Source organism: Erinaceus europaeus, chromosome 7 (assembly GCF_950295315.1).
Source record: "Erinaceus europaeus chromosome 7, mEriEur2.1, whole genome shotgun sequence".
Lineage (NCBI taxonomy): Eukaryota > Metazoa > Chordata > Mammalia > Eulipotyphla > Erinaceidae > Erinaceus > Erinaceus europaeus.
This window is the reverse complement of record NC_080168.1, coordinates 28430453-28502541: the sequence shown is the minus strand read 5'-3', so window position 1 is coordinate 28502541 and position 72089 is coordinate 28430453. Positions and strand designations below refer to the sequence as shown.

Sequence of the window (72089 nt, the reverse complement as noted above, 5' to 3'; positions counted from 1 at the left end):
CATGAGATTTATCTGCTATCACTGCTGTTATATTCTATTGGTTAGGCAGTCACAGGTCCCACCCAGTCTTCAGCTAAGGGGATTAGATGAAGCTTTTATTTATTTATTTTAATTTTTTAAGCATTTTTTTTACATTTAGTTATTTATTTTCCCTTTTGTTGCCCTTGTTGGTTTTTTAAAAATATTTATTTATTTATTCCCTTTTGTTGCTCTTGTTTCTTATTGTTGTAGTCGTTGTTGGATAGGACAGAGAGAAGTGGAGAGAGGAGGGGAAGACAGAGAGGGGGAGAGAAAGACACCTGCAGACCAGCTTCACCACCTGTGAAGCGACTCCCCTGCAGATGGGTAGCCAGGGGCTCGAATCGGGATCCTTACGGCAGTCCTTGAACTGTGCGCCACCTGCGCTTAACCTGCTGCACTACCGCCCAACTCCCGGGATTAGATGAAGGTACAAATCCCAGGAGCTGGACAGTCATTGGGAGCCATCTTATTGTTCGCCTGTCACAGTTTCTATCAGGATTACAACAGGGAATGGAATTGTCTGGTCATAAGTCCAGCTTCAGTTATGAAAATCTGCTTGTTGGGCCTGGGTGGTGGCATACCTGGTTGAATACACGCACAAGGACCCTGGTTCAAGCCCCCAGTTCCCACCTGCAGAGGGAAAGCTTCACAGAGCTACAGGTGTTTCTCTCTCTCTCTCTCTCTCTCTCCCTACTCCCCCTTTCTCTCAGTTTCTGGCTGTCTCTATCCAATAAATAAATAAAGATAATAAATGTTTTATTTTTTTATTTTTAGTTGGGATCAGCAAATGCGATATCATTTGGTATGAATTGAGAGAAGCATGCAGGAAAGTGAGCCCCACACTAGAGGTTCCAGGACTGGGGAAATATAGGCTCTATAGAGGAAGCGGGAGGTTCCTGCTGTCTTAGGGTTTAAGAAGGCAATAGATAGTTATTGCTATAATCACATTATTTGACAGTTGGGTTAACTTTGAAAAACCCCTTTGTTAGGATTTGCTGTATCATACACAATATCACCATAATTTATGCCCTTTGACATTATTTGTATATAGCTGTGCCACCTGTTGCTTCTGTTCTCCCTTGTATATATTTTTTTAATTTAAAAATGAAAAAAAGAAAAGCTGCTTGTTCTTTAATGTGACTTCACCAGTTGACATACACACTAGCATTTTCTCCACATCTAGGATTAGTTTTTAGTCAGGTTTTCTTCTGGTGTGAATTGTCAAATTGTTGCTAACACAGGTGAAAAAAAAAAAAATCTATGGTAGGGTTAGGAATGTGCCTTACTCCTTGACTGAACTAGAAGGCAGAAGTTTCAAGTCTCTACTTCAGGCCTTCCCTCCACTGTCCTCACCAGTGAGTGACAAATCTCTGTAAATGCAAAGTACAAGAGATTCCTTTGTCACCAGGATCACTGGCACAAGTGACCACCACACTATGGGATCAGAGATGCTGGAGAAAGAGTACTACCAACTCACTTAGCAAAGATCCCTGGTAACTAGTCAGCCTTCACCAAGTTGTGATCAGTGATTCTGATCAGATGCGGCACCAGTCCTAAAGGAGCATTTATTCCCAATAGCACTAAAGGTTTAGGGTTCCCTTGTCAGTCCCCCCCTTTTTTTCTTACCAGAGCACTAACCAGCTTTAGCTTATGGTGGTGCAGGGGATTAAACCTGGAAAAAAATTATTTGAGAGGGGTGGAGAAGATAGAAAGGGAGATAGATAGAGATAGAGAGAAAGAGAGAGAGAGAGAGAGAGAGAGAGACCTGCAACACTGCTTCACCATTTGCAAAACATTCCCCCTACAGGTGGAGACCAGGGGACTTGAACCTGGGTCCTTGTGCATTGTAACATGAACACCACCACCCAGCCCCATTATTCCTTTGGACCTCAATAACTTTGGAGCAGAATACAGTAGGAGTAAGAACACTTTTGGGCATATTTCTCCCAAGAAATACTCTTTAGATTTTTTTTTTTTTCTCTATTTCAACTGAAACACAAGCTCAGTTGTACCAAGAAGTTAGAGATGGGGAATGCAATGGGCCAAGAGCATTTTTAGGATTTCCATGAGTGTCATTAATATTTCTGCCCGTGTGTGTCTCACCAGGGCTTGGAGTCATTAAATAACAGTGATAATTGTACTAGGGTGTTGATAAGAGTAAGCTGCCTAAATTTGAAAAACTTCAAAATGTTTCCCATGAAGTTCTTAAGGGACAATTGATCTGAGTGGTTTCTGCATATAAAATACCCTCCTGCGGACACCTGGGAAATGTTGAGGCTAATTGGGGCTTCTGATGCTGATTGTGAAGGAGTTTGGGGGTTGCTGTTTGCTCTCTGCTGAATTCCATATCCTTCTCTACTGTATGTACCCTTTCACTGGGGCTGTTAGTGTGTCGGATGGAAGCAGTATTAAATGGCAGTGTGCTTTTGTGTGGAAGTCATTACAGTGAACACCTGTTCACTGTTGAGCTTAATTGGACTACAGCTGGTGCTGATTGTGTGTGAAGGGGGGCTGTGCCTCTCTCCCGCCGAGGAGCTCACTGTCAGTGGTAACAGTGGGGAAGTCAACTCGATGAAGTTCAGCTTGAACACTGCACAGTCAAGTACTCCAACTTCTGTATGGCTAGTTGCCTCTAAGGTTCACAGTGGTAATTTTAGCAAAAAAAAAAAAAAAAAAAAAAAAGAGGGTGCCCACGTCTTTGCTCTGTTTTATTAAACAGAAATCTGGAGGAATACGATGAAGATGATTGATGTGTGCTTAGCATAATTACTTACAATGGAAACAAAGAAATGGCAAGTCCGCTCAGAGTAATATCCTTAGTGATATTAACAGCTCACTTATGTCCCGAGATGCTAGGCATTGAACACACATATAAAAAACAAAACAAAACAAACAATAATGTAGCTCAGGGGTAGGCAGAGTAGAAAATTAAGATTAAGATTACATTCCTGATAAAAGCAAAGAAAAAAAACAAAAAAGAAGACCATGTCTGTAGCATTTAATAATAACAATGAGCTCAAGTTGTTGATTTAAAAAGAACAGATGCTGACTTGCATATTTCAGTAGTTGAGATGTAATTCACATTACTTATTCATCCAATATCAGAATACACTGAAACAATGAAACATTGAGTCTACTTCAGAAAGGCCCTTGCTTCATATGAATATTAATATTATTAACTTTCCTAGTTCTGAAAATGACCCCTGTGTCCCTGGGTTGATAATAATCTCCTCAAAATCATGAAATGTCCAAGCTGAAACAAATCTGCTGACACAGCTTTAGTCCTTTAGTGTGGGGCTGTGTGTGGGGTCTCTGTTACTGAGTGTGACCCACCTGTAGGGAAATGAAAGGGAATTGCTTCTGAGGGTTAACATATCGGGTGAGTGCTTGTAGCTAAACAACAACAAAAATCATTTTGCATTCCATTGTTTTGTTGTTTCAATATTTGCACAGTCTCCTTGTCCAATCTGACTTTTTTTTTTTTTTTTTTACTGAGACTGAGGTCCATATTTTCACCGTCAGTCCCAGAGAGAATGTGATGCAGGGCAAGGTGTGAGATGCCCTGGATAGACTGGGTCTGCTGTGCCCTGAACTAAAAGAGAACTCCTCCCAACCAGAAGTTGCCTGCAAGGAGCTTTCATCTAGCTGTGCGGTCCTGGGCTAGTCACTCCACCCCCAAGGATAGGATCAAATGAAGAACTTTGCAAAAAAGAAGTTTTGTCAACAGCAAAAAGTCTTACAAATATAGAGACGTTTATGACTCAGGGGGCAGTTTTTCTGTCAAACTGAAAACAGATTCAAATGTCTGTGTGAGCAACTGTGTTCCTGTGAAAGGCAACCATGAGAGATTTTTAGGGCGGGACATGTTTGCTCTCTCCTCTATCCTCCTTTGGATCGCTTATGATTAATGGTGCCTTTCAAGCAGACACCAAATCCAGCATGGCCTCAGATCAATAGCTGTTCTTTCCCAATTGTTTCTCTTTAGTTCTCTATGTTTCAACCAAACGCTGTGCTCTTTGAGGAAATATGCACACACACACATGCACACGCACACACACATGCATAGCCAATATTTCCCAGCACAGATGGCTAACAGTTTGAGTTCATATAAATGAGGTCACAGATATTTCCTTGTGTATTGGCATGGTCTTTCTATAGCTATGTGACGCCCCACCAGCACCCCTAGACATTGGAAAACATGAGATAACCTTGATCAGATGATGTTAACAGATCACAGAGTTCAGCAGAAAGGCCAGGGAGAGGAGCATGGGACCAAGGAGACAGCATCAGGGGCAGCAAAACAGGTCTTCATGCCCGAGGCCCCTGAGATGCTCTGGATTTAATCTCTCTTCCTCTCATAAAAATAAATAAATCTGGAAGGAAGAGAGGGAGGGAGAGAGGAAAGATAAAAGGTAGGAAGGAAGGAGAAAAGGAGGGTGGAAATAAAGGAGGAAAGAAGGAAAGGGGAAGGAGGGAGGAAGAAAGGAAAGAGGAAGAAAAGAGGGCGGGAAGGGAAAAGGAAGGAAGGGAAAGAGGGAGGGATGGATGGGAAGGAGAGAGTGGAGGAAGGAATGGGAAAGAAAAAGAAAGAGAGAAAGAAAGAAAGAAAGAAAGAAAGAAAGAAAGAAAGAAAGAAGAAAAGAAAGAAAGAAGTAAAAAAAGGAAGGAAGGAAGAAAGACTGTAAGGAGTTATATTCCTGTGACAACTACAAGCACCTGCACCTCTCCACTCAACCCCCCGACCCCCAAATCATTTTTTTTGGCTTGGCTTTTTTTTTATATTTATTTATTTGTTTTCCCTTTTGTTGCCTTTGTTGTTTTTCATTGTTGTTGTAGTTATTGCTGTTATTGATGTCGTCATTGTTAGGACAGTGAGAAATGGAGAGAGGAGGAGAAGACAGAGAGGGGGAGAGAAAGACACCTACAGACCTGCTTCACCACTTGTGAAGCGACTCCTCTGCAGGTGGGGAGCCGGGAGCTCCAACTGGGATCCTTAGGCATGGCTTTTTTTTTCTTTCTTTCTTTCTTTCTCAGAGTACTACTCAGCTCTGGCTGAAGGTGGTTCAGCTGTGCTGGGATTGAATTTAGAACCTCAGGCATAAAAGTCTTTCTGTATAAACATTATGCTGTCTCCTGAGCCCCACGTGCTCAACACCTACAGGTTTCTATCTCCTGGGTCCCAGGCCCTTCACGTGGAATTAGCACTGCTGTCCTGCTCAGTAGCGTACCCAAGTCACCCCCTCACAGCTGGTCCACTCCTAGGCCATGACATCTCCCCTCCCCCATGTCATGCCTGGCCAGCCTGACAGCCCTCCTGGGCTGCCAACTCACCCGCTCTGCTTGCCTAGGCAGATTGCACACAGAGGATGGGTGGGCATGCACACCGCACACACGGCACCCTCCCTGAGCACAGCCACATGTTCTCCCTTCCTGGCATGGCGTGGCTTCACTCAACTAATTTGAAACAGTGATCTCCACACCAGAAAATGCTCTAATCCAGCTCTCTGGCCCAGGCTGCTCTGCCCGGGGGAGGGACCAGCTCAGCTACAGCAAAAAATTATCTGCTCTGTTTACTCATTAGTCACAGCCTGCCCTGGGTTTGGTGGCTTTGTCTGGGTCCCATAGGAGGCGACATTGTTGCGAGAAGACCTGTGTGATTATGTCACCTTCCTGCTCCAGCAAAACATCAAGCCAATCTCCCACCCTCGTACAGTACGGTGGTCGGCACATAGATACAGTCTCTCATCTCCCCCAGCTTGGATCGTTTCCTACCATCATACACTAGGATCCCAGTGTCCCTTCATCTTTCACCTTTCCCTCCTTCCCCAGAGTCCTTTGCTTTGGTTCAATACACCACATGGGTCCAAGTCCCACCTTATATTTTCCCCAATTGTCCTACAATTGTCAGTCACTCCTTCAGTTCCACAGCACTACATTGTAAAGTGTATCTGGTAAGTTTATTGGAAAAGCAGCTTCCTGGGTGTTGGACCTAGTCTCTGATTCCGTTATCTGGGGTGCATACCAGGAATCTGTGTATTTAATAGTCCCCTGTCCCAGATGAATCTGATATGGGGGTCCAGGACCACATGCAGAGAAACTCCAGCAGGGTGTGGGCATGTCTGAAGTCAAGGAGCAGGTGCTATGTCTAGCTTGCCCATGTTACTCAGCTTCAGGCACAGGGCTGGCACATGCACCTAGACAGGATAAATGGCTGGTGATGGCAGCGAGAGAGATAGCCCCATTCCTCCGGTGACAGAGAGTACCTGGCCCATCTTTCTGAAACTATCTGGCTACAGGTTAATAGATCAATCAAGTTCATGCCCTTTAAGTTGTAATTCCTTTTTAGAGAAATATTGAACATGTATGCAGAATAGAAATGTGAGAAAATTTGTTATTTACATGAGAAGAAATTGAGAGGGAGGATGTGTTGCCTGTGAGATTTGCTCGGGAAAGGACCTTGCCTGAGCAGCCAAATACAAGTGTGTGAGCCAAGTGCACGCAGAGCTGCAAAACGTGTGGAGCAGAGCCTCACACAACCCATTCCCAGAGTGCTCAGACGAAACTCCATTGTGCACATGGAGGGTTACAGTGGTTAGTGGTTCATGTTCATTTGGTTCTTTTTTATGTGCAAAACAGCTCAAATTCATATGAACTAAATAAAAACAAATGAGGCTGCTGCCACGTGGCTCGTCCAGAGCTCCTGGGAAACTTCTGAAGAAAATGATGGCAAGAGGCAGAAAGCTGGGCTCAGAGTAAAAACATCTGAGAGGTGCATTGGTTTTGACAGACAGAGGAAATCACTCCCAGATGCCTGGATTTCACCTCTCCCAGATCCTCCCTCATGTTCTCCTGCCTGGCCCGGGACTGCCTTGGGGTGCTCTCTCCCCACATTCCCCTCTGTCCCTGATCTGCTCCACAACCCAGGATGCCTGTGGCCTGATCCCAAGGAATAACACAAGGTCTCTGCCCTCAAAAGGCAGCTCCTAAACTCCATGCTTCCCAGCCTGGTTCTTCTCTGCTGGACCCTTCCCAGAGAGCCTCAGCCTCACAGCTAGAGACGTAAGGCAGGCCTTAAAGGATGCTAAGAGGAGTAGTCTCATCAAGGTGTGCCCTAACCTGACTAGCTACAGCCACCACCTTGCTGCCACTGCCTCCATTTTGGCAATGTTTCCCCCAAGTTTCAACAGCATGTCATTTCCAGAGGCAAGATGTCTGCCTCACAGCTAAATGCAGAGAAAGACTGACCCAAAAGATGTGTTTGGGAGGAGTGCAGCAAGAAAAGCAATAAGAAGGTGGTTTTTAAAACAGACAGCTAGATTGGACCAAGTAGCATTAGAAGTAGTACCCCTCCCAAGAGCCAAGACACAGCATATTTAAGCACTGTGGTTTTGGCTGCTACTGGTCTTAGAAAACAAAAACAAAATGTAATAACATCTCAAAGCCAAAGGTCTGCTAATAGCATGAGGATTGCCGGTCTATAAAGAAAGCGCCAGCATTCTCTTTCAAAATGAAAAGAGAGCTTAATGGGTTTAACTTTAGGATGTAGGTACAACAGGTCTTGTGGGGCATTCTGGGTATCCGGGACACAGACCATTGCTAGAAAGGACAAAAACAAAGATAACATTGTACCTTTTTCTCTTTTATTTTTGCTAAGAGGAAATTCACATACCATAAATTAATAAACTTAAACTGTACAGTTCAGCACTCTAAGAAAATACATAGTGAATTAACCAGGTTCACATCCCTGTGCAACCTCCATTACTATTCAACTGCAAAACATTTTGACCACTCATCTCAAAACAAAAAGTCCATACCCATTAAGTATTCACTCCCTACAACCCCTCGCCCTCCTCCAGGTCCTGGCAACCACTCATCTGCTTCCTATTCTATGAATTTCTATCCCTATGTTCTGAATTTTTGTTCTGTATACATGACACAAAATAATTGGTTGACCTCTTGTGTCTGACTTCTTTCACTTAGCATGTTTTCAAGCTTCAGCTATGTTAAAGTGTCAAGTGTGAAATCCTCAGTACTTGACTCCTCTTCATGCATGAAAAACACTCCACATTTATCTGGTCACTTGCTGATAGACCTATGGGTTGAACAGATAAGTAGTCAAACGCAACACTGGCTGTTGCAAGTAGTGTTGCTATGGACATTTACATACAGACATTGGTTTAACAACCTATTTTCAATTATTTTGACTTTATAAGTGGGTATGAGGTCTCTGTGACAAGTGACAGTTAGATGTTTAACTTGTTGAACAATCTTTGTTTTGTTTGAAACTCCACTAAAAGTTGTTTATTTCAGAAATCACTCTGCTGGTGGCTCTGTCTAGCTCAATTTGCATTTATATCTATGGCATTCATGCTGATTGGCACGAAAGTGCCAGACATCTGACTCTGTTAGATATCATGACCAAGCATTTTCATATCAAAAATGTTTTATTATATAAGTACCTTCCTTTTATTTTTTGGTTGTGTTTCCTTCAATTAGAAGGAAGAGAGAAACTGAGAGGGAAGGGGGAGACAGAGAAGGAGAGAGAGAGAACTTGCAGCTGTGGGGTCTCCATATACCTATAACCCAAATATTACAGGTATGGTGGTTTTGAAACAGTTAAATTGGTATCCAGATGACAATACTCTTGGTAAATGAATGGACATTGTAGAATTGGACATAACATTGTTTCTGCTCTAACAGGGGTATTTACAGGTGTCTCTCCCTAGAAGTGATTCTCTTCCACCAAAACCTGGATAATAATTCCCTTACTAACACGAGAGAGAGAGAGAGAGAGAGAGAGAGAGAGAGAGCTCACAAGCAATAAAGCAGAAGAGAATTTTCAGAGGGCCAGCCTCCTTAAATTTCAGCTGCAGGTCTGTGCAGCAGTAAATTAGAAACAGGGATAGATGGAGCTGTAAAATAGCTGATAAAAACACTATACTTAAAATAGCATTGTACTCACTAAATTCATGAGAGTGACTGCCTTTGGGATATAGGTAGGGGATGAAAATTAGACCAAAAGATACTTCAACTTTCCCTGTAATGTTGTATGTCTTTTTTTTTTAAATGCATAGATTAGATTAGCACATTGCCATAAATTCTAAAAAGTGAGAATATAGATGTTCGTTAGATATTCTTTGTAAAGATCCCTATTTCTCCTCAAAATAAAATATCTTAGAGCAGTCCTAGGTAGAAACTGACTGGTCTTAATTTATATAAAAACCCAAAAGGTGACTAAGCTTGCCTTGACTAATGAAAGTCACAGTGGAGAGCATGGGAGCAGGATATTGAGAGCAGAGAACTAGAGAAGAGCAAATCATAGACTTTTATTGTATTCATTTTTTTTTTTGTCAAACAGTTTTTATTTGTGATTAATTATGGTTTACAAAATTGTAAGATTCGATGGTATAGTTCTGCACTGCATCCACCACCAAAGATATGTGGTTCCACACACTCCCAACAATAACCACCATAGTTCTAAGAAAGTCTTAGAGACAAGGCTTTCTTTCTCTTTCTTTCTTTCTCTTGTTCTTTCTCTCTTTCTTCCTTTCTCTCTTTCCAAGATCATGTGTTTTCAGTTCTGTAGATTACACATATGAGAAAAAGCATCCATCACTATCTTTTATTTCTTTACCTACTTTGATAAGCATAATCACCTTGACTTCTATCCATTTTTATCTCAATTTAATCTCTTCTGATTGCAGAGTATTATTCTGTGGAGTATATAACCCATACTTGGTTACCTGTTTGTCTTTGTGTAATTTACTTATGATGTATAGAAATTTTTAGTTTGATGTAGTCCCATTTTTTAGCCTTGTTTTCATTTCATATGTCCATGGGGTTGAGTTAAATCAGAGACTTTTAAACCCACTACCCTTTCTTAAGTTTGGAGAAAAGTTTTAATTTTTATTCTTCATCCAGGATGAGGGGCTTTAATAAGAGGTAAAAATGCAGTAGTAATTTTGTTTGCTATGTTTATGGGCATTTGAAGTATTATCTTGTGTTCTTCATCCAGATGGATTGGTCATCTCAATCAATTTTTCATGTTTTCTGAATAGCATACTAAGCTAAATGAATTTTTCCAGGCATTACCTAAGATAAATCTGAAGCCAGGTGGGGTGGGGTCCATTGATAATTCAGTCTGATGCCTAAGAGAGCTAACCAGTAAAACACCTGTAGTAAATTAAAGATGATCACAAATTATTTATTTCTCCTTCCATAAAAAAGATGGGATATATTCTCATCCTATAGAACCTGAGCTGGTCTTGACCAATAGTATTCAGAAACAGTGACACTCTAGGACTCTTAGGACTGGGTCATAAAAGCCTTTCAGTTTCCACTATAACTGTCATAAGTCAATATCTGGGAGGAACCAATGACCACCCTAGGCTATTGCTTGAAGTGCTATCCTATGAAATGGTCCAAGTTGGATAAGCAAAGATGCTTTGGAGAGATAGCAGTGACCAACAATCCCAAGTTGATTTTGATTCTCTAATAACCTTGAGATAATTAGTGTTTTCTTCCAGAGTCTCATTTGTTGTTTCTGCATTTCTGATGACAATTCTTTCAAACTCTTTACTCATTCCTGTGACTATTTCCTTAACAAGTGTTTGGATGTTGACCTCATTATTTTGTGCTTCAAACTTTCAGGGGGCTTTTAGCTGGACTCTTGTCCTGGTTCATTTCTCCAATATTTCTTCTTGTTGGTTTAACCATTTTACATAGTATGTTATGAGGTCCCTCTCTCAATACTTTTCAAATTACTGATCACTCCTGCCTGGATTGACTCGTGTCTAAGTAAGGTAATTAAAGGGTTGACAGTTGTGGGAATTGACAGTTGTTTCAATATTATTTTAATCCCTGAGTTGGAGCACAGTGGCTGAAAATCCTCTTTTGTTCTTTTTCTTCCCTGTAGGCTATGGGAGCCTCGGGGCTTTTAAACTATAAGTAGGCTTCTTAGCTTAATCACTGACTCCTGACCAAGAGATAAAGCAGGGTGGGGCAGAGATAATGCAATGGTTATGCAAAGAGAGTTTCATAGCCCCATGGCTAGGCCAGCAAGGCATAGATACTCTCTTGAGTTTCCTTGCTAGTTATATGTCCCCTGATGTCAGCACAGGGCCTCCCAGCCACTGCTCCAGATTCTGAGTGCAGTAGCAATGGAGACTCACAGTTGCATTTGGTGGGTCTCAGGAGAGTCTTCTGCTCCCTTCAGTCGTCTTTTTGTTGGTGAAAGAGACTGGAGGTGGTGTCTCAACTGGTAAACTGCCGGATTGTTATCAGCCACTTATTCTCTCCCTAGGCTCCTTTATGTCCACAAGCCACATGTGTTTGCACTCACTGGTGACTTGATGGGTTCCTGAAGTTGTTCTAGTCCTGTCTTGCTGCAGTCCTACTTGTTCTCCTTTTCTGTTCAGTGCATTTTCTGTCCTGATACCTAAGCATTTCTTATCAGTACTCCTAGGATTATAAAGAGGGGAACTGGAAGAAAAAAAAAAGCCGACAATGGAGGGAAAGATGATGCAGCCCATCCTGTCATTGCTTTTGAAAATGCATATTGCCTTTGATTCTGGAAAACAGACACCTGGGAACACTCTCCAGGATTCTTACTTGACCTCAATAGAACTGTCCCTTTGATGCCACTGAGGGAACTACATGATTAGCCATGCCCATTTCAGTTGGCCAAGTGCCCAAGCAGTGCCTGAGGCTGGTCCAAGTCTTTCTTCCACCAATTTCAGCTGTCAGATCCACTCGTTTTCCTAGGTTAGCGTGGCAGCTCAGTCACCCTCAAAGAGACATTCCCTGAGGACCTGAGCTCGTGCTCCCTAGAAATACATCTGAGCCTGTACAGACACCACAGGTAGGAATTCAGAGAAGCAAATGCAGCAATTCCACCCTCAGTGCTTATTCTAAGGTACCAAGAACAAGAACTGCTGTCTTTATTTTTCTAGTTTGCCATCCCTAATTTAATCTAATTCAGATTGGAGCAAGAAAAGTTTCTACCCTTGTCAGTGGCTTTCTTTCTTTTTTTCTTTCTTTCTTTTTTTCTTTATTGCCTCCAGGGTTACCCCCTGGGGCTCAGTGCCAGCACTACTAATCTACCACTCCCAGCAGCTATTTTTTCATATATATATTCTATTTTATTTTATGGGACAGAGAGAAATTGAGAGGGGAAGAGAGACAAAAAGGAGAGAGAAAAAGATAGACACCTATAGACCTACTTCACCAGTCATGAAGTATCCTCACTGCAAGTGGGAGCTTGAACCCTGCTCCTTGCACCTAGTACTATGTACGCTTAACTGGTTGCACCACCATCTAGCCCCCTTCATTTTATTTTCTAGATACAGAGAGGGAGAAGCTGGGGGGGGGGGGCACTAAAGCTTCTTCAATACAGTGGAATTAGGTTTGAACAAAGGCCCCATGCATGACAAAGCAGTGTCATCAATGACCACATAATGCTATATTTTCATGTAATTTGGGAGTGAGTATTTTTCTCATGATTCATGCTAGCCTCATATTTTATATTCCTCCTTCTCCCTGTCAGAGGATTCAGGATATTGGATTGTGATTATATATGTCACTGTAAACAACATTATTATATGCCAGTGGACTGTCATGATGCTGAAAACCCTCCTACCTGGCAGATTTCAGTTGCTACCTCACCCAGGGTATTTCATCTCAGGAAAAAAAGAAAAAAGGAAGAATAATTCATCTTTTTTATCAGGTTAACATGCTCTTATGCACACACACACACACACACACACACACACACACACACACAGTGGAAGATGTAAAGTTTCACCCAGTGGGCATTCTTTGCAACTCATTGTGAAGACAGAATCATTTGGTCACCACCCACCATACCCAAAGAGTTTAAGACTCTGTGGAGGGTAGTGGAACATCTTTAACTAGACACACAGTTGCCCTAAATAAAACAGGGTCCCTTAGTGAGTAAGAAGAATGGAATAGATGTCAGGTCAGCAACTACAGTGTCTGCTATTGATTAAAATGAAAAGACTGAGCCTGTCTATATTCATAAAATGAAATAACTCATTAAATACTGTTTTCTAAAGATGTGTTTGGGCATTTCTAGTCACACATAGGGAGATGACATGGTTGTTTATGCAAGAGTCTACTGAGAAATTCATGCTCTCTGACCAGTGCAAATATCCAATTGTAGGAATTGGAGGGGGTGGGGATGGAGCTTTTCTTTTTATATAAATCACTCGTTTGTCAGAAATTGAGCACAGCCCCTCAGCATTTGGGCTCCTTCATGAGTCTCCAGACCACATCCCCCTCCATTTATTTGCCTATGTTGTATGGCAAATTAACTTATAAAAGGCATTTTCCCCCAAAGAAAATGTAAGGAATAGAACCCCCCCAACTCCCACAGCCACCACCCAGGATAATGGACTATAGCTGCTGTCATCCTGGAGAATTTAATGACAGTGTTGGATATGTGTGTGTGGACAGCCCACACTCCCTTCAAAGTTTTCCATGAATGGGCCTCACGATGTTTTGACTATTATCTGTTACAAAGAAACTCACTATTAATTGCATATTGTCATAGCTTTTAGTCCAACATAACTGTTAGCCCTACAAAGCAGTCTCTGTTCAGGAGAAGAAGATAGGAACACAACTTCATTTTTGCCCATTGGCTGAGTAGTTCACTAAGTCCCTCTCAGATCCTTCCCTTCTGTAACTTTTCTTGGAGGATATCAAGGGCTATGTCTCTGTGTTATATGTTTTTTCTGGACAGGAAAAAGAGTGAAGTCACCTCTTCAGCACCCCCAGAAAGTATCATCAGTTGCAAGAATAGCACTTCTTAATCAGGTTGATGGCGGACAACAGAAATTCAAAGACACTGAGCTAGGGGAATCCTAAGATGGTGGTGGTGGCTGCTTCTTAGTGTTTCCTTCATACTTGCTTAGTGTTTCCTTCATACATACTTCCCTTAGGATCTGATGCCAAAGAAGATGTGATGGGGAGTGGGGAATGAGGTCAGAAAGAAGAGGAACTGTTGAAAAGTAGAACAGAAACATAACTAGGTGCTGGGCAGTGGTGCTCGTGGTTGAGGGCATACATTACAATGCACAAGGACCTGGGTTCAAGACCCTGGTCCCCACCTACAACAAGGACATTTCACAAGCAGTGAAGCAGGTCTCTCTCTCTCTCTCTCCCTCTCTCTCTCTCTCTCTCTGTGTGTGTGTGTGTGTGTGTCCTGCTCCTCTCTTAATTTCTCTCTGTCCTATCATATAAATTTTTTTAAAAATGAAGGAATATTGACTGTCAAGAACATGGATTTGTCATGCAGTCCCTGAATCTCAGAGATAACACCAGTGGGAAAAAAAAATCCATAAGTAGAAGCCCTTTAACTGTTACTTAACTTCAAAAGAAAGCAGCAATACCATTACTATTTTAGGTTCTGAAGCCTTGTTCCACCTCACATAAATGCATAGAATTAAGCCACATACACCCCTTAGGCCTTGCCTTACACACCTGTGGGTTGAACACAGGTCCAATCATTTCTCCCCCCCCCCTTTTATACCTCTGAAAACTCCCATTGCCTGCTAGTACCTCTCAGCCTGCTCTACAAGTTCTTCCAGAGATAGACCCAGCTCATTCTAGGAGCCCTGACTCCTGCCATTATTCCTCCATTCCCATCCCTTCCACAGCTCCCTGGAGCCATAGTAGTCTACTTACCCTTCCTAAGCAAAGTGCACTTTTGTGCCTTTGTACCTTGGCTCATATTTTTCTCTCTCTTCCTAGATTGCTTTCTCTTCCTTCTTGCCTAACAAAGTCTTGTTATCTTTCAGGGATCAACTTATTCCTCTCCTGAGAACCTATACAACTAATACCTGTCTTACGTCTTCTGGTAGAACTCAACTTACCTCTGCTAGTCTCTGTGCACTTCTCTCCTACTAATAATATATCAATGTGGGTTTTTTTTATTTATAAAAAGGAAACATTGACAAAACCATATGATAAGAGGGGTACAACTGTGCACAGTTCCCACCACCAGACCTCCATATCCCACCCCCTCCCCTGATAGCTTTCCTATTCTTTTTTTATGTTTGAATTTCTTTTATTTATTTATTTTTATTTTATTTTATTTTTTTTATTTATAAAGAAGAAACATTGACAAAACCATAGGATAAGAGGGGTACAGCTTCGCAGTTCCCACCACTAGACCTCCGTATCCCATCCCTCCCCTGATAGTTTTCCTATTCTTTATCCCTCTGGGAGTATGGACCCAAGATCATTGTAGGATGTAGAAGGTTGAAAGTCTGGCTTCTGTAATTGCTTCCCCACTGAACATGGGCATTGACAGGTCGATCCATACTCCCAGCCTGTCTCTCTTTTTCCATAGTGGGGGAGGGCTCTGGGGAAGCAAAGCTCCAAGGCACATTGATGGGGTTTTCTGTCCAGGGAAGTCTGGTTGGCATCCTGCTAGCATCTGGAACCTGGCAGCCGAAAAGAGAGTTAACATACGAAGCCAAACAAATTGTTGAACAATTATGGACCTAAAGGCTGGAATAGTGCAGATGAAGTATTGGGGGGTCCTCCATTTTGTAGATAGCTAGTAGGCATATTTTAGTTATATTTCAAAGGGCCTGTAGCTATACTAGTGTTTTGTTGTTTTGTTTTTGCCTGAGCCTGAAATCTGATATGGAGGTGGATCCAAGATATTGTCTGGGAAAATGATGTCATGGCTGGGAAAAGGACCAGCAAACTGGATCAGGGAAGAGAGTAGCTCCCTAATATGGGAAAGGTGTATAAATATTGTTGATTGTAAACCCCATCGATTTGATGTGATTAGTGGTCCATAATTAGCTTAGGAGCCTGTGTGACCTCTACATCCCTCTAGATCTGAGCTCACATTCTGTGATCATGAGTAGGAACATTCTATGCTGCCCCAGTATCGACCCATCTTCCTCAGGTATATCATAGAGTATGTTGTCCATCCTCCCTTCGGAGGATGGAACATTCTCTACTGTTGTTGATCCATGTTGAGGGCAAGGTCCTATGGGGACCTATTGTGTTGTTCCTGATAGAGATGATCAATAACAATGGAGAGAGGGATTTATTTGAGGTCTAGGCCCATCATGTCTGTTTGGGAGTCTCAAGACTCCTTGAATAGGGTCCCAGCTGAGGGGGTGGCCTGATTGTGACTAAGAGTCATAGTTAAAGTATGCCAGTCTCTTGCCCTTATTCAGCTTTTGCAGTCCTTGCTTTGATGAGGTTAGCTTTGGAGTGAGTGAGAGAACTGTAATAGGAAGTAGGTGAGGAGAGTATCTAAGTCTACGTAGACACTATTTCATTATGAACTTCATACTGACTCACTACAGACTATTGTGTATTTTTGTTTTCAGGTATATATTTTGGCCTAATTTATGGATACATGTGAACATATGCTCTATCTTACGGGACCTGGTCTATATCTAATTTTGGGACTTTCTTAGAAAGTGAACCTCCTGGAATGGAATTAGATAATACCATAAAAGGAAAGGTCTCACCCGAGTGATGAGGGTGAAGGGTTGGCATTCCATGCCTGATGTCTCTATACACAGTCTGAGGTGAAGCATGCTGAGATGGTACTCATTGTGTTGATTAGGTTGGAATCAGTGGATGCAATATCATTTGGTATGACTTGAGAGAAGCATGCGGGGAAGTGAGCCCCAACCCAGAGGTTCTAGGATTGGGAGAAACATAGGCTCTATAGAGGAAGAGAGAGATTCCTGTTGTCTTAGGGTTTAAGAAGACAATAGATAGTTATTGCAATAATCACATTGTTTGGCAATTGGGTTAACTTTGAAAAATCCCTTTGTTAGGAATTGCTGTATCATACACACCATCACCATATTTTATGTCCTTTGACATTATTTGTATATAGCTATGCCACCCACCAGTTGCTTTTGTTCTCCCTGGACTAATTTTTTAAGAGAGTCAACATATCAAATACTCAGCCTATGTATTAAAAAGACTCAGTCTGTGCTTTAAAAATTTTGAGACATTCAATCAGTTTTTCCCCTCTCAAATACTTAAATAGTGATTTATATGACTACAAAATAATAGGAGTGTACATAAACACCATTCCCACCGCCAAAAGACTATGTCCCACCCCACCCCACCCCCACCCCATGAAGCTGAACATCCATCCTCACCCTCCACCCACAGTTTTCACTCTGGTGCCCTACTACAAATTTAGTCAGATCCTGCTTTGAGTTTCTCTTTCTGTTATTCTTTCTCAACTTCTGTTGATAAGTGGGATCATCCTATACTCGTCTTTATCTTTCTGACTTAGCTCATTTAATATAATTCCTTCTAGCTCCATCCAAGATGGGTCAGAGAAGGTGGGTTCCGCTCTTAATAGCTGCATATATCGATGTGTTTTTATCTCTTCTGTTAAGACTGCAAAGTTACTCACCTGCAAGGGGAAGCCTCATGAGCAGTAAATCAGGGCTGCAGGTGTCACTCTCTCTCTCTTTCTCTGTCTCTATCCAATAAATAAATAATAAAATCTCTTTAAATTTTATTTCATTTTATTTTTAATTTCTTTATTGGGGAATTAATGTTTTACATTCAGCAATAAGTACAATAGTTTGTACATGCATAACATTTCCCAGTTTTCCATATAACAATACAATTCCCACTAGGTCCTCTATCATTCTTTTTGAACCTATATTTTCCCCTCCCCTCCCCAGAGTCTTTTACTTTGGTGCAACATGCCAATTCCAGTTCAGGTTCTACTTGTGTTTGCTCTTCTGATCTTGTTTTTCAACTTCTGCCTGAGACTGATATCATCCCATATTCATCTTTCTGTTTCTGACTTATTTCACTTAACATGAATTTTTCAAGGTCCATCCAAGATTAGCTGAAAACAGTGAAGTCACCATTTTTAATAGCTGAGTAACATTCCATTGTGTATATATGCCACAACTTGCTCAGCCACTCAGCCAGGTTTTGGCTATTACAAATTGTGCTGCTATGAACATAGGTATACACAAATATTTTTGTATGGGTGTATTTAATTCCTTAGGCTATACCCCCAGGAGAGGAACATAGAGTAGGTCCACTTCTAACCTTCTGAGAGTTCTCCAGACTGGTCTCCACAGGGGTTGGACCAATTTACACTTCCAACAGCTATTTGGGAGGGTTCCTTTGACCCCTCAACCTCTCCAGCATTTGTTGCTGCTACCTTTTCTGATGTATGACATTCTCACAGGAATGAGGTAGTCTCTCATTGTTGTCTTTATTTACATTTCTTTGACAAGCAATGACTTGGAGCATTTTTTTCATGTGTGTTGGCTTTTTGGATCTTGTCTGTGGTGAATATTCTGTTCATATCTCCTCCCCAGTTTTGGATGGGGTCATTTGTTTTCTTGTTGCTGACTTTGGTGAACTCTTCATATATTTTGGTTATTAGCCTCTTGCCTGAGGTATGGCATGTGAAGATCTCTTCCTGTTCTGTAAGGGGTCTCTTTGGGTGGTGGCATCTTTTACTGTGTAGAACACATGTTATTTTTTTCTATACTTTTTTTTAATTGGGTGGTTAATCATGGCACATGGGTACAATTTCTCATCTCACCAAGAAGGTGCCTGCAAAACATTCTCACCCCCAAGTTTGGTCCATCACCCTGTACCAGGACGTAAAAGCCCCTACCCCACACCTCTCCCTGTCCTCCTTTCTCAGAATCCTTTGCTTTGTCACATATTATTGACTTGTCTAGTTCCAGATATCAGTACATAGGAAGGAAAAGTAGAGTATTTGGAGAATAGGAAGAAAATGAATAGATGAAGGAATAGGTGGATAAATGGATAGATGGATGGATGGGTAATGTGTATTAAAGTAGGTATCTTGGGCTATAAAAAGGACATCCCACAAGTCTATGAACTGAAAGAAATCTGTAAACAAAGAATCATTGAACTGAGACCTAGGTGATCCCAGTCCTAGTAATTTTATCAGTCCCAATGTCCCCATCTAATAAATAAGGAAGACATTCCCTGCTCTAATGTTCTGAGTCAGTGATAGTCTAAGCCACTACCATCAAACTGAACTTTTTACTGGAATGGAAATGTTCTAAAATTTGTTCTGCCCAATAGAGTAGCCATTATTTACACATCACTGCTATGTACCCAAAATGTGACTAGTACAACCGAATAGCTGAATTTTTCATTTTACTTAAATTTCCTTTTAATAGTTGCATGTAGCTAGTAGCTACCATATTAAACAGCATAAATGTAAAATACTTCTACACAACTCTATATTACACCTCAGCATGCAGTCACTTTATACCCTCCAAGACATTACTATGCAGGTTCAGCCATCACAAATCCTCTCTGTTCAGGTGATAAAAACACCTATGTTGGCCATTCTACCATTTCTCACTTCTCAACTAAACATAACTCTTTATTGCCCTTGCCTGGCCTGTTAACACCTGCATGAGCTGAATTCACTCAGAATGAAAGGATCAGCACAGATATATATGCCCAGATAAGAGATCAAAATCTACCAAACAGCCTCAAAATATAACCTGATACATCTTTAATTCCCTTGCCCTAGTTCTCAGAGTTGTCCCCTTACTAAGGACGGAAATGATAGCTCTTCATCACCGTATCTCCCATATATTCAGAATCATATCTAGCATATCGCAAGAGCTCACCAACATCTGTTAAATTGTTTGCCAGTGAGGAAGAGCATTCTACTTAAACACAAGAACTTTCATGATCAACGACTTCACTCCTAAAGTCCTATCTTCTTATCTAATTTGGTCAATTCAAAAACTTCACTCAACATTCAACAGTACACCTTTTAAATACCCGTGACGCATTTAACCCTAAGTCTTCGGTTATTTTTGTAGGACCTAGTATACAGAAAATATAAGACAAACGCCCCCCTCAAAGAATTCACACTTTAGTAAGAAACAGAAACACACACAATCAATTCTAATTCTGGAAGCAACTTAGTCCAGTTGAAGTGTAAGTAAGAAAACACATAGTTGATTGTCATATTTCTTAATTAGTGATTTAATAATGATCAACAAGATTGTATAATGAGGGGTACAAGTTCATACAGTTCCCACCACTGGGGTTCTGTATCCCACCCACCCACCCACCCCCATTGGAAGATTCCCTATTCTTTATCCCTCTGGGAGTATGGACCAAAATTCGTTATGGGCTGCAGAAAGTGGAAGGTCTGGCTTCTGTGATTGCTTCTCCTCTGGACATAGACATTGACAGGTGGATCCATACCCCCAGCCTATTTCTATCTTTCTTTAGTGGGTGAGGTTCCAGGAAACATTGGTGAGGTCGTCTGCCCAGGGATGTCAGGATGGCATCATGGTAGCATCTGCCACGCAGTGGCTGAAAAGCAGTAAGATATAAAGCAGGACAAATTGTTTGGTAATCGGGAACCTAAAGGTAAGAATAGAGCAGACAAAACTAAGGGTTCTATCTAACTAAGGGAAGAAGCTAGGAAGTCTATTTTAGGTATATTCCAAGGGGCCCATGACTTTCTAAAGTCTGAGAACCTCTAGACTGAACATCTTGGTGAACATGTGGTTAACTATCCAAGAACAATGAAGGGTGTGTTCCCTATTCTAACTATTACAACCTCCAAATGCCAGTCAGTCCCTTTTGCTAATCCTCACTGAATGTTAGGGCGATGCGGGAGTTTCAAGATGCAACCAGTTCTAAGGAACTCTAATGAGCCTCTTGAGCTCTGAGATCACCAAGAGTTCAGCTGAGACTTGGATCAGCCTCAACACTCAGTTTCTCACTGTGTACACTTTTATTTCCTCCCTAGCTCTTCCCAAAGACCCTCCTTAACAAACTTTCCCCAGGCTAACTTCCATTCAAGAGCTGCCCAGGAAACCCAGCAACATATAGCTGTCCAAGTGATGAGGCAATGGAGAGGAATAGATGTGGCTTTGGAGTTTCATCACCTCCTATCTGGATGTCTAAGAGCCATCACTCACTGGTGAACAGTGGAGCACTGGGAACAGCTTGCACAATATAAAAATCCAGTCCAGTTGTGAAAACAGTCACAGGTAGTAGACTGGGATGGAGACCAATGGAAGGGAAGGGATGTATACTCATGGGAAGGAATGCATGAGCTGTTGCAATGTGCTAGGTTTTAGGAAAATAGAGCAGAAATTACATAAGGACAACACTGGCAATTATTAAACTTCATTGTAATTCAATAAAATGATGAGCAAAAACTAGAAGAATTGATTCCCAACTGAAAACTAGATATGAAAACTCAATAAATGTGTTAGTAGCCTACAGAGAGTCTCTTGTCTCCAGTGGTATGAAAACAAAGACCAAGAACAAAGAATAATTGTCTGAACAGCTGAGCCCAAAGTTTTATCACCTAACTAAAGGAGATCTATCCTATCAAAGTTAGGACTGTGGTTAGGATAAAAATGGACCCTGACCGAGTGGTAGCATACCTGATTGAGCGTACATGTTACAAGGACCTAGGTTCAAGCCCCCAGTCCCCACCTGCAGGGGGAAAGCTTTGCAAGTGATGAAGCAGTGTTGTAGGTGTCTCTCACCCTCTCTATCCCTCCCTTCCCTCTCAATTTCTGACTGTCTCTATCCAATAAATAATTTTTTTTAAAAAATGGACCCTGACATAATGGGCAGGAACACCAGCCACTTTTTAAAGGTTTTTCTTCCTCTTCTTCTTCCCCACCTGCAGGAGGAAAACTTTACAGGTGGTGAAACAGTGCTGGAGGTCTCTCTCTTTCTCTCTTTCTTTCTCTAACCTCCTTCCATCACAGTTTCTATCCTATCAAATTAATAAAGTTTAAAAAATTAAGTGTGGAAAGCTACATGTAAAAAAAAAACTAGACGATCATTTGACACCGTGCACCAAATCAGACCAAAATAGATCTAAGATATGGATATTAGAGAAACAATTCTAAAGTTTATAGAAGAAAACATTGGCAAAGCACTGCAGGATCTTAACTTATGCCCAGGGTGGGGGGTGGGGTGGAACGGGACACATTTGACCTTGTAGAAGAGTAAACTCTCATTGGTGGAGCGAGGCTTTCTGAAGAGGATGCATCACTTCTTTAAGCTAAGAAAATTCATCAGATTGTGAATTCAAACTATGTTGGGTGAACAATGAACTCTGGTGTTCCTGCCCATTATGTCAGGGTCCATTTTTTAAAAAAATTATTTATTGGATAGAGACAGCTGGTGGCATACCCAGTTGAGGCATATTATGTGCAAGGACTCAGGCTGAAGCCTCCAGCCTTGACCTGCTGGGAAGAAATTTCTGAGCAGTGAAGTAGGGCTGCAGGTGTCTTTCTCTGTCTCTCCCTCTCTGCCTCCCCGTTTCTCTCAACTTCTCCCTCTCACTCTTTCTATATATATCAAATTAAAAAATAGTAATAAATAAATCAACAAAGAAATCTTAGAAGGAGAAGGAGGAGAAGTAGAAGAAGCAGCAGATATAGGATATATACTCCATGGATTATTGCTCTGTGTTTAAAAAGGGGGGGAAGGGAAAGGAAACAAATAAATTGTTTCTAATCCTTTGTGAGAACTATGGTAGTTACCATTGGGAGGTTGAAGACACAGAAATTTGGTGGTGGGTATGGTGTGAAACGACACCCTGGAACCCTACAATCTTGTAATCTATTAATCACATAAAATTAATATGAAATGAAAAAGGACAAGTATGTTTGATGAAAGTTTTATATCTTAATTGCAGTGAATTATAAACATAAAATATATCAAGCACCTCAAATACTGTACAATATGTAATACCTGATATATATTACATATTGAAATATCGTTAATACACAGAGGTAAATACATTGCTAAAATTAACTTCACCATTTTTTTCTCTTTTAACATGGATATTAAACATTTCTGACATCCATGACTCACTCTATTTCTATAATGAAAAGCATAATTCTAAAGGATGCAGAAGTGGTGTTTCCAATCATAGCTCCATTTAATTCAGCAGTCTTGCCCTGCACAGAGAAACAGATCCTAAGAAGTAATTATAGATACCATAGACTCAGCAGGGAGCGACCCCCAACTGCAGCCCTCATGCCAGGTGTGATTTCTCACCTAGGGCACATCAGGTGGCGGTTGCTTTGACAGATACCTTCTTCCACAGTCCTGTCAGAAAGGAGGTTGGGAAACAGTTCACATTTACATGGAATGGACAGCAGTATACATACAGCAATATGTTTCAAATCCCACATCTGTTTCAAGTCCTCCATCTTCCCCTACCCCTACCCAACCGTGTGCCTCTAGCAAGTTAATCTCCTCAATTCTAGCATTTTTTCCCATTTGCAAAATCATTTACATCTGTCTCCTAGGGTTGCTAGTAGGACTTGTGTGAGTTAATATGTGTGAGATACTAGGCATAGAGGGAGCAACAGGTGAATATAGTTCACCCTTCCCCTCAATAATAGAGAGAAAAGTCTTGGGTGAGGGGCTGGGTAGTGGCACACCTAGTTAAGGACACATATTATCAGGTGCAAGGACTCAGGTTCAAGCCCCCTGCTCCCCACCTGCATGGGGGGTACTTTATGAATGGTGAAGCAGGTCTTCAGGTGTCTGTTTTTTCTCTCCCCCTCTCTGTCTCCCCTCCTCTCTCAATTTTTCCTCTGTCCTATCTAAAAGGGGGGGTGGGATGGCAGCCAGAGGGAAGGGAAAGGAAGGGAAGGGAAGGGAAGGGAAGGGAAGGGAAGGGAAGGGAAGGGAAGGGAAGGGAAGGGAAGGGAGAAGGGGAAGGGGAAGGGGAAGGGGAAGGGGAAGGGGAAGGGGAAGGGGACGGGGAAGAGAAGGGGAGGGGAGGGGAGGGAAGGGAAGGGAAGGGAAGGGGAAGGGAAAGAGAAGGGGAAGGGAAAGAGAAGGGGAGGGGAGGGGAGGGGAGGGAAGGGGGAAGGGGGAAGGGGGAAGGGGGAAGGGGGGAGGGGAAGGAGGAAGGGGGAAGGGGGAGGGGAGGGGAGGGGAGGGGAGGGGAGGGGAGGGGAAGGGAAGGGAAGGGAAGGGAAGAGAAGGGAAGGGAGGGAAGGGAAGGGAGGGAGGGGAGGGGAGGGGAAGGGAAGGGAAGGAAGGGAAGGGAAGGGTAAGGGGAAGAGAGGGGAGGGGAGGGGAGGGAAGGGGAGGGAAGACTTGGGTAGTAATGCATACAGAGCACCTAAGTTAGGCTAAATAAGATATTACCTCCATTTTGTTGAGACACACACAGAGTGAGTGGCAAGTGCAAGAAAGTGGGGTACTTACCTTATCTGCAAGGCTTTAGTAGCTTCTCAGCCTTCTTTGTAATTTAGGTTGCATAACAGAGTCACCTTGGAGGGTCTGGGGAGACCAGCATAATGGTTATGCAAAAGACTGCCAAGCCTTAGGACTGAGCTCCCAGGTTCAATACCCAGCACCACTATAAGCCAGAATGTAACTGTGCTCTGACTTTTCTCTCTTTCTCTCATTTCTTTCATTAAGAAATAAAATAACAAAAATGAAAAATTCTGCTTTCACCATTCCTATTAAAAAAGGGAGGGGACCGGGTGGTGGTGCACCTGGTTGTGCGCACATTACAATGTACAAGGACCCCGGTTCAAGGCCCCAGTTCCCACCTGCAGGGGGAAAGCTCTGCAAGTGGTGAAGCAGTGCTGCAGGTGTCTCTCTCTCTTTTAATTGTTTTTATTATTTTAATTTATTGTATAGAGGCAGCCAGAAATTTAGAGAAAGGGGGAGATAGAGAGAGACACAGAGACAAAGACAGAGAGACACCTGCAGCACTGCTTCACCACTCATGAAGCTTTCCCTTGCAGGTGGGGACTAGGGGCTTGAACCCCCAGGTCCTTGTACATTGTAACACGTGTGCTTAATCAGGTGTGCCATCACCTAGCCCCTGCTGCAAGTGTCTCTCTTCTTCTCTATCTCCTCCTTCCTTTCCCTCTCAATTTCTGACTGTCTCTATCCAATAAATAAAGATAATTAAAAAAGAAAAAAAGAATCACCTTGGAGACTTTGAGAGATAAGGATGTCAGAACTCAATCCCAGAAATTCTAGCTTAAATCCTAAAAGGTAGAATTGAATCCATTTACTGGAAAGCAGTTAACTATGTACACTCATAACAACTGGTGTGGAGTTAAAACTCAAGCACTTTTTTTAAAGCTTACCTACCCCCTCCAGGAGAATCTAAAATGCAGTCAGGGGCTCAGAACCACTTTCCACCTGACTATATTTTTCTAAGTCTTGACTGCATTTCTACTTAACGGGACTGCTCTTCAGTTTGCAAAAGATGAGCGCCATCATGGTGTCTATGTATGTATGTTTGGGAACCTTGAAAATAAGGGAAGGGGACTCTGATATAATCAAGGTCATGGGCAATAATTAAGACTGCGGTGATTATTTGCCCTCTAGGAAATTAGAAAGAGGGAAACAGGGCCCCTTCTGCCCCGGCTGCTCCTTCCTCACTTGGGGATTTACTATCCTGAGTGTGTGGTGGGCTCCTCAGCCGGAGGCTGGTCTGAGGCATATTAATGTGTAGGGCAACCTAACCCAGCCCAGGTGTGAGCTGGAGTCTGACACTGTTTGCTATTAAATACAGCAACTCCCGTGTCAGCGTATTTGCAACAGACTTCAAGAGCGGGTCAGGAGGCCAGGCGCTGATGATGGATTTTTTATTTATTTATTTATTTATTTCCGCTTACTGGCAAATTTGAGATTTGTAGGGTTCTCAAGCAGCTGCCATAAAATCACTAGGTTACAGAGAACAGGCACCAATGGAGAAGGAGCAAATTCTATTCTTGCCGTGACATTCTGCATGGTCAGCTGGTGGAGTGAGGCACCCCTGGAGGACAGACACATGGGGTGTTTGTCATCTCCCTGCTGACTGGGACATTGGCAAGCAGCCAGCACATCATGCAGCAGCAAATCAGCTTCCCATCTTGTGTTAATTACCCCTTGGGAGTTGCCCTCCCCACCAGTACCTGAGGCCCCAGGTGGGTATGTCACTCACTTTCAGGATCTGCAGTGATAACAGCACTGCCCAAGTCCAAGTGCTACGTTGCTGTCAGTCATGCCCACAGAGAGGCTCAGGAAGGAAGCAAGCACTCGCCCGGTGGGCTTGTGATAAGAAGCACGGCTTACACCCTGCACTGGGAAAAAAGTTTGATCACACTGCTTTTATTTTAATTTCTCTATTGGAGGATTAATGTTTTACATTCTACAGTAAATACAATAGTTTGTACATGCACAATATTTCTCGGTTTTCCACATAACAATACAACCCCCACTAGATCCTCTGGTCATCCTTTTTGGACCTGTATTCCCCGCCCGCCCCCCCCGCCCCCCCCCCAACCCAGAGTCTTTTACTTTGATGCAATACACCAACTCCAGTTCAGGTTCTATTTGTGTTTTCTCTTCTGATCTTGTTTTTCAAATTCTGCCTGAGAGTGAAAAATCATACTACTTCTAATCTCTGCGTAGTTTCACTGGGAAGAGAAGATACTTTGAGATTGGCCTCCCCCAAATATTAGACAGAATAGTTTCTGAGCTATTCAGTATAGGACTTTTTCAATAAATGGAACTCATGTCAGCTGAAGACCTGTGGACCTTGGGAGAAACTTTTTTTTTAAATTTCTTTATTGGGGAATTAATGCTCTACATTCAACAGTAAATACAAAAGTTTGTACATGCAGTTTCTTGGAAGAAACTTTTGTCATTATCTAAAGAATGCAAGCTATCTAGATTTAGGGACCTCTCCAGAAATAATGTCTTTGTCAGAACAACCTATTATTTTTCTTAAAAAAAAGTATATATATATATATATATATATATTAAATGGAAATATTGATAAGACTATAGGATAAGAGGGGTACATTTCCACACAATGCCCACCCCCAGAGCCCCATACCCAGTCCTGTCCCTTGACAGCTTCCCTATTCTTTATCCTTCAGTGAGTTTGGACCCAGGATCATTATGGGGTGCAGAAGGTGGAAGGCCTGGCTTCTGTAATAGCTTCTCCGTTAAACATGGGCGTCACCTATTCTAAGGCAAGATGGACATCTAAAGATGTCATTCTCTCCTTCCCAGATGAGTTCCCCTTTTCGCTCTTGATGCCCCTACCCCATTCCTTGGCTCAGATTATAACCCCCTTGATCTGTCCCATTTACTTTATTTATTTATTTATTTATTTATTACTTTTGCCACCAGCATTATCACTGGGATTCAGTGTCTGCATGGCAACATGTGCATTCATCCAGGTAGACCACCTGGCCCAACATTTATTTTAGAAGCTATAGCCATATAAACCTCCATAAGCATAAGTGTAGCCTCTCGTTTATAATGACATATGCATTTATATTTTATAGAGACAGAGGGAATCAAGAGGCAAGGGAGAGAGAGGTGGGGGTGTGAAAGAAAGACACCTGCAGCACTGCTTCACCACTCTTGAAGTTTGCCCCCTGCAGGTGGAAACCGGGAGGTTTGAGCCCAGGTGCTTGAGCATGGTGACGTGTCTGCTGAAGCACAATGCACCACTGCCCAGAACCCAAGTATAGCCTCCCTTCCTGGGGGGACTGAACGGGGGAGGCACCTGCTCCATGGTCCTGTGTGATGAGGAACTCACCTATGTCCAGACAGTCCTCGATGAGCCATCCTCAGACTAGCTCTAATGAATATCTTTTTTTTTTTTTTTTTTTGCTTCCACAGTTATCACTAGGGCTCGGTGCCAGCACTATGAATCCACTGCTCCTGGAGGCTATTTTTCCCATTTTGTTGCCCTTTTTGTTATTGTTGTTATTATAGACGTTGTTGCTGTTGGATAGGACAGAGAGAAATCAAGAGAGGAGGGAAAGACAGAGAGGAGAGAAAGATAGACACCTGCAGACCTGCTTCACCACTTGTGAAGCAACCCTGGCCTCCCTGTAGGTAGGGAGCTGGGGTCTCAGACTGGGATCTTTGCACTGGTCCTTTCACACTGAGCCATGTGCACTTAACCTGCTGCACCACCTGCCTAGCCCCCACTAATGAATATCTTAACTGTGGCTTTACAATATAATGCAGCAAAAAAGAAGGAGGAGGAGGAGGAGGAGAAGAGGAGGAGGAGGAGGAGGAGGAGAAGAGGAGGAGGAGGAGGAGAAGAAGAAGAGGAGGAGGAGGAGGAAGAAGAAGAAGGAAGGGAAGGGAAGGGAAGGGAAGGGAAGGGAAGGGAAGGGAAGGGAAGGGAAGGGAAGGGAAGGGAAGGGAAGGGAAGGGAAGGGAAGGGAAAGAAAAAGAAAAGAAAAGAAAAGAGAAAAGAGAAGAGAAAAGGAAAAGAAAAGAAAAGAAAAGAAAAGAAAAGAAAAGAAAAGAAAAGAAAAGAAAAGAAAAGAAAAAAGAGAAACCTCAGGACCCCCTGAGGGAGAGGCGTTTCACTGTGAAACCCCAGCACAGCGGCTCCAGCCGTGGAGACACCGGCACCTGCAGCTGCTTAGCACGCTAACACGTCTCAGCTGGCTGCAGTCGCCCGGGAGCAGCGCAGACAGGCTTTGTTTTCTTCTGTTGCTTGGCATTTTGTTTCTTTCCTTTCTTTTCTCTCTCTGTCTCTTGAACATTTTCAAATCCTTTTATCTCCTCCCACCCATCTGGTAGTCGCTGCCAGTCCAATAGCACTGAAGACTTGGAGCCCCCACCTCACCCCACCCCCAGCCCCGCCAGCCTCCTGCAGCACTGCTCAGCCCTGAGAGGACACTGCTGCCTTCTACCAAAAGGCATGTACTTGTGCGGTGAGGACAAGGAGCCAAAAGCTGCAGGTGACTCTGCGCTCACTCTACATCTAAACCTGCAGCTAGGAGGTAGCTCAGTGGTGGAGAGCAGGGCTTGAATGTCTGAGGCCCTGGGTTTGATCCTTATTGCTGTGTATAACCAAGCAGTATTCTGGCTTCTCTCTCTCTCTCTCTCTCTCTCTCTCTCTCTCTCTCTCTCCCCCCCCCCTTCATGAAATAAAATAGATTTGAAAAAGTCTAAACCTATGATTTTGTACCCTTGGTTAGTTACTTCCCAGAATTTCAATTTTCCATCTGCAAAACAAGGTTAATACAGATCTTTCTGAATGATGGGGAAAATTAAAGAAACTGTATCTTTATCAAGCAATACAATATACCACATTAGCAAATCCAAGAGGGAAAAGCATATGGCCATCAAAATAAAGGCAGAGAAATAGTTTGATAAGCTCAAACACCCATTCCTGATGAAAGCATAGAAAATATATAAAGAGCTCAGACAACTCAGCAACAATAACAAAAAGCAAGGAATCCAATTAAACAGGGAGTAGGGTAGGTGTCTGGAAAGACACTTATCCAAAGAAGACATACAGATGGCCAGGCAGCACATGAAAAATGTTCATCATCTAGTTATTAGGGAAATGCAAATTGAAACAGTAAGAAGCTATCATCTCACACCCTTCAGAACGGTTGTTATCAAGAATGACAGGCAGTGGTACACCCGATAGACAGCAGATAGACAGCACACATAACTATGAACAAGAACCAGGGTTCAAGTCCCTGATTCCCATCTGGAGAGGAGAAAAAATATGAGTGGTAAAGCAGTGCTGCAGGTGTCTCTCTTTCTCTCACTCTCCCTGGGGGATCAAGTTTAAGCAACAATTGTTGTTTTTTATATTTTTATTTTTTTTATTGGACAGAGACTAAGAGAAATTGAGAGAGGAGGAGGGAATAGAAAGGGAGAGAGAAGAAACCTACAGCCCTGCTTCATCACTCGTGAAGCTTTCTTCCTGCAGGTGGGGACCAGGGGTTTGAATACTTGTGCACTATAATGTATGCGCTTAACCAAGTGTGCCAGCACCTGGCCCCAACTGTTATTTTTTATAATCACCTAAAAAAAAAAACTCTCTAATTTACAACTATGACTTCTTAAGTAACTCACTTATCCAAAAGTGGGTGCAGGCAAGCATGGTCAGGAGTAAGGGAGAGGCTCTCAAGAATTTAAAAGCCCTGCTCAGTGGCAGTGAGCACCACTTTGGTACTTCTTCTTCTAGCGTTTGCCCTTCTTCCGTAGCCAGTCAACAGCATCAGGTTGAGCCTGATGTAAAGTTTCGAGACCTCCTTTGAATCTGGAGAGGTGGCAGTCGTTGACTATGTGGGTCATAGTCTGTCTGTAGCCGCAGGGGCAGTTCGGGTCATCTCTAGTACTTAAAAAACAGAGCACATAGTCAGGGCAAGGATGGCAGGAAATTCTGGGAGCCTTAACCTATGAACCCAGGTTGAACTGCCCACAAGGATCACCAGGATTTATGGCAAAAAGCTGACTCAGAACTAATCCAGTGTGAGCTACACAGGCACTGGCACCCAGCTAAAGAAATAAATCCTGCTTTTTTTTTTTTTTTTTTTTTTTAGTGTGGAGAAGCAGGACTGCAAGTGTCTCTCAATCTCTCTCCATTTCCCCCTATCCTCTCTATGTATGGCTGTCTCTAGCCAATAAATAAAAAAATAATTAAAAAGTAAAGTTCTGCTTTTTCTTTGAACACTAAGGAAAAAAATAATTCTCTAAGGCTGTTACCCCCAGAGGCTGGAGGGGAAGGAGAAAGAACTTTAATAAGCCAATCACTAGTATAGACATTGAATCAGTAATCAAAAATATTTCCAAGAAAAAAAGTCCTGGTTTAGTCAGAGCTGAGCATTAATTAGTCTGGCAAGAGGGAGAAGTGGGGGGAGGAGGAGAGGGGAGGGAGAGGGGTTAGGGAGAGGGAGGAGGAAAGGGAGGGAGAGGAAGGGAGAAGGAGGGGGTGGCTGTAGCACAGCGGGTTAAGCACACATAGGACCATGGGTTCAAATCCCCAGCTTCCCCACCTTTGGGGGGGGGTGACTTCACAAGCCATGAAGCAAGTCTGCAGCTGTCTATCCTTCTCTTCCCCGCTCTGTCTTCCCCTCCCTGTCTTTCCCTCCTCTCTTGATTTCTCTCTGTCTTATCCAACAACAACAACAGCAATGGCAACAATAACAAGAAAAGAAGAAAAAGCAACAAAAATGGGGAAAATGGCCTCCAGGAGCAGTGTAGTGCAGGAACCAAGCCCCAGCAATAACCCTGGAGGCAAAGAGAAAGAGAGAGAGAGAGAGAGAGAGAGAGAGAAAGACCTATAGCCCTGCTTCACCACCTGCAAAGCTTTCCCCCTGCAGGTGGGAACTGGGGACTCAAACCCAGGTCCTTGTGCATTTTTTTAACTTTTTTTTATTAATTTTTCCCTTTTGTTGCCCTTGTTTATGGTCATCGTTATTATTGTTGTTGTTATTGCTGTTGTTGTTGGATTGGACTGAGAGAAATGGAGAGAGATGGGGAAGATAGAGGGGGGAGAGAAAGACAGACACCTGCAGACCTGCTGCACTGCCTGTGAAGTTAGCACCCTGCAGGTGGGGAGTCAGGGGCTTGAACCAGGATCCTGATGCCTGTCCTTGCACTTTGCGTCACGTGCGCTTAACCCGCTGAGCCACCACCCGGCTCCCATCCTTGTGCATTGTAACATGTGTGCTCAATCAGGTGTGCCACCACCTAGCCCCTCCTAAAATTATTAAAGCAAAAAAAAAAAAATTCGGCAAAGGTGCTGAAAACACAAATCAAAATGTAAAAAAAAAAAAAAAAAAAATCAGCATGCCAGGAGGTAGCACAGTAGATGAAGCACTGGACTCACAAGCATGAAGTTCCAACTTTGGTCCCGGGTACCACATTTGCCAGAGTGATGCACAGATGCTCTCTCTTTTACTCTCATTAATTAATAAATCTTTAAAAATACAAAAAATGGTTGCATTTCTAACAAAATAATTAATTTTAAATGTGCTTAAAATATAAATAGAGGGGGCCAGGCAGTGGCAGACCTGATAAGCACACATATCACCATGTGCAAGGACTCAAGTTCAAGACCTCTCTCCCCATCTGTAGGGGAGATGATTCACAAGCAGTGAAGCAAGCATTGCAGGTGTCTCTCTGTCTCTCTCTAGCCACCCCCCCCCCCAATTTCCTTCTGTCCTATCAAATAAAGGGGAAAATGGCTGCCAGCGGCAGTGGATTCATTCTGCGAGCATCGAGCCCCAGCAATAACTCTGGAGGCAATTTAATTAATCAGCTAAATAGAATAAAATAGAAATAGATCTAAAGTATTTATAAAGATACATAGGTGTACTGAATCCTCATCTTGGGCTCTCTCATGACTCTGCCCATTTTATTCTGCGGCAACAAATCATGAACAACTCAGCTGACCTTCATTCATTCACACAGTTTACTAAATGTAGGAATGCACTAATCATGGACTTGACTCGCTCTAAGAAGGGACCCAGAGGAAAGACATTTACCACTCTTTGTTCCACCTAAAGGCTCCATTTTCTATTCTACCATTTGGCTCTCTCTGCACGGAGGTTGATGTTACTTAAATCTAACATAACACCCAGGACTCAGATACAAGTCTGGCAAGTTCTAGAAGGAAAGGAAGCCTCCAAAGTATGTAAGTATAAGACTCAAACTCCCACTGAAATTAGGTACAAGTTGAAAAAGAGAGTAAGATTTAGGATTTCAGTATCAGGCAAGTGAGGTTGAGTCCCCTGTTTTTGTTTGTTGGTTTGGTTTTGTTCTGTAGTGTGTGTGTGTGTGTGTGTGTGTGTGTTTGTGTGTGTGTGTGTGTGTGTATGTCTGTGTGTGTCTGTGTGTGTTAACTATATTTATAACTTACAGATATTTATGTAAAGGACTAGTATAAGAAAGATTTGAAATCATGCAAGTTAAGGCTTGGCACAAAATAAATGTTCACTAAACATTAACAATGTGAATGGTGCCACCCAGGGGCTGAAGATGATACAGAGCTTTCCTAGAATTAGACTCAACCTCATAATTTATAAATCAAGACTGAATTAAAGAGATACTATTTTTTTTCCGTCACTAACAAGTATGAATAAATTCCCAATTCTTAATATTGGTGAAAATGTGAGGGAAGACCCTTTCATGCAATGATGGTAAGATTGCAAGGTGATGCAAGGATATTAGGAAATTATGAAAGTAAATGATGAAAATGCCCATCAACAACCTCAAAATTGTACATACCCTTTTACCCACAAGAACTTGCCTAATTAAATGTTAGATATGTGCCAAGACATCCACTCAAGGACATAAACTGCAGCAATGTAAATGTTCAGCACAATCTGGGCAATCCCCAAAACCAATGTGCTAGCACTGATGCTTTAAGTGATCTCTTCCTCTTTCTCTCTCCCTCATAGAAAAATATTTCTTTTTAACTTGGGGAGAGGAGTACATCTAAATATCCAACAAAGTGGCTAAAGAAATTGTGACAGAATGCTCTGCTGTCATTGTCATGTGAGGACACAGTCACACAGCCCATGCCATGAGAAAAATGCTTGTAGAATTATTTTAGCATATTTTTATAAGCTAATTTCAAGTCTAAGTGATGAATTCAAGATGACAGACTAGCAGAATCTGTTTTCCTTTACCACTGCAGCAACAGCAAAGCTACAGAACACAGGGGGGAAAAGAAACCCACATAGAAACTTACCTAGATCTCGGATAACTTTTACCATAACAAAGTGCAAAAGGTTCAGCACTCAAGCAGCAAGGACACAGTGAGACACACTCACTAAAGCTAAGAAGATGCTCCACACTACTCCTCACCACCCACACAATCTGAAAGGAATCCATAAAACCAGAAGTTTAATCTGGTGATCACGGGGCATGCTGAACCACACTCCTAGCATCTCAATCTTATAATAATTTTGTGCATGCGATATTACAGATAAGTAAAGTGGAAATAAAAGCTAGACCATATGAGATTTGTAGTTGCAGACTCCTCAAAACTGCAGCAGCTTACTGAGTACAGCCTGACAAATGCAGCCATATTGGAATTCAGCTTCCATAGTAACAGATCCTGGGGTACAATTGGGGGAAAGTACTCTACTTATGCCACACAAACTATCAGATCTATTTTCCCATCAATGTGTAATGCACATGCAATCTCAAACTTTTGCTCTGACACAAGCTCAGCGCTATTGTCTTAATCAGATATTTGTGATTACTAATCCCTGACTAATGCCCAGAACTACTCAAGCACAAACTTCTGATCCTGGCTGTCATGGTACACCAAACATAATGGAAAGACAAAGAAAATCACCCACATCAACGGAACAAGAAAACCCCAAACTCAACAGAACTACGTACATGGCCTAGAAAAGACTTCAAAGTGGGAGTTGGGTGGTAGCGCAATGGGTTAAGCACATGTGGTGCTAAACGTAAGGACCAGCATAAGGATCTAAGTTCAAGCCCCCGGCTCCCCACCTGCAGAGGAGTTGTTTCACAGGCGGTGAAGCAGGTCTGTAGGTATCTGTCTTTATCTACCCCTCTGTCTTCCCCTCCTCTCTCCATTTCTCTCTGTCCTATCCAACCACGACATCAGTAACAACAACAATAATAACTACAACAACAACCAAAAAAAAAAGATTTCAAAGTTATAGTTCTTATTCATCAACATGAAAAGTTCAGTGGAAGAAAATGTCAACTTTCAGAGAAATCATAAGCAAAAGTCAAATTATATCATAACAGAAATTGGAAGGATCAAGAAGATTGTAACTAAATTAAAAAATATATACAGTAGGGGATCAGCTACAGAAAGACATAAGTCAAAGGTTGAATTCATTAATGGGAGAATAAGGTAGAGAAAGTCATACCCAAAAGTTAGCACCAAGAAAAAAGAACAAAACAAATAAAAATAAGAGAGTTAATGAACAGTATTAGGAAGAATAATGTTAACATCATAGAGTTGCTAAAAGAAGAATAAGAAGAGGAGGAAAAAAGGACAAAATTTGTAACTTAAGAAATATTAGTGGTGGGGGGGCCAGGCAGTGGTACACCAGGCTAAGCACACATAGTATTAAGCACAAGGACCCAGCACAAATATCCCAGTTCACTTGCAGGAGGGTCACTTTACAAGCAGTAAAGCAGGTCTGCAGGTCTCTATCATTCCCTGTCCTCTCAATTTCTCTATGTCCTATGCTGGGAAATTGTGCAGATGCATTCACATCTGCCATGTTTTCCCCTCAGGCTACTAGTTCCCGTGAGAGTTGGGACATTCTGGGAGTGCCTGTTCCGCCATGTTATCCCCTCAGGACATTGTCTATATCCCCACGATATCTGGAGTGCTCTGGTTACTCCTCTCCCCTCCCATTCTCACGAGAGTTATTATCCTATCCTGGAGTGCTATGGTTACTCCTCCCCCTTCCCATTCTTGCGAAAGCTACTCCTATAAAAGCCTTTCTTCTTCTGCACCTCGTTGTCTTGCCAGCGCTTCACTCCGGTGTTCAGACGCAGGAAAGGTTACTGCGTGAGGCGGCATTTTCGCTACCTCCACGTGGCCCAACCTGCTTCTCTAGCACCCAACTCTGAGGTGCCAGCGAAAATAAAGATTTGTGTTTCCTCTTTGCTCTGGACCCCCTCTCTCTTCTCCGCGGCCCGTGCACAACAACATCTGGCTCAACAACAATCTTCATTTATTTATTTGATAGAGACAGTCAGAAATTCAAAGGGAAGGGGGAGATAGAGAGACAGTCCTATAAAAAAAATGGCTTCCAGGAGCAGTGGATTTATAGTGCCAGGACCAAGCCCCAACCATAACCCTGGAGGCAAAAAAGAAAAGAAGAGAAGAGAAATACTAGTGGAGAATTTCCCAAAACATAAAGGAGCTAGACAGTTCCAGAAGACTTGAAGCATTCTGAGAAAAAATAAAGCCAAGCTTAACCTCATAAATATAAATGATAATTAATTAAATGGCAAAGACCAAAGATAGGGAGAGAATGTTAAAAGCAACTAGAGAAAAAGCAAATAGTCACCTATAAAGAAATTCAGATAAAACTGCCAATTGGAACTCCACTTCCCCAGAGACACACCCTACTAGGGAAAGAGAGAGGCAGACTGGGAGTATGGACCGACCAGTCAACGCCCATGTTCATCGGGGAAGCAATTACGGAAGCCAGACCTTCCACCTTCTACAACCCACAATGACCCTGGGTCCATGCTCCCAGAGGGATAGAGAGTGGGAAAGCTATCAGGGGAGGGGGTGGAATATGGAGACTGGGTGGTGGGAATTGTGTGGAGTTGTACCCCTCCTACCCTAGTTTTGTTAATTTATCCTTTCTTAAATAAATAAATAAATAAATAAATAAATAAATAAATAAATAAATAAAAACTGCCAATTGACTCCTCCAAAGAAACTCTAGAAGCAAGTTGGGCAGATAGCATAATGGCTATGCAAGAGACTTTTATGCTTGAGGCTCTCAGGTCCCTAATTCAATCCTAGCATCATTATAAACCAGAGATGAGCAGTGCTCTGCTCTCTCTCTCTGTCTCTCTGTCTCTCTCTTTCTCACTCCTCCTCCTCCTTCCCCACCTTTTCCTCCTCCTCTTTCTCTTCCTCCTCCTCTTCTGTGTTCCCCCCCCCCCATTAAAAAAAAACTTCTAGAGGCAGGACATATTTAAAGTTTTGAATGGAAAAGAACATTCACCTAGGAATACTCCATCCAGCTAGGTGGGGAACTAGGTTAGAGTGAGTGACTGAAAGTTTTTCAGACAAACAACATGTATAGGAATGACACAAAAGCAATTCTAAAAGCAATATGAGAAATGCCTATATAAAATGAAAACACTCAATAAGCAAATAAAGAAACTTAAATGAAGACAAGCCTATGAATGAAGTTCTAACCATAGAACTAAGGTTATCAAGGGAGATGCACTAGTATCAAGCATAGAGAGGGAGTCAGTGGACATTGGTGGCTATTCATGCTTTGGTAGAGGGTATGGAAAGGTAACATATCATGAAGAGGTGAGAATACTGTGCCACTAAACTATTTAGAAATGAAGTTTATCTTAGAAACCAAACTACTATTTTAAAAAAAGAAGCAGATTTAAGAACAGAAAATTTAGTATTACATGTGGAAAAGATGCTATATAGATATACAAAAAACATTACATTAGTAGGGCCTGATACTATATCTCTGAGCCCTGAGAGTAATAACTACAAAAGTCCCTTGGTTAACAAATTTGATTTACATGTCTTGAAGTTTGCATTGGAAGAAGGTGTGTTATTTTTCACCACTGCTGAGCAACTTTCAGGAATGATGAAGAGGCTAGGAAGTCCCTAGCCCATTCCATTGATGCCTCTCTCCACAAGCTGCATCTCAGCCCAGAGCTTTCTTCACCTGGACCCCAGGCTGTCTCCAACTACCCTCTTCCTTTTATGAAAATGTATTTAGAGTTATGTTTATGAAAACATCTATAAAAAGTGGTGTGGTTTTTTTTTTTTTTTTTTTTTGGACACAATTGTATTCTGCCAAATACAGAAAAGCAGGAAAGCATTATTCAAGGAAACAAATGAATGTAGCAAAACAACAACAGAAAACACAGAATGTAGTCATAGAAACAAAGAGGCACCTATCTTTGTGCTCCATGCTCCGCATTTGCTTTATGAGAAGGGGGAAAAAATGGTTTAATCTCAGAAGGGGACTTGTTTCAAGGGGCAGGTCTCAGTGAAAGGCTCACTCCAAACGTGGAACTGCACAGCCTTAAGCACTAGAGAGAAAGGACTGGAGGGGTTTTCTTAGTATGTTAATAGTCACTAGTTTAATGTCTTCTTGCTGTGCTCTTGCGGAAAAACAAAGTTACTAAACTGAAGAGGGTAGTCATTTAGATCCTTCTTTGTGGCTTTCAATACTTTCTGTATTCTCTACAATGGCTGTGAATTACTTATGCATCCAGGTGGTGGTGGCACTTATTGTTATTATAACTATACTTGTTATGATTATAGAAGTGTGAGGTGACAGCCACAAGTATCTCCACAAGTCATTCCTGGTGCCCTGGGAAGATCTCTCTTGTCTCCTGTAATCACTTGAATACTTTGAACTAAAAACAGACACTTTCATCCCTTGAGCTAACATTTAAACCTCCAAGTCCTAGGCCAGAGACAAGAGAGAACATGTCTCTTCTCACACCATGGTGGAAATATTTGATATCTGGTTGAGTGCCTTTATTTAGGGGGTCCATATTCAGTAGTTTAAGGCTTCTTTTCTTTTCTTTTCTTTTTTAATTTACTTTCCCTTTTATTGCTCTTGTTTTTATTGTTGTTGTAGTTATTATTGTTGTTGTTGTTGATGTCATTGTTAGATAAGACAGAGAGAAACAGAGAGAGGACGGGAAGACAGAGAGGGGGAGAGAAAGATAGACACCTGCAGACCTGCTTCACTGCTTGTGAAGTGACTTCCCTGCAGGTGGGGAGCCGGGGGCTCTAACTGGGATCCTTACGCAGGTCCTTGCACTTAGCACCACCTGCGCTTAACCCTCTGGGCTACCACCTGACTCCAAAAGCTCCTTTTATAACTCCTACCCCACAAGCAAGCAGCACTCTGGACCATGTGGGCTGATTCCCTCCTCCTCGGCTTCTATGTCATTGACAGAATATCAGCATCCAGTGATTGGTCACGGGGAGATGGCGATGGTATTTGCATAGCGGACTCCTTGGCCTTGGCTCTCTCCAGCAAAGGCATCCTGACTCAGCTCATGTGACTGGAGTTTGGATTCATCTTGCTTCACAATCTCAGCAAGAAATCAGGAGCTGATCTCAGCCGGCCAAGAAACTTCCTGGAGTTTAAGTTCCCACAGGAGTGACGGCAAACATTTCGGGGGGTGAGCGATGTATCCCAGCTCCCTCTCTGACCCACAGGAGATGCAATCATACCTCCACTTCTGGCAGGGAGGAGGAGGTGGTAGAGGTATCAATGATGAGACATGACGCCTTGCCGGAAAATCAGGACTGCTCGCTTACAGTGGGCCTGCAGGCTGGATGAGAGCATGACTTCCTGGTCAATCTTTCTCCTTGCCTCCCTCCAATCTGACAGGAGACTCACTACCTGTAGGCCTAACACCGAGGTCTAAGCACTGCAGTGCCTCCTGGGTTGTCACTGGAGTAGACAAACAGACCTGAAAATCACCAAAATCTGTCCTCTAGGGCCAAGAAAAAGCTCACCTGGAAGTGTGCAAAACTTGCCATGCACGAGGCCCAGGTTCAAGCCCCAGTGCCACAAAGAGGCATTGCCACACAAGGGAATGTGCTATGTTCATTCTGTCTATCTATCTATCTATCTATCTATCTATCTATCTATCTATCTATCTAGGTGTCTGTAAAATAAAAAGAATAAAAAACTCAGCCTGAGGTGTGGAATGTCACCAAAATAGGAGATAGAAAGCCCAGCATCAAATCCCAGCTGCTCTCCTGCTCATCCAGTCACCCTGGCCACTTCCTCACTCTCACTCCTTGCAACTGGGTGAGGAACTTGGACCAGTCCCAGTCACAAGCTTCCCACCGACCTCACAGCCATGACTGCTGGTCCCCACCTCATCTCCACCTCATATGTGCAGGTTTGCTTATAGCCTTGAACATAAAGACCAAGAGCAAAATGATGATTAGGTGAACCCAGTGACTAATGACTTTTTGAAATACACAAATCTTTCCATTTATTTTTAAGCAAAAGTCATCAATGACCTTTTAAAAAATATTTTCACTTATTTTGAATAGAGACAGAGAGAAGTTAAAAGGGGAGGGGAGAAAGAGAGGGAGAAAAGGGCTGGGTGGTGGCGCACCTGGTTGAACACACCTGTTACAATGCACATGGACCCGGGTTCGAGTCCTTGGTCCCCAGCTGCAGGAGGAAAGCTTTGTGAGTGATGAAGCAGGGCTGCAGTTGTCAGTCTGTCTCTTCTTTTCTTTTTTTTTAAATATTTGTTTTATTTTTTTATTCCCTTTTGTTGCCCTTGTTGTTTTATTGTTGTAGTTATTATTGTTGTTGTCATTGTTGTTGGATAGGACAGAGAGAAATGGAGAGAGGAGGGGAGGACAGAGAGGAGGAGAGAAAGATAGACACCTGCAGACTTGCTTCACCGCCTGTGAAGCGACTCCCCTGCAGGTGGGGAGCCGGGGTTCGAACCGGGATCCTTATGCCGGTCCTTGTGCTTTGCGCCACCTGCGCTTAACCCGCTGCGCTACAGCCCGACTCCCTGTCTCTTCTTTTCTATCCCCCCCTTCTTCTTGATTTCTGACTGTCTCTACCTAATAAATAAAGATAATAAAAATATCTTTTAAGAGAGGGAGACAGAGACATATCTGCAGCTCTATTTCACTGCTGATGAAGCCTCCCTCCTTACAGGTGGGGGACTGGTGGCTTGAACTTTGTGCGCTGTAATATGTAGATTCAAGAAGGTATATCACCACCCAGCCTCCCCTAATGAATATTTTTCTCATTAATTTCTTCTCAGGGCCACTGTGTCACACACAAACACAGCATACAGAGGAACCTCATACATAAGAGAAAATGTTCTTAATCTTGGTTCCATGGGTTTCTGTTGTTTAGAAAAACCTCAGAGGACTCGCAGTGGCCATGACTATAATGTAGCAGCAGCCAACTTGATAAACTAAGAAAAGCAATAGGGAGCCAGGCAGTAGAGCAGCATGTTAAGCGCACGTGGCACAAAGCGCGAGAACCGGCTTAAGGATCCTGGTTCAAGCCCCCAGCTCCCCACCTGCAGGGGAGTCGCTTTACAGGCTGTGAAGCAGGTCTGCAGATGACTATCTTTCTCTCCCCTCTCTGTCTTCTCCTCCTCTCTTGATTTCTCTCTGTCCTAGCCAACAACAACAATAGCAGTAACAACAACAATAAGGGCAACAAAAGGGAATAAATAAATAAACATTTTTTTAAAAAAAGAAAGAGAAGCAACAAAAAAAATCACCTGAAAACTCAATAAAACACAACCAGGATCTCTTCAAAAACTCACCAAGTAAGAGCAAACACAGGTGCATTAGATGGAAAGGAGGTGAGCGAGTGATTCTCAGGACTGGAAACCGGTGCTCAGAGATGGCAGGCACCAAATTAAATTGGTGACTGAGATATACCACTTCTGGTGTGGATTTTAGCAAGAAAAAGACTGTTGAAAAGAAAAAAAATGGGGTCACACACCAGGTTAAGTGCACATAGTCTGAATTACAAGGATCCTGGTTCGAGCCCCCAGTTCCCCACCTGCAGTGGGGTTGCTTCACAGGCAGTGAAGCAGGTCTGCAGGTGTCTATCTTTCACTCTCCCTCTCTGACTTCCCCTCTTCTCTCACTTTCTCTGTCAAATTCCAAAACAAAAATTTTTAAATGGCCACAAAGAGTAATGGATTTGTATGTAGTGTAGGTACTGAGCCCCAGTGATAACCCTGAAAGCAAAAAGCAAAAAAAAAATCACCTAAAAAATCACTAATCTACAACTATGATTTCTCAGGTCTCCAGAATCTGCTTGAGTTGCCCCGCAGAGGCTGGAATAGCAGTAGGGAGACCCTATATTGACATGATGGTCACAGAGCCAGCCTAATGACTCAGGATAAAAATTCCCTCCCATATGTATAAATAGCAAATTGAAGACCTTAGACACAGAGCCTCCTGTTGGAACAACAACAAAATCCACACTAAATGAGAAAAATCAATAAAGGAATAGAAAAGGAAACACTTTTTTAATTTTTAAATTTTAGAAGCGCTTTATTAAAAATACACAAATAAGTATATTCCACTACTACTGGTGGACTCCTTTGTTTTTTTTTTTTTTTTTAATGTTTATTTATTTTGGATAAATGGGAGCCAGAGAGAGAGAAAGAGACATCGGCAGCACTCTTTGACCACTTGTGAAGCTTCCCTCACCAAGTGGAGACTGGGGCTTGAAACCAGGTCCTTGTGCACTATAAAGTGTCGGTTCAAGCAAGCATCCCACCACTCGGCCCCTTTGTTTGTTTAGAAAGTGAGAGACAGAGAGGGGAAAAAGATGGAGAGACTTGTGAAGTCTCCCATGTGGCAGGTACTCCCATGTGGTGAACCCATGTCCTCTAGCATAGTAAAATGTGCACTGCACTTAATGAACTCTCTCCTGATCCCTACTCTTCCCACTATATCCTATTAAAGACCAGTGCAAGGGGAATTTGCTGGAAGGAAGGAGAGATACAGAAGGTAAAGAGAGAAAACCAAGGGGGAAGATGGCTCAGAGGCATCTCAGAGACAGTAAGCAAAGTTGTGAGGGGTGGAGTTACTGAGAGACTGAAGAGCCCCTGAGATGTGAGAGGACATTGAAGACATGCGGCCTCCTCACCTGCAATTTATCTCTTTTACAATTTAAATCTCGGGACTCTCATCCACTAGGTTAACTGAACCCGCCGCAGATCCTTTGCTGGAGGAACAGCGCCATCTAGGGGTTCAACTAATTACTGACGCTGGAGCTCTTTTGAGTTTTGTTGCCTTTTCACAACGTGGCCAGTTTCCTTGTTAGCTATTAAGAAAGCAGTGCATTGTATCAAAGCAAAGGATTCTGGGAGAAGAAAGGCAGGGAGGGGTTGGGGAGAGACTCTTGGGTCCTGTTTTCCAGACACTTATCACAGAAGTTGAGAAATTGTATCTATGCGTCAACAATTGTATTGTAAACCACTAACCTTTCACGATAAGATGATTTTTTAAAAAGAACACGAGAGAGGGGGTCGGGCGGTGGCTCAGTGGGTTAGGCGCACATGGCGCAAAGCGCAGGGACCGACGTAAGGATCCCGGTTCGAGCCCCCGGCTCCCCACCTGCAGGGGAGTCGCTTCACAGGCGGTGAAGCAGGTCTGCAGGTGTCTATCTTTCTCTCCCCTCTCTCTCTGTCTTCCCCTGCTCTCTCCATTTCTCTCTGTCCTATCCAACAACAAAGCAACGTCAACAATGGCAATAATAACCGCAACGAGGCTGCAACAACTAGGGCAACAAAAAGGGGAAAAAATGGCCTCCAGGAGCGGTGGATTCATGGTGCAGGCACCGAGCCCAGCAATAACCCTGGAGGGAAAAAGAAAAAAAAAAGAAAAGAAAAAGAAAAAAAAAGAAACAAACAAACAACAACAACAAAAAAGAACAAAAGAGAGAGAAAGAAAGAAAGAAAGAAAGAAAGTTTCCATGTCAGCATGTGGAGAATTCCATGTCATACTGAACTTTTAATTTAGCTGAATTTTTTTTTAAGTGTCAGGGTTTTGTTTTGTTTTGTTTTGTTTTTTTTAGTGTTATGGTTTGAGGATATATCTGAAATACCATAAACTGATGAGAACCATTCATACGTCACTTGTCACAAAGGCAAATGAAAAACACACTCCTCTAGTGGACTCCCCATCCTGCATATTTCAGAATTCTAGTCAACCTGTCATTCCAGTGAATTTTAAGAGGGAAAGTAAACTTATTCTGACCTGTATCTTTCACGGATATCTTTCATAATGTCTATGGATAGCTAGTTGTTCCTGCCACAGAATTGCAAAAGCAAGCCTAGCTTCCTTCTTGAAGCTATAAATCTAATTCTAGTAATACTCCACAATTCCAGATTTACATGAGGCTTGGTAAGATTGGGTTACATGCTTATTTTTTTGTATATTCTTTGTAGACTTCTGACCTTATAATGTCACTTTTTTTTTTAATTGGAAGGAAAGAAGGAGAAGGAGGAGAAAGAGATGGAGAGGAAGTGGTGGTACAGGGGAGAGGCATCTGAAGCATTTGCATTCTAGAAAACTCTGTGAGGATCACATCTTCACCCCATCTTGGATGGAGTTTGAAGGAATCATGTTAAATGAGGTAAGTCAGAAAAAGAAGGATGAATATGAGATGATCTCACTCACAGGCAGAATTTGAAAAACAAGATCAGAAAGGAAAACACTAAGCAGAACTTGGGCTGGAGTTGGTGTATTGCACCAAAGTAAAAGACCCTGAAGTGTGGGGAGAAGGGTTCGGGTCGTCGAACAGGATGGCAGAGGAGGACTTAATGGGGGCTGAATTGTTATGTGGAAAACTGGGAAGTGTTATGCATGTACAAACTATTGTATTTTACTGTTGACTGTAAACCATTAATCCCACAATAAAGAAATTTAAAAAGAAAGAAAAACTCTGTGAAGATCAAATAGCATTACAGTTTTCTTCATCAAATATCTGCCCCTTCCCATGAGAAATTATAATCCTAATAAAGAAAAAAGAAAGAGAATCACAGAAAATGGAAATGTTGTACATGTACCAACAACCATATTTATTGTAAACCCCTCAATAGAAAGTATATATACTCCCCCCCAAGTACCCATCAGAGATGCTCACCCTCTCAGAGGGCATTATGGAAGGGCAATGGTAGAGAAAATCAGAAGACTGAAGGAAACTGGAGACATCCATGAGAAGAGACTTGGCCTGCTTTAGGATTAAGAGTGTTCACACCTGGACTGAAAGGACATGGAGTAGCAGCAGGCCTCAACCCCAGAAGACAATTCAAACCCCAAATGACAGTGTGGTTATCAGGCATATGAATCCCTCTACAGCTCCTACTATGGCTGAAAACAGTCCCAGAAATGGTTGAGATATATATATATAGATATATAGATATAGATATATTATGTTGAATAGAGAAAGAAAAACACTGAGAGAGAAAGGAGAGATGGAGATGAACCCAGGTCCTCTAGCATGGTAAAATGTGCAATGTACTCTTTAGTCAGAAAACCAATGAACTTTTTAAAGAAAATAAGTTTCCTATTCCTACCCAAAGTCTTACTGGCCAGGTGAGCTGTGAAGACCCACTAAACTCAGAGGCACTTGGGAAGTTCAGCTGGTTGAAAAAGTACCCCCTGAAGGAACCAGGTGGTGGCACACTTGGTTAAGTGTATGTATTCTAGGGGGTGGCGGTAGGGTGGGTAGATGGAATAATTGTCATGCAAAGAGACTCTCTCGTACCTGAAGCTCCTATATCCTACGTTCAGTCCCTCACACCACTATAAACCAGAGCTGCACAGTGCACTGGTGGGGGGGAAGTGCTTTATTACCATACACAAAGACCTAGGTTCAAGCCTCCACTCCCCTTTATAGGGGGAAAGCTTCACAAGAGGTGAAGTACGGCTGCAGGTGTCTCTCTGTCTCTTTCTCCCTCTCTATCTTCCCCTTTCTTAATGTCTCTCTATTCCATAATAAAATAAAATAAATCAAGTTTTAAAAATTAAAAAAAGAATGTCTTGTTATTAAAAAATGCAAAATAGGATGGAAGAAAGGAAGAACAAAAGAAAAAAGAAAAGGTACCCTGGACTTCCAAGAATCCCCATGACAGCATTCAAGGGAGTCCCAGGTGAATCAGCCTAGCCCCACAGAGGAGGCAAGTTCTGAGGCTGATTACTTAAAGATTAATGTCGACGGGTCCGTGCATGGCGTGTAGTGGTTTTGCGTTGGGCCCAAAGTCAGGACCCCAAACACACATCCTCAGACTGTCACTCACTAATGTGCAATATTTAGCGAGATACTTGGCAATTTCCTCTTCTGAATAAAGGAGACTTCATCATTATACCTCTCCAGATTGCTGAGAAATTAAGTGTAATAATCAGCTGCACTATATCAAGCTGCTGTCAGTATTACTGGTCACAAGAAAAAAAAATCCATCAGTTTCTTGCTCATGCACATAAAGAGCTCAGCAGAGAGAGGCTCCTTCATCCTCAGGGTGATTTTTATCCCTATTCCACAGATGAGGTGAGGGTAGAAGTGAAGAGAAAAGGGCTGCAGGGAACTAAATGAGGAGAGAGATAGGTGGCTGCCAGGTGAGACGCCTCAGAACTCAGAAGGCTTTGGGACACAGCATTGCCAAAGGTTCTTCAGCTTTGTTGTGTTGTGTTGCATTGTACTGCATTGCATTGCATTGCATTGCTTTGTGTTGCGTTGCATTGCGTTGTGTTGTGTTGTGTCATATTATAACAGAGGCTGCCAAGCAGAAAGTGACAGAGACCACAGCACTGAAGCTTCCTTCAACGCTGGCTCATGCGCAGGGCAAAGCCTCACATTATCCAAGAGAGCTATTTCGCCAGCCTTCCCTCTTGTCATTTAAAAGTCAACACCACCACCACCCTAACTTTGTTAGAGTTATGTGCATGTGGGAAAAACCCTCCCACTCCCAACCTGAGCCTAGTGGGACTCACCTCTTGACCCTAGAGGGCTGACATCAGGACAGGAACTCTGAACGCTCCCCCCCCAGATCTCCCCCAGGAGTGGTATGTGCTTCACTCTCCCTCCTGCCCTAGGGAGGATGTAGAAGCTGTAATTTCAGCAGCCTGTTCACTGGCTTCCCCTGGTCCTCATTAACTCAGACACTGGAAGTTCCATTGCACAAGATACTGAGAGCTCTGGGTCCAAGGAGTGGGGAAGCCTTTAGAGAAAATGTTGAGGAGCAGGAGAAGAGGAAACTACCATGAGTCCTCTGAAACCGAAGTCCAGCCCTGCCCTAGCAGAGCTGCCAGCATCCTTTCCCTTTGAGAAGGACTTGGGGTTTTTTCAGCTCAGTGCTGGCTTTCAAGTCTCACTGTAAGTGGGAACATAGAAGGGGGGTTAAGGAGCTACATGATAAGAGAGGTGGAGGGGGCTGGGGAGTGAGAGTAGCAGAGGCTTTTAGCCTCGGGCTAGTCAACCTCAGGATAACACCTAAAAATCTCAGTAGAAAGAAGATGTATGGAACCAGGCAGTGGCTCACCTGGTAGAGTGCACATATTACCATGAACAAGGGTCCAGGTTCAAGCCCCCAGTCCCCACCTGCAGGGGGAAAGCTTCACAAGCAGGGAAGCAGGTCTGCAGGTGTCTTCTTCTCTCCCTCTCTACCTCCCCCTCTCCTTTCAATTTCTCTCTGTCCTATCAAATAAATAAATATTAAAAATATAAATCTTAGAAAGGGGGGTCAGGCGGTAGCACAGTGGATCAAGCACAAGGATCGTTGTAAGGATCCCGGTTCAAGTCCCCGGCTCCCCACCTGCAGGTGGGTCATTCCACAAGCAGTGAAGCAGGTCTGCAGGTGTCTTTCTCTCCCCCTCTCTGTCTTCCCCTCCTCTCATCATTCTCTCTGTCCTATCCAACAACAACAACAACAACAATAACTACAACAAGGGCAACAAAAGGGAATAAATAAATATTTTTTTAAATCCCTGGAAGGAAATGAGCCCAGGGCCTCGTGCATGTGCAATACTGTTAAGTCATCTTCTCAATCCAGTTTTGAGTCTACATGTTTTTTTCAGAGTGGGTGGAGTGAGAGAGAGACAGATTGGGAGAAAGTGACAGAAAGAGGTAGAAACTCCAAAGAACTGCAAGGAATTCCACCTGGTGCTGTCCTTGGTACTCTCGTGTGCCAGGAATGAACCTAAGGCTGCAAACACGGAAGGCATGTGCTCTACCAGCTTAGGTCCATGCCAGGCGCCTGGAATTCAGTGTTGGGAAATTGTGCAGATTTGGTTTGAACATTGGCCGGCCCCACAAAGCACTATATTTCCATGCAAGTATTATTTACAGATCCCCACCACGTTATCCCCTCAGAGCATTGCTAATTCAGTTAAAACTAATGACGATTCCACCTTCCCAGCATGCCTTTTGCCTCTCTCCACCCCCTTTCCTAGCCAATCCCATCCCCACTTGGCACTTCCGGGTTTTGCCCTATAAAGCCCGCTGCTGTATGGGTTTTGCCCTTTTTCTCTTCTGCATCCCACCTGGAGAGGGGCTGGTGGACATAGCGGAGGCAGCCGTTTTGCTAGCTCCTGTGGCTTAAACCCACTGTGCCCGCACCCAACTCTGGGGCACCCCCGTGAATAAAGATTTGCGTTCCCTCTCCACCACAAGTTCCTGGTCTCTTCTCTCTCCCGTGGGCAACCTGACAATTCAGTATTTAAACACTGATTCTAAGGTTTTTAGATCTAACAGCAGCTTCAGATGGTGTAGGCTCATGAGTCATGCTATTCAGTTACCTCCCCCAAAACGAAAGTGTGAAAAGACTATTGGTTAACTCTTGAGAATCCAAATACTCAAAAAAAAAAAAAACCTTTTTCTTTTTTAAAACTTTTTTATTATTAACAGGATTACTGCTGGGGCTCAGTGCCAATACTATGAATCCACCACTATTGGCAGCCACTCTTTTCATTTTTTTAATTTCTATTTTATTTGATAGGACAGAGAGAAATAGGGGAAATGGAGAGAGACAGAGATCTGAAGACCTGGTGTCCCGCTAGTGAAGTATACTCGCTACACCTGGGCAGCAGGGGTTCAAACTGGGTGATAATGTGTACACTAACCAGGTGCAACATCACTCAGAACCTCCCCCCCAAAAAAAATACTTCTATTAAGCTGACTTTGTAGAGTTTGAAACACAACACTGAGCAAGAAACATCTTTGGAGTGGTCCAGGAGGTGGCACAGTGGATAAAGCATTGGACTTTCAAGCATGAGGTTCCAAGTTCAATCCCTGGCATCACATATACCAGAGTGGTATCCAGTTCTCTCTCTCTCTCTCTCTCCTCCTATCTTTCTTATTAATAAATACATAAACTCTTAGGAAAAAGAAAAGAAACACCTTTGGAGAGCTTGAAGTTGAATGAGGTTGGCCCATCCTAGTTTGACTAGCAACACAGAGGCCCAGGACTTGGCTGGAGTTGAACACAAGTCAATGACCACAAAAGGCCAATAATCAGGTGTCACAACTCCCACTATCTCTCCTCCACCTCTTGGCTTCCTTGATTAATGTACATGCCATTCAGTTCCCTTAGTTTTGTGGGACAACTTATTTTTCTTGCCTGCCACATGACACTGTAAGATCCTTTTCCTGAAAGCCAAGAAGAATTTGGAAAAAGACACAAGATTCATCCTAAAAGCCAATGTCAGCTGTCTGTAATCCAGAAGCATCAAACAAGGGATGTGAATCCAGGGTTGTTGTTTTTTTTCTTTTTTTTTAAGGATCTATTTATTTATTCCCTTTTGTTGCCCTTGTTGTTTTATTGGTGTAATTATCATTGTTGTTATTGATGTTGTCATTGTTGGATAGGACAGAGAGAAATGGAGAGAGGAGGGGAAGACAGAGACGGGGAGAGAGAGTTAGATAGACCTGCTTCACCTCTTGTGAAGTGACTCCTGCAGGTGGGGAGCTGGGGGCTCGAACTGGGATCCTCATGCCGATCCTTGTGCTTTTTGCCACGTGCGCTTAACCTGCTGCGCTACCGCCAGACTCCCTTTTTTTCTTTTTTTAATTATGTAAATGCAAAAGCCCTCTTTTGCTACTTGCTTTCCACCAGAACTCTTGGAGCATCTGAGGTACTGATTAACGAGGTTATACCCAAGAAAGATATTCAAGTTACCCAATGAAGACACCATGGGGTTGTTCCTGGCTCAGTTTTGGCAACGTACTCAATATGCAGGCTGGGATCTTTTTTTTTTTCCTCTCCTTTCTATCTTATCAACCAGGTACAAAAGGATGTTGTTTAAACGAGAAAATCTCTTCCTTGGTACACTGTTCTCAACTCAGTGGGCTCTCTTTGCAGCCAGGTGAGAAAAAGTTGCAATTTCAATACAGAGAGCCCTTCTGAATGCCTGCGGCCTGGGAGGTATAATGAACAAGCTGCAGTCTTGGATGGGTTCCCAGACCCACAACACGAGAACGCCGTGGTGTCTAAACAGAAGTCCCCGGCTTTCTTCCAGTCCCTAGTCTTATTAGGTCTGATGCTTCTTTATTATGTTTTGTTCTGCATCTCCAAATCCCCCTTCTGAAGCATAATGCTGCAAACATGGGGTCTGCATGCCCAAGAGCATTGTCCCCTGGTCGCCATGGTAACCCAAGCGCATCCACAGAGCACTCTGCTCCAAAGGAAATGAGCGAGCGAGCTCTGAGCCTGCACCTTGCACGCACCCAGCCCAGTCAGTGAATATCCCCACGGGGATTTCTGTTTATGAGTAAGAGTTGGCAAGAGCCAAAAAGGCCAGTGCAACTGTGTTTTATCGACTTTATTAAAATACTGGGATACACATTCAATTTCTATTTATTATTGTTTCACCTGTGCAGAGAGGGGAACTGCTGGTGCTTGACAAATGGCCTGCTAGGCTGTCGAGTTTCGCTCCGGTGTAGGTGGGTAACAGATGCCGAATTGTGGTTTCCTAATAGCATAATAAGACTTTGTACGTTTACAGTGCCTTTCATCACTGAGTCTCAAAGCCTCCCTCGTTAGTCCTGCAGCCCCCTGGGAAGGAAGTAGGTGGTGAGTCGGTCCCCCCCCACATGGCAAGTCCAAGGCAAGGGGGGCCCTTGAGCTGGGGAGCCAGACATAAACAGGACTGAGCCATAAGCTATTGGAGCTCGCGTTTGATGGGGCTGCTCTCATCATGTAATTACCCAGCAATTGAGCCCATCATTTGCATTTTTAATTCCACTCATTAAACTTACGGCTTCTGTTTAGAGAGACTTGTCTCCACGCATCTCAATAGTCTGGATGCCTGTGGCTCACCCTTTTGTGCAGTAACCAGGCATCGTAAGAGAAAGGTTGAGGAAAATGTTCGACTAGTCCAACTGTGTGTGACCTTCTCAAGCAGCATGGCACAGGAAAGGGCTACTACTATAGAAACACAAAACTCAAGTGGTTCTGAAATTTCCCCAGTCCAACACTGAGAGACCTTTATAATCCCTGATTCCTGTAAAAAATAAAAATTAAAAAAATATCCCACCCCGTGCCCAACGACATGATTTGGGATGGTGGGACCTTAAAATGAGGAAACCAAACTTCAGAGAAATTTCTCACTTACATCTAAGCTCCACACAAGTCAGTGGCAGAGAGAATCCTGGAACCTAGAGCCAAGAGAATCTTCCAAATGCTTCGCCCTCTCCCATCTATGTTAACTGTAAGAAATTTTTGTGGGTCAGGGAGGAAGCTTAGTAGTAGGCCACAAGCCTTGCATACGTGGGTCCTTGGGTTCTATTCCCAGAACAACAAAAAGGACAGAGCAGAGCTGCAGACTCTCTCTCTCTCTCTCTCTCTCTCTCTCTCTATCTATCTATCTGTCTCTCTCTCTCTTTAAAAAAAATGACAAGAAACTCACAAGAAGAAATTAGAGGGGCCAGGCAGTGGTGCACCTGGTTAAGTGTACACAATACAATGCTCAAGGACCTGGTTTCAAGCACCTGATCCCCACCTGCAAGGGGAAAGCTTCACAAGTGGTGAAGCAGGGCTGCAGGTGTCTCCCTTGGTCTCTTTCCCTTTCTACTATCTTCTCCCCTCTGAAACTTTCTCTCTGTCTCTAGTCAATAATAAATAAATTAGTACAAAAAGTACTTCCTTTGAATATCTCAAATCCTGTACCAACAGAAATCGTGACTATTTTGTTCCCTTACAGCTGTATCCCAGAAGGCAGCATGGTATACCATGAGGATTTTATTGTTGTTGTTTTGTTTTGTTTTGTTTTGTTTTGTTTTGTTTGCCTCCAGGGTTATCACTGGGGCTCAGTGCCTACAATACAAATCCACTGCTCCTATGGCCATTTTTCAATAGGATAGAGAACAACTGAGAGGGGATGGGAAGATAGAGAGGGAGAGAAAGATAGACACCAGCAGACCTGCTTCACCACTCCTGCAGGTGGGGAGCCAGGGTCTCAAACGGGATCCTTACACCAGTCCTTGCACTTCACACTATATCATGAGCTTTCTATACATTTTGTGGATGATTGAATGTTAGCATGGATCCTACCTGGTTCAGGAAAACAAAACAGGCAAAAAACATGAAATTCTTTTGTATCTCAGTCTTATCTTCCATAAAATAAAAACACCACTAATATGCTGTTTGATTCATGAGATCGTTGGCCTCATGACACCCCACTTAGGATTTAACTTAAATGACTCCTCCTGTGTGAGACCTTCCCTGACCTGCATGTTTATGGTCCATTCTTTCATTCCAATCATCTCCTTCATTTTATTCCATTTCATTCCTGTTTTCTTTTCACTGTGACAGCGAGGACTATAGGAAATTAATTTGCTTATTATAGACACTGTCACTGTGGCACAGACTCAAGTGAGTTCAAGTTTGGTCTGTCCTGTTTACTGCACTAACCTCAAGACAGGGACCAGCCTGACATGGGGGTAGATTCTCCGTCAATGACAGTTAAGGTGGCATATAGCAATGGAAGAGAAAAATGTTTGAAAAGCATAAAAACAAGGGTGCCTGTTTCATAAAACCAGAAAAGCTGGGTGGAGGTGTGTCACTCATATTTATCAATGCCAGCGGCAAACTGCAGCATCCTGAACCCTCATCGGGTTTGAACAAATTTCCAGAGTTGATCTGTGTGTACAAAACATATCCACACAACATGTCATTATCTTGTACCAAATGATCCCACGGTTAGTTTGTTCTGTGTTAGCCTTAGCCTCTGGGACTTTATTAATGTAATTATAGACACAAGTCACCAGTTGGATGTATAATTGGATGGATGAGATGATCTATATACAACTAATCACTGACAGCTATTGCAGAGTCAGAGTTACCCAAGAAATCAACTAATCCAACGGATCCATTTCCAAAGGTAGAAACCAAGGCCCTAGCATGGCCAGGGACCTGCCAGATGCCATCCCATGTCTAATCTGAAGAGAAACTGGAGGACTTCAAAGGCACCAGTATGCCCTTCTATATAAATGAAAGTTAAGTTCAAAGGGCAGAAACTAAATTCTAGGCGCTGGGTGGTGGCAAACCCAGCTGTACATACACATCACCACACACAAGGACCTTGGCTACAGCCCCCAGTCCCTACCCGCAAAGGGCAACCTTACAACTGGTGACGTAGTACTCAAGTATCTCTCTAGCTCCCATTGTCTCTCAGTTTCTCTCCATTCTAAAAGTTAAATATATATATATATATATATGTATATATATATATGTATATATATATATATATATGAAACTAAACTATCTAAAGCTAGATACATTATCAAATATACTGCTTTCCTTTCCAAAGTGTATGAATTGGAAACCAAGAAAAGTACTTTTAAGGAGGAGAAGTCTTGCCAGGTCATCTAAAAGAGACACAAACACAGCAGCAAAAGGTTCACAGAACATACTAAGCCAGGAGTCGGGTGGTAGCATAGTGGGTTAAATCCAGGTGGTGCAAAGCAAGAGGACTGGCATAAGGATCCTGGTTCGAGCCCCTGGCTTCCCACCTACAGGGGAGTCGCTTCACAGGTGGTAAAGCAGGTCTGCAGGTGTCTATCTTTTTCTCCCCCTCTGTCTTCCCCTCCTCTCTCCATTTCTCTCTGTCCTATCCAACAATGATGACAACAATAATAACTACAAGAATAAAACAACAATGGAAACAAAAGGGGATAAATAAATATATAAATATTAAAAAAAGAACATACTAAACCCACTCTCAGAATTTTTCCCATGGCCCAGGAGGTACCACAGCGGATAAAGCAGTAAACACTCAAGCATGAGGTCCTGTGTTCAGTCCCTGGCAATACATATGCCAGACTGATACTCTGGTTCTCTCTCCCTGCCTTCTCTCTTTCCTATTAATAAATACATTTTTTTAAAAAAATAAATGTAAGAAGCAACCAATAGCACAGCTATATACAAGATACTGGGTACTGTACAGCAAACCCTAACAAAAGGACTTTTCAAAGTTAACCCAATTACCAAATAATGTGATGATAACATTAACTATCCATTCTCTTTTTGAACCCTAAGACAGCAGGAACCTCACATCTCCACTATAGAGCCTCTACTTCCCCCAGTCCTGGAACCCTTGGATAGGGCCCACTTTCCCGTATGCCTCTCCCAATCCATATCAAATAATATTGCATCTGCCGATCACAACCTAATCAACACAACGATTGCCACCTCAACATGCTTCACTTCAAACTGTGTTCAGAGACTTCACGTGTGGAATGACAACCCTTCAGCTTCATGACTCGGGTGAGACCTTTCCTTTTATAGTACACTCTAATTCCATCCCAGGTGGTTCACTTTCTAACAAAGTCCCAAAACCTAGATATATACCAGTTTCTAGCATATGTTCACATGTATCCATAAACTACTGAAAAATATATACCTGAAAGCAGAAGTACACTAGAGTTTGCAGTGAGTACCCCACCTAACACTTCCTCTCCACTATTCCAAGCTTTGGGTCCATGATTGCTCAACAATTTGTTTGGCTTTGTATGTTAACTCTCTTTTCAGTCACCAGGTTCCAGATGCCATCAGGATGCCAGCCAGGCTTCCCTGGACTGAAGACCCCACCAATGTGTCCTGGAGCTCTGCTTCCCCAGAGACCCACCCTACTAGGGAAAGAGAGAGGCAGACTGGGAGTATGGATCTACCAGTCAACACCCATGTTCAGCGGGGAAGCAATTACAGAAGCCAGACCTTCCACCATCTACATCCCATAAAGAATTTTGGTCCATACTCCCAGGAGAGTAAATGTTAGGGAGAGATGACCAGAAGGCTCTGAACTCATTCTACAACCCACAATGACCTTGGGTCCATGCTCCCAGAGGGACAGAGAGTGGGAAAGCTATCAGGGGAGGGGGTGGGATATGGAGATTGGGTGGTGGGAATTGTGTGGAGTTGTACCCCTCCTACCCTATGGTTTTGTTAATTTATCCTTTCTTAAATAAAAAAAAATTAAAATAAAATAAATAAAATAAATGGAAGCATTCCCAGCATTTCACACAAGAACTAGCCTGCAGTAACCTTCTTTGCCAATATTCTTCCTTTGTTGTTTGTAAAAGTAAATAAATATAGAGACATCACGGTAATAAGAAGGGCACTTTCAGAATCTCTTAGATTTGCGAGAGATGGGGGTGGGGGACGGTGGGTGGGGACACAATACACAACTCTGACACTTCAGTCTTCAGTAAGAGACATCATCTGTGATGTTTAAAATGTTCTCTTTCCAGGCTGAGAGTATGGATCGACCTGTCAACACTCACGTTCAGCAGGGAAGCAATTACAGAAGCCAGACCTTCCACCTTCTGCATCCCACAATGACCTTGAGTCCATACTCCCAGAGGGTTGAAGAATAGGAAAGCTATCAGGGGAGGGTATGGGATATGGAGTTCTGGTGGTGGGAACTGTGTGGAGTTGTACCCCTTTTATCCTATTGTTTTGTCAGTGTTTCCATTTTATAAATAAAAATAAAAACTTTAAAAAAAATGTTCATTTTCACTGGCTCACGTGATGATGGCTATTTTGGTCACTGCCAGGCCACCCCATCACCTGGGGGCCCAGCATCCCCCCCCATAGACTCAATGGGCCTATACCTCTTTTAAAAAAGAATCTCTCTTTTTAATATTTATTTAAGTTCTTTTTTAAAATTATCTTTATTGGATCAAGACAGCCAGAAATTGAGAGGGATGGGATAGATAAAGGAAGAAAGACAGAAAGATACCTGCAGCCCTGCTTCACCACTTGTGAAGCTTCCCCCCTGTAGCTAGGGATTGGGAGGCTTGAACCTAGGCCCCTGTGCATTGTAACATGTGCGCTCAAATGAGTGCACCACCATCCGGCCCCATAAATCCCTAGTCACTTCCATCATAAACACTCTTGTGGGTATCCTCAGGACCATACAGTCACTATGAACTAACAATGGTAGGGACTGCCTCGCTCTCTGAAGGGAGGCTGAGTCACACTATTATGTCACTTGAGGAAGACTGGTCCTGAAATGAATATTGCCAGCTGTGATCATGGACTGTGAGCTTAGACTGACAAGGACTCAAAGATTATACAGGCCCCTGTGCTAAATATGAATTGATACGGGCCCTGGGTCAGATTGATATGATAAACACATGTTAATTTTCTTCAAGTATGGGAGCTACTCTCTGCCCTGATCCAGATTTCCAGTCCTGCTCTCAACTCTGAAACCATCTTCCCAGACAATATTTTTGGTCTACTCGCAGCTTAGTTCTCCAGCTCCAGCAAAATATTGCCAAAGTCATAGGCCCCTGGGAACATATCTAAAATAGACTTCCTAGCTTCTATCCACCCTAAAATCACTATTCCCATCTTCTTCTATCCTACATTCTTTTTTCTTTTTCTTTTTTCTTTTTTTTTTTTTTTGCCTCCAGGGTTATTGCCTGGGCTCGGTGCCTGCACCACAAATCCACTGCTCCTGGAGACTATTTTTTTTTAAAAAAAACTTTATTTTTTTAATTTTATTTAGTTTATTATTTTAATAAGAAAGTATAATACAGAGGGAAAGATAGAGAGAGACCAGAACACTGCTCAGTTCTGGCTTATGGTGGGGCTGGGGATTGAACCTGAGACCTCAGAGCCTCAGGCTTGAAAGGCTTTTTCATAACCATTATGCTGTCTCCCTAGCCCTCCTGGAGACTATTTTTTCCTTTTTTGTTGCCCTTGTTGTTTTATTCTTGTGGTGGTTATTATTATTGTTGTTGTTGTTGATGTCATTGTTGTTGGATAGGACAGAGAGAAATGGAGAGAGGAGGGGAAGACAGAGAGGGAGAGAGAAAGATAGACACCTGAAGACCTGCTTCCCTGCTTGTGAACCAGGATCCTTATGCCTGTCTCTGAGCTTTGCACCTTGTGAGCTTAACCTGATTCGCTACCACCTGACCCCCTTCTCCTATCCTACTTTTTGGATCCTGTTCATTAAACATTTTGTTTTGCTTTATATCTTACCACCTTTCAGCCAACAAGTTTCAGATGCTACTATGATTCTGGTCTCACTGAGCAAATGACCTCACCAATGTGTCCCAATGTGTCTCATCTCTCCAAAGCCCTACCCCACTCAGGAAAGATAGACATAGGCTAGGGGTGTGGATCTACCTGTTAATGTACATGTCCATCAGAGAAGCAATTACAGAAGCCAGACCTTCCACCATCTACATCCCATAAAGAATTTTGGTCCATACTCCCAGGAGAGTAAATGTTAGGGAGAGATGACCAGAAGGCTCTGAACTCCAGTTCCACTAGGACCCAGAGACAGAGGAGGAAAAGAAAAAAAAAAAAAAAAACCTCAGAAGTAATAGGTGTTAGACAGAAAGAGAAGTCAGAACCATAGAAAAAAATGGGTAAATGTATATAAATAAAGATAGTTATAAAAATAATAGTCAAGGTGGTGCAACTGGTTGAGTGTACATGTTACAATGCAGAAGGACCCAGGTTCCAACCCCCAGTCCCCACCTGAAGGGGGAAAGCTTGGCAAGTGGTGAAGCAGTATTGCAAGTGTCTCTGTCTTTCCCCCTTTCTATCATCCTCTTCCCTCTCTATTTCTGGATGTCTCTATTCAGTAAATAAGTAAATAAATATGATATAAAAAATTCTTAAATAATAATAGTCAACCCGTATCTGTGACCTTGGGAGAACTACTGCAGTTTCCAATAGAGGGAATGGGGACACAAAACTCTGGGGGTGGGAACAGTGTGTAATTATACCCCTGATATCTCATGATTTTGTAAATCAATATTAGATTACTAATGTAAAAAATATTCTTTTTCTCAGCCCCTTCACCCCTAGGTTAAGGGGATTTCCCACAAGGCCTCACTCAGGGACCTGCCTGACATCTCTCTCACCACCATCTCCCCATGCTCCCTGCATGGTCCTGCCTGCTCTCCTGAGCTGCTAAGCAGTGAGCTGCAGCTGGTGGCCTGAGATGTCGGGAGTTAAGCCTTTCCTTGACCTCAAGTCAGAAGGCATCATCACTTGATTTTGTGTATGTCTCCTCTCTCTCAACCAAGGGTCACCTGACAATTTCCTCTGACACTGTTGTTGCCTTTGTTCGACATATTCCTGACAAGTGTAATTTGCCTGCCAGGACAAAGCTTGTTTCCTCCAAGATGTGCAGTATCGTCAAGACACTTCGCCACCTGGGCTCATTAATCCCATCAATACCTCGGCATCCTGTTTTTAGAAATGGATATCATAGGACGTGGTGGTAGCAAGTGCACAAGCCACCCTGCACAGGAACCCAGGTTCAAATCCCAAGTCCCTACCTATGGATCAAAACTTTACAAGCAGTGGAGCAGTACTACAGCTCTCTCTCTCTCTCTCTCTCTCTCTCTCTCTCTTCCTGTCTTTATAATAAAAAGGGGGAAAAAATGGCCATCAGGAGCAGTGAAGTCATTGTGCAAGGACTGAACCCCAGTGACAATCCTTGTGGGGAGGGAGGTTTAGTGTATTGCACCAAAGTAAACAACTCTGGGGTGGAGGCAAGGGCTCAGGTCCTGGAACATGATGGCAGAGGAGGACCCAGTGGGGACTGAATTGTTATGTGGAAAACTAAGAAATGTTATGCATGTACAAACTACTGTATTTTACTGTCAGCTGTAAACCATTAATCCCCCAATAAAGAAAATTAAAAACAAAAAAGAAGAAGAAGAAGAAGAAGAGAAATGGTTGTCCTAGGTGTCCAACAACAGATGAGTGGCTGAACAAGTTGTGGTATATATACACAGTGGATTACTACTCAGCTATTAAAAATCATGAGTTCACTTTCTTCACCTCATCTTGGAAGGAGTGTGAATGAATCATGGTAAGTGAGATAAGCCAGAAAGAGAATAATGAATATGAGATAGTCCCACTCACAGACAGAAGTTGAAAAACAGGAATGGAAGGGAGAACACTAAGCAGAACTTGGACTGGAGTTAGTGTATTCCACCAAAGTAAAAGACTCTGGGGTGGGAGTCCTGGAACATGATGGCAGAGGAGGACCTAGATGGGGGGTTAGAGTGTTATGTGGAAAACTGAGAAATGTTACATATGTACCAACTACTATATTTTACTGTCAATGTAAACCATTAATCCCCCCTGTAAAGAAAAGAAATGGTTGTCATGTTTCTTGGCATCAAAAAGTCTTGCTCATTCCTCTGTGGTGTTCTAAGTACTCACTAGACCTCCAAGTCCAATACTGCAGATAAAGGGACGTGAGCTGAAGAAAGAGCTGTCCCTCCATAGGTAATAGTTCTGGGTCCCGATGCTCACGTGACTTCTGCCTGTGCACTCTAAGTCCTTTGCAGATGCAAGCCACATGTTTGGCTGTTCCTCTTCACCCAGGGTAGTACTGGTACCTAGTGGTGTCTCTTTGTGAAATGAAGTGCAGAATGTCATTCCTTTTCCTCTTTATTGTGGCAAAATACATATTACATAAAATTGAGCATCTCAATCACTTTAAAGTGTGCAATTCAGTGGCAGTAATACATGCACAGTGCTGTTAATTAAAAAAAAAATCTCCTTAATAAAATAACTCTAAACAGAGTAAAGGCTTTTCCTAGGATGAGTAAACAAAACAATAAAATGCAGAGCCCAATTTAAAGGAAATCTAGACAACAGGGTCTGAATCATTATTTCCCACTGAACACAACTATGACTGCCTTTGAGCTCTTCCAAGATCATCTCCCAGAGCTAAGAACACATTCATAAGCAAATGAATGGGTCAAGCATTCTGCTACATAGATACACACAGAAAATAGATCAACAGAAGTCATGGCCACTACCTTCCACATGCTTAAAGGCCAGAGGAGAAACAGGTGCCTAAATCCAATGCCCCATTATAAGCTACACTGTCCCTTTGTACGGGGCCCTGAATTCTTTAAGAGCACGAGTTCTTTCTGTGGCCCGTTAACATTAATAAAGTTCCTCCTTGACCTAGTGGGGGTTGTATTGTTGTGTGGAAAACTGAGAAATACTATGCATGTACAAACTATTGTATTTACTGTAGACTGTAAAACATTAATCCCCAATAAATAATTTTTTTAAAAAAATAAGAAATAAAGTTTCTCCTTGTTGACTCCATTGGCTGGCTCTGATTCTTGGACCTGCAACACAACACAACACCAAAATGCATGCAAGTAAGTCCTATGCTCTGCCACTGGACCACCCCCACTGCTGGCCGCGAACGTGAAGGCCATGTGTTTCAAATGCTACATTATGATTGTTAAATTAGCACAAGTCAAGGTGAGGAAAGGGTACTGATGGTGAGCAATGGTGCAATCATAGACCAAAGAGAGATGGAAATAGACACATTTGCTACTCACAGGTCCCAGAGGAAGAGCACAGCATGTCTATGGGGACCACACAGAGGTCAAGGCAGAGGATGGGCAGACATGGGCAGCAACTGGGGAATGTGCTTTTCTAAGAGGTTCCACAGGTGGGATGTTTCAGGGCCCTGAGGTTAGCAATGGATCTGTCCATTCAAAGCAAAAGAGCCAAATTTGGTTAAACAGAGCAGATAGGTGTGGGAGGCAGGGGAGACTTAATCACTAAGGCAACTCTAGAAATCATTTACCCTTGCCTGTAATTCTGTAACCTGTATCTAGGGCATGCACTTTCAAGAGAAAGATAGTGTCAGCTTAAGGATCCCCCTTCCCTTCCCATACACACACTTGGCCAAACAAAATGAATGCCAAGGCAGCAAAGCCATGGAGCAGTTTAGCTAAATAACCAACGCGGTTGAAACATAAACTAGCAGGAGCATTTACCTTTGAATCCCTGTGAAGGACTTCACCAAGGAAAGTCAGTCAAATCACACCAGACTGTGGTGTGAATGAAAACAATAAATAATTGAATGAAGCCCTGAAGATCTGTAGATGATTAGATGTTGCTACCCTCAAGCCTCATCTACGCTGACAAATGCAGGGTCTGTCTGGGCTATGCTGAAATGTTCTTCATGCTCTGACAGTGTGTTCCTTCCCCCCTCACCCCACCCCTTGGCAACTCTCCATAACTTGAGAAGAGTTGTTTAATGCCATTTTAGGATTTGAAACAGTATGCTAGAGTTTCAAAAGCAAATATGCTTAGCTAAGTGATGATCTTAAAGTTTGCCATGAACCCACAAAGCCAGCTGATATCATAGATTGGATAGCAGATCCACAGAAACTACCAATTATCACACAACTGCCTTGTACGGAGCAGCAGCCCCTTGTTGTTATGCTTCTAAATTCTGCTTATAAGACCTTCTGTTTTAATCATCACATTAGGTTCGCTTGTATTACTTACGATGTGGTCTATTTACATAATCACTGTTTTACCTGGGTCCCGCCCTTCCTGCAGGGTATTGGTTTCATCCCCACTGGTTAGATGGAAGCTTTCTATGTTCTGTTCGCGCTCTTTTTTTGCTCCGCCCCCTCTCCTAGTCATTTCCTTTCCCTTGCCACTTCCAGTGAAGAGATGCATAAAAGGCGATGTATCTGATTAATAAACAAGATACTGCTTCCCAGCTCAGCCATGAGTCCCTGGTCGTCTCTCTACCACCTGTGAAGCTAGCCCAGCCTAGCAGCCCCTCACCCCACTCCACCCCCAGCACCCCAAGGTCAAAGTGCTGCATCCCAGAGGGCCATTCACAATGATTGTATAATCAATATCCTCATTGCAGATAACTGCCCCCCATAGTTTTCATGGGTGGACAACTTTTCTTCCTAGGCTTGTCTTTGCAGCAAGGTGGGCTGTTTATTCCACATGTGTGACTTTCAGGAGCATCCTTTGCAAATAATAATAATAATAATAAGTAATAGTTTTCAGTTTTCATGGCATGCCTAAAAATCCTATCTGTGACATCTTTGAGTCCTGGAAATGCTTGAACCAGGTTCTCTGACCCTCTGGCACCTTCAGTCTCTAAAGACTGACTCTTTCTCAAAGGCCACTGACTCTTCCTAAAGTCAGCACTTGGGCATATTGACAGGGAAGGGCATAACTGACTGAAACTTCACCTAGCTCAATATTTGCCCAGAGACAATAAATTTCAACACTGACCCAAATCGAAAGTCAATGCTTATGTATTGTTACATGCTTTCTTTTGGCAAGAGCAATCAATTAGGTATGGATTTTGAAATAATTTCATTTTGATTGGAGTGTGGAACTGGCTTGACAGTGCAGTCAGGAAATAAAGGGTGGGGAAGACAAGAGGAGAAGCAGCTCTTTGTATTCTCACAGTTAAATATGGTGCTGTAAACAGCACTTAAAGAGAAAAAGAAAAAAAAAGAAAGGCCCTGTCATCTATCAGGCATCCAGAAGGACTACTTTCTGAGAGATGATGTCATCATAATGACAGAGTATGTTCAGCCCTCTGCAAAGACCCACCAGGTATTCGTCCTGCATGAGAATCAATTACAGGAAAGACAAATGGCGCATTAGAAGTGTTTTTTGGCATATATTTCACTTCTGATACATGTTGTTCTGCTGAGCAACAGACAATTTAGATAAACCCCAAGGTCATGTTTGGACCAGAGAGATGTTTTTCATTAGCCAGAGAGTGACCATCCTGATAGCAGGCACAGCTGTTTGTGGAAAACAATAAAACAGTCACTTCCTCAGGGGCAGTGTGAGGGTCTTACATAGCCACCTGGGTCCTGCAGAGGGCCCTGATGCCCACAGAAAGCCTTGTCAGTGTCTGGACCAGGGAGAGGGGTATCTCTGCCATTGTCTCTAGACTACGGCTGCTGAGTCCACCAACCAGTGGTAACTGTGGACTGTTGTTACACAGCAGGGTGTAAAACCAGCTCTCTCTCTCTCTTTTTTTTTTATCAATCACAAATGGAAAAACCAGATGAGGAAGGGTGGGGGTGTCACATCGAAATGTCTTGAGCATGAGTTACTGCCTCCGCCCCACCACATGTTTCTCATGGCTGAGGAAGAGGCAGTAAAAGAAGGAAGTGGCTTCTCTACAAAATCAAAAACTCCAAAGCTAAAAGATAAAGTATAAGGGTGATCTGAATCCTATGTACCTATCTTTTTTATTCTTTTTAGATTTGGAGGGTGGGCTACCTTGTGAGTTGATTGACTCTATCACAGATATAAAACAATTGACTTTTCTGTTTTCAAAACTCACCATGTGTTTCCAATAAAAATGCTAGATTAAAAATATTATTTGTGCTGTTAAAAAAAATAAATGGATAAGAAAAAAGAAGAGCCACTTGAGTTATGACCTTTTTTTTTTTCCCTCCTCCAGAGTCTACCGTCTATGTATTCATCTCCTATCTTGACTAAGACTCTTGCCTTTCCTGAGACTTCTTCACAACTTCAGGTGTGAGAAGGAAGGTGAGTTCCTGGTTCCTTTGGGTCAACTCTCTGTTTCCTCAGATCCATCGCAGTGCCTCTCACCACTCCCTAGGGGGTGCTACTTCAGCTGACCCTAAGAGTACTGCATCCATGTAGCCCCTGTGTGGTTCAATTCAGTTTCCGCAATAAGCTCTAATGCACAGCCCTGTTCTTCTTGAATTTCTTTGCAGCTTCAGAGGTGGATGAGCACCCTGTCTTTATTCCAGAGTCAAAACACTTTTCAGGATACCTTGTTGGCTTTCTTATACAGTGTTCTTTCCAGGAGGTGGGCAATGATGCACCTGCAAAGACCCACGTTTGAGCACCCAGTCCCCACCTGCACTGGTGAAACAAGTAGTGAAACAAGTATTTCAGGTGTCTCTGTTTCTCTCCCTCTCTATCTCTCCCTCCTCTCTCAATTTCTCTCTGGCTTATCAAATAAATAAATAAATAAATAAATGTGGTGTGGGGTGGTGGTGGCTGCCGGGAGCAGTGCATTTGTCATGTAGGCACTGAGCCGCAGCAATAACCCTGGTGACCAAAAAAATAATTTATATACTAAAATGTTCTCTCCGGAGAGAGAGGGAGGACACCACAGCACTATTCCACCATCCATGGAGTTCCACCCCCACCTCAGTGCTACCCATGGGGTTTCCGTATAGTGCTGTACTCAAATCCAGGGCCTCCTACTTGATAAGGGTTATCTATCTCCTGGTCCCCACCATTTTTAAATAATTTGAGTTAGAATTGACATACAATATGATATGTATCTGCAGTGTATAACTAGGTGAGTTTTGACATAAATGTCAAAATAAATATGGCTATTATATGCATAGGGATATATCAGTTACACATGGGTATCAGTTACACATGTGTGTGTGTATATATATACATATATATCCATGAACCATCACCCCAATCAAGTCAGTAAGGATATTCACTACCTCCCAAAGCCTTTCTATGCCCCCTTAACCCACCCTCTTCCCAGTCTTGCCACTTCTCAATCACTGTTCTACTTTCTGTCACTACAGATGAGCTTGCATTTCCTTAAGTTATATAGAAATAGAATACAACAGGAGTAGGGTGGTAGCACAGCAGGTTAAGCACAGGTGGCGCAAAGCTCAAGGACTGGCGTAAGAATCCTGCTTCCAGCTCCCCAGCTCCCCACCTGCAGGGAGGTCACTTCACAGGCAGTGAAGCGGGTCTTCAGGTGTCTTTCTCTCCTCCTCTCTGTCTTCCCCTCCTCTCTCCATTTCTCTCTGTCCTATCCAACAATAACAACATCAATAACAACAACAATAATAACTACAACAATAAAACAAGGGCAACAAAAGGGAACACATAAAAATATTTTTATAATAATAGTAAAAGAAATAGAATACAACATGACTGACTTCCTTCAAACAACATGATAATGTTGATTTTCCTCCTTGTCGTTGCAGGTATGAATAGTTTAGTTAAGGTTAAGTGTCCTATAACTCTATACTGAAAGTTTGGTGGGGAGGGGCGGCAGTCTGAAAATTGGAAAAGTTTGAGTCTTAGCATACATATATTTGCTCTGGAATATAAGATACATACAAAATAGCATACAAGATTTGCTCTAGAACTAGCATCTACAGGAAATCCACAATAAGAAGAGATGTGAACAGGAAAGAAGCATATAACAAATGGAGATAAACGACTAAAAGAACAGAGAGAAGGGACTAGAAATATCTCCTGTAACTTTCTCTCCAGCAATGCTTTCCTTAAATCCACTGTCACCAATTCGTCGTGATCTTCCACTGAATGTATCTGCACTTCTCTCTTCTTCCGTGTAACCCACCTCCGCCATAAATAAAGCTTTTGTTTTTATCACCTACCTTTAGCTCAGCAAGAGAGAGTGAAATTGCCTCCCACTCAAACACCTCACTGGAAACCCTACGGATTCTGTGTCTAGAATTTTCCCATTGTGTCTTGAGAGATTTCTTTTCTACTCATAATCTCATGTCAAGATGTCAGAGTCTGCCTTCTCAGAGACTTCAGTTCAAGTGTAGACTATTACCTATTGGTCATTAAAAAATAAGCCAATTTCTAAATTTTATCCAGTTTGCTAAGAACTGATGTCTTTTCAAGTGGGAGATTCTTTTGTCTCTTGCTCTTTTTTTAACTTTATTTATGAAAAGGAAACATTGACAAAACCATAGGATAAGAGGGATACAACTCCACACAGTTCCCACCACCAGAACTCCATATCCCATCCCCTCCCCTGATAGCTTGCCTATTCTGTCTCTAACTCTTACAAGGAGTGGTCTACACAGGTGTTTCACTTTGCTGTTATAGCTTAGTTCTGGGCGCAAGCACCATGTCAACTTGCAGACTGATGGTCTTACAGTGCAGTCTTTTCACCTAAAATAATGTGCACTCATGCCGCAGCTGCATTTTCAAAGGTCTTAAATGTGTAAAGCCTTCTCTCCTTAGTGTCTGTGTATACCAGCATCTAAACTCCAGAAGACTGACTGTGATGAGGATTCCAATTTTCAATAAACTGTGCAAGAGACAGTGGACTTGCTGTTTGCTTTTGGGAGAAAAAAAAAGTCCACTTGTCCTATGTATTTGTTCCAAGTTCACTAGCGTCACTCACCTATTTAATGGGTATTGTTTAATGCATTCACTTGCAGATTCCAAAGCTGTAGTTGAAGACAGGACAAAATGATTCCCTTGCAGATAAAGAAGGCGCCACTCCAATTACTGTAAAACCGGGCCATGAATTGCCAGGCCCAAAGCAATACTTCATCCAGACCTGTGGTGAGTGTCTGGCCATTTCTTCACCCGACACTTAACAAGTGGAAGACTCTTTTTCCCTCCCACTCCACTAAGCAACCTGTGCCAAGAATTTGCTCATGCTTCCAGCAGGAGGTTTAATTACCTGTGACTTAATTGGTCATGCTGCGGTTATACAGAGCTGCAAATATTCTAAAGCATCTTCAAGGACCTTTCTCTACCAGGTCCCAAGCTGCTTTATCTGCTTGGTTTCCTGCACCTCTCAAACCTTCCTTCCACCATGAAGATGTCACAGGCTTTTCTTCACTCTGTTCCTCTTCATACCATCTCCTTTAGCTGAACTATCTGCATGGACCCATCACAGTCTTGACCTTTGGAAAACCTGCCCATCTTCAAAATTGGAGCCTGGTTTTGTGCTTCTGTGCCTGTAATGCTTCTATGAGGCCACCAGGCAAAAGTGATTTCTTTCCCCTTTCTTTTCTTTAAGTACTTTGTTCATTCCATACATATGGGTGTTGTATGCCTTGACTGGAGCAGCCTACATACGTACCACTCTCCAGCTGACACGTGAGAGGCACTCTGGGCAGATGCTCTCCTTTCACGTGGATTAGTACACTTAATCCTCAATGGGCTAAGTCCTGAAGAGGTTGCTCAACTTGTCTAAGATCACAGAGCTAATAAGCCACAGATTTGAACTTAAGGTCGTCTGGCCCTTGAACCTTACCAAGGTACTAGACAGTAAGCTCTTAAGAAGAGTTCGACAGGTCTTTTCATTGTACCTGCCTGACTAGTAAGTCATTCACACCCCACCCCCCACCCCCCCACACACATATAACTTTCTCTTATAAATATTTATTTTATAACCACATAAATGTTTGTATTGACATTTTATTTATATCTGGGTTGCTACAGATGGCAATAGGGCTCACATCAATAAAATGAATACAATAAAATGAATCAGTAAAATGAATACGTGTATCAGATTCTTACAACTCCTATAACTGATTCCCACACACTCAGGAGGCTTTAAACAGCAGAAATTTATTCTCTCACAGTTGTAGAGATCAGAAGAAATCCGAAATCATTATCACTGGTCAACAAGGTGTTGGCAAGACCATCCTCCCCCCAGGGGAACTGGGGATAAATTCATTATTTCCCTTCCCTTAGCTGTGGCCACCTGGGGTTTCTGCCTCCAAGGCCACCTTGCCTTCTCCTCTTCCACTTGCCTCTCTCATATAAGCATCTGTGTAGTTGTATCTAGGCTTCCCCCGGATAACCTAGGGCCATGCCATCATCTCCAGATCTTTTGCTTAATCACATCTATTATATAAAGACCCTTTTCCCAGACCAGGTGGCATTTCCCAGGCTTAGAACCTGCCCCACTGAGAATCATTGTTCACCCAGCATCAACACTCAACCTAAGTTTTTAATCCTAAATCACAAGTGAGTAGTTGACCTTATAAGCTACATGTTCCTACCAGGGATATTCAACTCTGTAGAAGCCACAGGAGCTTCAAAGAAGCACTGAAAACAAGTAGAATGTCATGAGAGAGTCTCTTTGGTAGAAGCTGAGGTCAAGAATGAGAAGTATCTATCGAGGAGAAAATATTCTCCTTAAACATAGTGTAAGGGAGATTTTAATGGCTGAGGACACTAAATGCTCTCTCTGCACACTATATATCTGTGCGGCACGAACTATTTCAGAAACACCATTGCTGCCAAAATGAAAAGGCACTATGATTCGCTCCTTACCCTGGTGTCTCCGAGAATTGTTTCCCACATATCTCAAGGTTGCCTGTGCTAATAGCAGGGATAATATGTCATCCTCTGGTGACCAGCCAGTTACCCCTCTGCTAGGGGCCCAGGGACTCTCAGAGCACAGAGCATGCAGCGCTGCAAGGTTCTGTGGTAGAAGCCCCAGGCAGCTGTCATCAGAGGGGGCTCCATAAGCATTTTAATGAGGGCCCATATGAAAGCGCACGCCTGCACGGAGCCCACTGGACTCTGACAATGCTGATGTGTGAGTCTTTGCTAACAAATCTTGTTTGGGAAAAACAACTTGGCTGGAAGATGTCCGGATGTGGAGAATGCCCCATAGGCCTTTGGTCAATATGATTTTATGGTTTGTTTTAAAATGGTTAAATAGCTATTAAACCTCCTCTCCCTGGCCTGCATTCCCTCCCTCACTCAAAACGCCCAGACACACAAACACACTCTCTCTGCAGTGCAGCTGCTCTGCTATGAAGAGGAAATGGCATGATTTGTCCACCTCTGCTGAGCAGTAAAAATTCAGTCACAACCATGAAAGACAGCTTGTTAGCCTCTGGTGACAGGCATGGTCACTTGAAAGTCACAGGAGCTCTCTGAGCGCTGAGATGCCACCGAAGACGGTACTGAGGGTGGGGGGCAGTTTGTTACCCATTCTGTTTCAGACCACTCAACAAAGTGAGCAGAATTAGAAATCTTTCTTTTCTGGCTCTATAGCCCAACCTACTCAGTTTTATTTCTGCTGGGTTGCCACTCTCTCTACTTCGAGCCAGGTTGTTAACCACGGTTATTACTTGCAATCCAGGAAGTCTAAGTAAACGCAGCCTGAGTAGGCGCCCAGCCTGCAATGCACCCTCCCTCAGGGCCCTGGGGGCCAGGCAGGAAGGCTCACCACCAGCAGATTCCAGCCGCTGCTGGCTGGATGGCCATTTTGATCAGGAGCCAAGCCCAGCTCCTCTTCCAATGTCACTCTCTCGGGAAAGGCTCAGAGCCGTGAGACCTCTCCTGGGAGGCTGTCATCCAACTGTTACACAGAACATGGATTTGCCTGACAAGCCTGCAACAGCACAGGGTATTTTTTCCCCCTCAAATCCTTTATCTATGCATCCCAAGAAGGCTCCAGTGAGGATACAGCTATATTTCATACCATTTAGCATGTTGGCAAGAACCTCTTTCTCACATGTGACTTAGAATGCCAGTAAGTAAGGACCTGAAACTAACACAGTAATATAATTCAATCTTAGCATGAACAAGAGAAAAGCAGAGATCTAGACAGTCCGCTCTATGGAAATTCACAAATGTAGTGTTAACTACACTTAGACCGCTGTGTAACACATCTCTAGAAGTTTTGCATTTTGCAAAACTGAAACTCAGTATGTGTTGAATGAGTCTCTACTTTCCCTCTACCAGCCTTTGACAGCCATAATTCTGCTTTCTCTACGAGTCTGACTACTTTAACTATATCATGTAAGTGGCATCATATATGGTAGTCATCTTTTTTTTTTTTTTTTAAATATGGAACGCTTCACGAATTTGCGTGTCACATCCTTGCGCAGGGGCCATGCTAATCTTCTCTGTATCGTTCCAATTTTAGTATATGTGCTGCCGAAGCGAGCACCATCTTTTTTTTTTTTTTTTTTAATGGCTGGTTTATTTCACTTAGTACAATGCTCTTAAGGTTTATCCTCTTTTCAGTCGTGAGTGATGGTGCAAAACGATCACAGGTGTGCAAAACTCTTGTCAGTATTTGTTAGAGAAGTTGTTTGTTTGTGTTTTTTCACCAGGGTTATCATTGGGCTCAGTGCCAGAACTACGAATCCCCCGCTCCCAGTGGCCATGTTTTCTTTTTAATTTTCTTTTGAATTTTTATTAGATAGAATTGAGAGAAACTGAGAGAGGAGGGGGAGATAGAGAAAAAGAGACACTGGCAGACCTGCTCCACTGCCCACCTCCCACCCCAGCAGGTATTTTTTCCATTGGTCTCAAGAGATCCCACCCCCAGCACACTATTAATCCTATTCTTAATGGTATCCTGAAGATATTCTTGCCCTCAAGAAAAAAAAAATGTCATAGTAAAATCAAAGACTGGTGAGAGGAATTATTTTCTCTTATAATGTGGGGAAAGAGCACTTAGGACAGGAATGTCCCGTCACAGACACTGGAGAGAAAAGAGGGTCATCACAGACAACAAGTAGAAGGTGAATTTCAGGAACTCCATTCCCTAAAAGCTATTCATGACCCTGTAAGGTTTCCACAGAATCTCAGAAAAATATATATGTAATAGTTTAAAGACAGTATAAGTATATTATCCAATCCCTGAGAATATATATAAGTATGCTTATATCTTAATATATATATATATATATATATATGTATACCCCTTCAAGGAAAAAAAAAGTCTAGCAAATGATTAGGTAACAGGTGCAACAAAATACTGAAATATACTGAACTAAAGGGGAAAAATGTACTTTAATGGAGGAAGGAGGCTCTGTTCAATAAATGGTGCTAGGAAACTGGATTGAAACATGCAAAAGAATGAAACTGAACCACTTTATCTCACCAGAAACACAAGTCAACTCCAAATGGATCAAGGACCTGGATGCTAGACCAGAAACTATCCAATACTTAGAGGCAAGTATTGTTGGATAACTTTCCCACCTAAACCTCAAGGACATCTTCAATGATATAAACCCAATTGCAAGGAAGACTAAAGCAGAAACAAAGCAATGGGACTGAATCAAATTGAAAGGCTTCTGCACAGCCAAAGAAACCATCACACAAACAAAGAGACCCCTGACAGAATGGGAGAAGATCTTCACATGCCATATATCAGACAAGAGACTAAGCAAAATATATAAAGCGCTCACCAGATTTATGAACAGAAAAACAAATGATCCCATCCAAAAATGGGCAGAGGATACAAGCAAAATATTCACTAAAGAAGAGTTCCAAAAGGCTAACAAACATATGAAAAATCGCTCCAGATCACTGATTGTCAGAGAAATGCAAATAAAGACAATATTGAGAAACCACCTCATCCCTGTGAGAATGGCATACATCAAAAATGACAGTAGCAACAAATGCTGGAGAAGTCGTGGGGACAAAGGAACCCTCCTGCACTGGTAGTGGGAATGTAAATTGGTCCAACCTCTGTGGAGAGCAGTCTGGAGAACAAGGCTAGAAATAGACCTCCCATATGACCCAGTAATTTCTCACATAAGGATATATCCTAAGGACACCCAACCAAAAAGATATGTGTACACCTATGTTCATAGCAGCACAATTAGTAATAGCTAAATACCTGGAAGCAAACCAGGTGTCCAACAACAGATTAATGGCTGAGAAAGCTGTGGTATATTTATACAATGGAATACTATGCAGCTATTAAGAACAATGAACCCACCTTCTCTGACCCATTTTGGATGATGCTAGAAGGAATTATGTTAAGTGAGATAAGTCAGAAAAGACAAAGATGAGTATGGGATGATCCCATTCATAAACAGAAGCTGAGAAAGAAGAACAGAAAGGGAAACTCAAAGCAGAATCTGACTGAGTTTGGAGTATGGCACTGAAGTAAAAATCTCTGGGAGGAGGGTGAGGGTAGATGCTCAGCTTCACTAGGGGGGAGAGGGCAAAACAGACCTTTGGTGGTAAGAATGGTGTTAATATACACTCCTATTAACTTACAGTCTCACAAATAACTATTTAACTAATGTGAGAGGGGGAAAAAATGGATTGAACATCTCAAACTTCTTGATGCATAGAACATAGACTGAGTATATGTTCCTTCAGTCTAAGCACTTTAAACTTCAAATTGGTAATCAGATTGAATTTTAACAGTGGGCTCAAATTGTTAATACATTTGTCATAATGACTTGTTCTTTGAAACATTAAATCTCCTAAAAGCTTAGACCAGGGAGAACAGAAGCAACTGGTGGTGTTACTTTATAAGATACAGCTATAAGTAAATAGCATAAAAGGACATAAATTATGGCGAGGTCTTGTATGATATAGCAAATTCTAACAATGGGATTTTTATTTTATTTTATTTTAATTTCTTTATTGGGGGATTAATGTTTTACTTTTGACAGTAAATACAATAGTTTGTACATGCATAACATTTCTCAGTTTTCCACATAACAATACCACCAACAATGGGATTTTCAAAGTTAACCCAATTGCCAGATAGTTTGGTTATAGCAATAATTACCTATTGCCTTCTTAAACCCTAAGACAGCAGGAACCTTCCCCTTTCTCTATAAAGCCCATACATCTCCCAGTCCTGGAACCTCTAGGATAGGGCTCACTTTCCTGCATGCTTCTCTCAATCCATACTAACTGCTGATCTCAACCTAAGCAATGCATCCAGTACCACCTCGGCATGCTTCACTTTGGACTGTGTCCAGAGATGTCAGGCATGAAATGTCAACTCTTCAGCTTCATTAGTCTGGTGAGACCTTTCCTAGCTCATAGGACTCCTTAACTCCATTTCAGGCAGCACACTTCTTAACGAAACCTCAAAACCTAGGTATAGACAAGGGCCTGTGAGATAGGTACACATGTATCTATAAGTTTGGGGAAAATATATATCTTAAAGCAAAAGTGCACAATAGTTTGCAGTGAGTCAATAACTAAAGCAAGCAAGTAGAAAGACCTAAAAAGACGCC

The 72089-nt window shown here is 42.7% G+C and overlaps 1 long non-coding RNA gene and 1 other non-coding gene across 2 annotated transcripts; both read right to left on the bottom strand.

The window, feature by feature from the left end:
• Positions 1 to 24275: 24275 nt before the first annotated feature.
• LOC132539263 (uncharacterized) lies at positions 24276 to 60468 on the bottom strand. The gene is made up of 3 exons (XR_009550526.1): positions 60342 to 60468; positions 26018 to 26156; positions 24276 to 24351 (listed from the first exon to the last, which is right to left on the bottom strand). It is a non-coding gene; the product is annotated as an uncharacterized LOC132539263 (long non-coding RNA).
• Positions 60469 to 68931: 8463 nt separating this feature from the next.
• LOC132539596 (U6 spliceosomal RNA) lies at positions 68932 to 69040 on the bottom strand. The gene has a single exon (XR_009550937.1). It is a non-coding gene; the product is annotated as a U6 spliceosomal RNA (small nuclear RNA).
• Positions 69041 to 72089: the final 3049 nt, after the last annotated feature.